At 39.6% G+C, this 72089-nt stretch overlaps 3 protein-coding genes across 4 annotated transcripts; 2 read left to right on the top strand and 1 right to left on the bottom strand.

Moving 5' to 3' along the window:
* Positions 1-12049: 12049 nt before the first annotated feature.
* Positions 12050-21494, top strand: RBP2 (retinol binding protein 2; the record flags this gene model as incomplete). Its single annotated transcript, XM_079540096.1, has 4 exons — positions 12050-12122; positions 16209-16387; positions 19738-19839; positions 21441-21494. 4 exons carry the CDS (start codon positions 12050-12052, stop codon positions 21492-21494), a joined length of 408 nt encoding a protein of 135 aa, XP_079396222.1.
* Positions 21495-36209: 14715 nt separating this feature from the next.
* On the top strand, positions 36210-53591 carry COPB2 (COPI coat complex subunit beta 2; the record flags this gene model as incomplete). 2 transcript variants are annotated; one of them, XM_079539538.1, is made up of 21 exons in its annotated part: positions 36210-36341; positions 36914-37000; positions 38801-38927; positions 39999-40147; positions 40982-41128; positions 46236-46335; positions 46465-46607; positions 46822-47021; positions 47549-47659; positions 47926-48014; positions 48110-48216; positions 48505-48648; positions 49148-49278; positions 49553-49760; positions 49984-50094; positions 50783-50997; positions 51257-51349; positions 51428-51608; positions 51743-51811; positions 52985-53077; positions 53496-53591. In XM_079539538.1, exons 1-21 carry the CDS (start codon positions 36288-36290, stop codon positions 53589-53591), a joined length of 2655 nt encoding a protein of 884 aa, XP_079395664.1. In that variant the 5' UTR covers positions 36210-36287. The 2 variants fall into 2 exon arrangements, with proteins under 2 accessions (XP_079395664.1, XP_079395665.1); XM_079539539.1 differs by having other exon boundaries at positions 51743-51815; positions 52995-53077.
* A 511-nt stretch (positions 53592-54102) lies between these two features.
* MRPS22 (mitochondrial ribosomal protein S22) lies at positions 54103-57943 on the bottom strand (the record flags this gene model as incomplete). The annotated part of the gene is made up of 8 exons (XM_079539465.1): positions 54103-54195; positions 54427-54535; positions 55072-55217; positions 56153-56236; positions 56591-56734; positions 57197-57361; positions 57475-57629; positions 57823-57943. The coding sequence occupies 8 exons, from the start codon at positions 57941-57943 to the stop codon at positions 54103-54105; spliced, it is 1017 nt and encodes a 338-aa protein (XP_079395591.1).
* Positions 57944-72089: the final 14146 nt, after the last annotated feature.

The following is a 72089-nucleotide window of genomic DNA, read 5'->3' as shown; positions in this document are numbered from 1 at the left end:
GTCTGCATTCATACAACTGTGAAAGATGGAAAATAATTGCTTTGAATGATCTGTGAAACATTTTTATTTTAAAATGAGCTGCCAGAATGGCAAATTCCATATAACAAGGTGTGTTAGATTTCTAAAGAGTCTCTTATATGAGATGGAGCAGTAGAGAGTACCAATCCACTAGCACAGCATGAAAGGTGCATTCCAGGAGATACATCCACTTTCATCAATGCCTATCATTTAATTGACTCCACTGTATTAAATTTTCTATGTGGATAGTGAAGCAAAAGAGTTCTGCAGCACAACATTGATAAAACTTTCCTAGCATGTATCGTCTTGTGTTGTTTCTTGGACAATATCACCTGTAATCACGTAAAGGATTCATGGCCATTCATCTTCTATTAGTAAAACACTTCCTCTTAGAATAGTACCTATGTGCTGCTGCTATTGGTACTTCAAGACAATTTTCAACCTCAAAGCAAATGTTTATTTAAGTGATTGACTCCTGTCTAGCAAAAAAGCACAAAAAAGGAGAATTCCTTCAGTATCCTGTGATTTATCAACAAAGCGTGCACTCTTCTCTGTACTGATGCCAACAGCATCCACACTGGATGCTTGAGCAGCATAGCTTTTTAGTTCCTTCAACCAGTCTGCCTGAAGATCAAGTTTCTACTCCAAAGAATGAAATTCTCTTTCAAGAGTCATATTCTTATTATAGCAGGTAAAGAAAGAAAAAAGCATGTGGTTATTGAGTAACAGTAATTTACATAGCCAGAGACCATCTAGTTGTGCCAATTGGTACAACACTGTTCTAATGTTTAGCCAATTAAAAAGCCAATATTGTGATAAGAATGTTTCAAATTTAAAATAGTTTATTTGAATGTTCAGTTAATTGAGAGTTCAAGATTGTAGCAGAAGCATGAGCAATTAGCTGTGGGTGCACAATCACAGAGTAGATAACATTTAGAACTTGATTGTGCATGTGTAGAAATACATACAGCATGATATCGATACCAGTAGTAATCTTTAAAGATGTGTAGTTCTTAAAAATGCTTTTGTCAGCATTGTGGAATCATATTAAAAGCTTTTATGCAACAGTTTCACTTCCTTTCTTTCCCCTCCCCTTTAGGCTACACAAAGCAGCATTACAGAAGTGCAGAGATAAAATATAAGAAAAGCAGAGGAGGTAATGCAAAATTGTACTGGAATTTAAAATGAAAGGTCCCTCTCTCTCTTGATGTTCCCAGCCATTTTTTAGTCAGTGTCCTTGCTATATAAAAACAGATACTTACAATGCTATGGAGTCACCATTTTCAGTTTTTAGGTTTAAAGCATTGCATATGGGACGAGATGAAATTTCACATTCAGTCAAGTGCAACAAGACTTAGCAGTTCATCACTTTCCTTCTCTAATTCTAAATCAGCATGATTCAATTTATCTTTTCTTACAGAGACACTGATGCTTACTATCCATAACCATTACAGCTTCTAACACTTCTCTCCAGCTGGGCTTGTTAAAGAAGTTAACACATTTCAGTAGTACTTCTGTGAAATAACTGTGGTCTTTCACTCATCTTGTCAAGAAATATGCTGCCATTCTTGATGCTGACATTTCCAAGTTTATTTTTGGAAAGGGGGAGAACAGCACCTTTCATGTATTTTAGAGTAATGTAGCAAAGCCCTTACTCAAACACAGCAGCTCCTCCAGACACCAGTTTTCAGGTACGACAGTGCAGCTCACTGCAATGTAGTTAGTCCTCTCCACTGTCTCACTGATAGCAGTGCTCATTAGAAACAGCCGATCACTGGGGACAATCCTTAAAGGCCACTGCGTTAATCCTTGAAATCCCACTAGCTAGCAAGCCAGTCATCACTGGTCTTCTTTTCTGACACGTACGTTCGGGTAGTTCAGACCTAAACACAGAGACATACTCAGTTTCCGAGAGCTGCTTACAGATTACTCTCTGAAAGAATTCTGAAAGATTTACTCATGAGTTTTAGACTTCTTGTACCTAAGAAACAGCACAAAACACATAACAGATTTTCACAACACTGCAGCAGTGACACATTGTGCTAATTTTGTTAGGTTTCTTGAAACCAATCTCAGACATGGGGGCTGACTTAGGAGCTAGACAAATAAGGTCTGCAAGCTACATTTCACGCTGCTGTAAATGATGCAGGAGCAGATGACTCATTCCCTGACGAGCAAAACAGAAAATAAGTGGAATACCAGAGTTCTTCAGCAAAAAAAAAATCTCCAAGTAGTACGGCTCCAGCTCTTTAATTGTCATCATACAAAAGAAAAAAATCTTTGTCAATTTTTGGGCAATGAAAAGCAAGGTGTCTCCATCCCAAAAACCTACAAGCAGGGTTATTTCACAGAATGTTTTTTTGCAACGTATGTACAACGCTCTATAACATATTTTTCTCATACAGTGTCTGCCTCATAAACATTTGAAGCATCTCGTGAAACAAAGTTCCATTTTTGTTTCCAGTTCCCAACATGATGTCCGATATTTTTGACAGTATTTCCAAAAGTATTTTGGTGACTAAAGCCACAGGTAGGCATTTAATCTGCTAAATGTTGCTCAAAAACCCTGCCAGGTGCTAACTGTAAGTTGAAGTTAATGGGCAATAAATATCTAATTTGTTTGAACGTCACGTGGATAATTTAGGGCAGCCTTTTTCCCTCCTCAGCCATACTAATGCTCTGAAAAATGCTCTCCCTCTGTAGCATGCTGCCATGCAGCACTTCCCACTGCAGTTTGTGTAACTTCAGGAACAGCTAAATGCCTTCTCAGTTACATATTCCCCCTATGTAAGTTAATGTGATTTAGCATAAAAACAAACAATTCATTTGGGGCTAACCACATTCCCTCATCAGACGTTACAGATCTGAAGGAATGACCAAATTGTGGAGAAGTGGAAGCAAATGAAAAGTTTGAAGTCAGTGAAACAAATGACGTAGTTCTTCATCACAACAAAATAATCGTCTACAATTTCATTGTGCTTTAGAACAGTTTTCAGTAACAGAGCTGACCAAAGGTTCTCTACAGTTCTTCTCTTCGGAGAAGCATAATGGCTGAAGACCCTGGGCTGCTTGTATAACAAGGAGAGACTATAACTAAAAAAACAAGCTGCTACTAACAAGTGGCCTTTAGCAAGATTCCTTCAAACAGGCTGTCTCATAAGATGTTGCTCACCTGCTGCACAGCAACCCTCAGCCTTTTCCCTGCACTGGGGAAGACGCATGTAAGGCAACGAAAGGCCCACAGATGGAGCACATCCACTGCATTTGGAGATAATGGACAAGAGGTTTTGCAGAAGTATAATTTAGGATTGCTGCAGCAACTGGGAGTGAGCTGAAGAAATCACTAGCGTGGTGCCGAGACTAGACAATGCAGAATCAAGTAAGATGCTCTAAATTGATATATTTATTCTTTCTTCTGAGAAATGAATTCCAAGAAGAATTCCTGGTATAATTCAGAAGACAAGCCTGCTTGATATATGTATTCCATAGATGGAACACCAAAAGCTTATTTACTTTGATCAGTAATGAGAGGAATGGCAAGGACCATGTTGTCTTGGGGTCACAGGAGAACACCAGCATGTTGTCTGTAATGGAAAAAGGATGCAGGTCAAAGATTCAGTCTGAAAATCGCTGCCTTCTGCAGAGTTTCTTGCAGGATGGCAGACTTCTTACCTCACCTGATTATTCTTCCCTTTAAAAATGTCTGTATAATTCAATGTTAAAAATGAAGGTAATAGATATCCACAGAAAAGGGCTCTTATTGTTGGAGGTGTTTCTCTATAACTCTTCCTGGACTCGCTTCAACATTTTGGGGGTCTATTATGAGTTGTTGTGCAATACCTACCTATATTACATAGGACAAATAATAAAAAATAAAAAACTCCATGAAACAGCCTGGGCAAAGCAAAAAGATTACCCTTTCTTCATATTCTTTTCCTTTCTGGTTCAAGCATGCCCTTTTTCCAGAAAGTATATCCATGTAATGCTGTAGCCATGTGCCAGTTCAGTGCTTATTTGCTAATGATTTTATCTCTTTGCAAAGAAAGTACCTTCTGAAATAACATTTTTTCCCTTATTTTTTTCCTTGAAAAGACAGCAAAACTACCTCTAATCGCACTTAGGATTTGAAAAGTAGTATCTGCACGCTCAGGTTTAATGCAAACTCTTTTACTTTAATCAGACACCTAAGATCATTGCACTGTCCACATCACAAATAAACCTGAATGGAGTTCTGCAAGATACTGAGCTTTCTACCTTGATATCAAACACAATGCTAATTGCAGAAAAAAAGGAGAAAAAGTTACGCACATTTGCTGGCTAGACAAAAGGCAGATTGCTCAGCTGCCTGCATGGTCAGACTAATGAAAGATGTATCAATGCGGGAAGGAAGAATTATTTGGGGCTGCTTTCGTTAAATCTGAACTTTCAAAGCATCCCATTACAGCCTCAGTCTAACGAGTATTTGTGTAACAGACACTATATAAAAGGCTGTTACAGTGCTATGGTGTTTCCTTTGAAACTGCAGATATATCTGAATGCCACGCAGTAATGTAACCTTTACTCACATGATGGAAGGATAAGCTGTTGAACAGAGATAGCAAATCAGCCTTCAGAGGCAATGAGCGTGTTCCAGTAGGACAGGCATAAAGCAATATACGATTGCCCATTAATAGGCCTCTGCTGCCTTCCAATCGCTTTGTACTTTGCTACTGTATGTGTTACATCACAGCACTATTTGAATCTTTAACACTGCTTGCTGAAGATGTAGTTTTATAATTAGTAACAAGTAGGAAAAGAGATTTTTCCCCTTCAAACTGAATATTGCTATAAAAGGCAATACTGGTATGCTTTTCTACCTTAAGTGCCTCTCTATCTGCAATCTCTCGATAGCAGAGTTAATTCAGGCAGCACTCCCCAAAATGATCATCTTTCAACTGGGAACCAACAGAACACAATACTCTGACAACCAACACACTCTTTTCCCTGATGCAACTGTCTTTTACTAGCAACAAAAAATGATGATCAACATCATTCTAATAGACATATAACTTACAACAAAGTCTTTTATTTATGCTTTGTAAGTTAAAAAATACAACTCAGATATGCATTTTTACAATATATACAAAATACATCTAATTTTAACAAAGGAGTTCATCCACGGTTGTAAATCACAGAGACATGGGAACATTTAGTTTGGAAAGACCCTCAAGATCACTGCATCCAAACATAATAGTGTGGGACATTGGTCCCAGTTTGGCAGCAGGACCTAGAAATCCACAGGTTCAGACTTCATATGCTATCAGTGATCTCTGGCTAAGGTTTTTTAACTAAATTCAGGTTGCACTGGGATCTTTAGCTGCCACAGCATGCAAGTTTTGTGATAAAATGTAATTACGCATTTCTCGAGCAACACCACAACACACATCTATGCAGTGCATCGTAACAACATCCATCCCTTTCTGTATTTGTAAGAGAGATCATTAAGTTCACTGGAATGCTAAGCGTAGTCTGAATGATGCAAGGACTTCTATCTCATGAGACTGAATGCTACTCACTTCAGGTTTTCTATGAATAGAAACAATAGCTCACAATTGCAGAGATTTTGTGTATTGAAATCTCAACTTACAGGACATGAACAGTAGTATTTTGTCATGGTCTCACCTTTGGCATGGCTCAGGAAATTACAATAAAATATCAGGAAAAAAAATGTTTGCAGTTATTGCATATATAATATGTAGACTCATTGATTCATACTTGATGCCACAGATTACTTATACCACAGGTGTATTAATCACACTGATTCCTGAGAAACTCTGCAGTGTAAGGGTCTTGTGGGAATATTTCCAACTCAAGCTGTTTTTTTCAGTGTCGTCACCATGGGGACAAAACTGGCACTGTACTTACACCACTTTCATTTATGCTCATGGAAAAAATATACTCGTTTCCATACTGTCCTTTCTTTGCTACAATCTCAGATCACCTGTGGAAATTCCCATCATGTATGCAGTCAGAGTGAAGATGAACAACTAATAATGAAAATTTCAAATACAGTCCAAAAGAGTCAAGCGGGTAAAATCTTTGAAAACCAGTGCGTGTACCTTCCTTTTGCTGTCAATCACAAAGTATTGGACAGTTTCAGGAAGGCATGGTTATTCTGCCTTCTGCATTCAGCTTCCTTAAGCTATCTTTTTTGCAGCATTCTAGGCAAGCTGTTGTACCAATTATATAATGGATGACAGATAAAAATAAATTGTGATGTCCATCAATAAGGATTCTTTCTTTTTTCTTTCTTTCCTTTCCAGGCTAAACCCAGTTGGTATACTAAAAACCTCACTGATAGGCTTTTTACCATTCCTAAGAAACTTTTAATGGAACTTGAAAAATTTACTTTCAAATACTCTCTTAAAATAACTTTCCCAATCAATTTATTAACTTGCTGTTCATGTATAAAATAGAGAAGTGCTATCATTGAGATTACGGCTGAATGACTGGGGAATCCACTCCTCCTCTGAGATTATACTCAGGTTTCAATTTTGCATTTTAATATCATCTATTCAATTCCTTTCCCCTTTTCTTTTACTCTTCCAGTGAAAGACAGGCTCACATTCAGTAGTATATTTAAATGTATATGTATATGAATCTCAGTATCTATAACTTTATCTACAATTTTTCTTCTAAAATTCACATTTTAAGAAATCTTATTTTCATTTGTATCATCTTCAACATTAAACTCAACTCACTTGGTACTTTTTGCTAAAAATATGAAAATTCCTTATTTATCAATTCCCTGTTTCAGTGTAGACAACAAGCGGCAATGTAACTGAACTATGCAGACATAAAGGAACCTTCCCCTGCTTCTACGTGCATGCAAGCATATGCATCCAATTCCTGAACCACGTGGCATGTCTACCACTAAAGCCCTGTCCTGCAACTGTCTGGGAGGAATCTTAATTTTGGCAATGCATCCCAAGGCATATTCTGTGGCATACCACCAGTTGCCTTAAGGTGACTATATATATGCTTAGAGATCCATCTTGCAGTCTCAAGTATGTTGCACTTACATCTTATTAGCACAGAGTACACTGATTCATTTAACTACATCAGACAATACTTTGATTTCGTAAATTACATGTTTTGCGTTTTGTTTTTTTTAATTATGACTGTAAATTTCCATCTTAAATGCTTTTTCTGTCAAACATCTGCAACCTAAAGCCAGAAAATCATCGCAGGGACAGACAGCCATGTAAACACCTCTATTACTAAGCTGGATTGTGTTAAAATTAATTCCAGAACTCATGAGGGAATTCATTCATCAGGGAATTACATGCTGGCTTCATTTCTCAAACAGGATATGCTAGAATGAAGCCAGAATCTTTGTCTCAGCAGGAGTGTTGTTGTGGAGCCAGAGACGCAAGTAGAAAAGAGTCACCACACAGCACTCTGAACAAAATGTATGAGATTTACAACACAGAAAATCCCTTAACCAACAGGAAATAAAGACTTACGCCAAAATTCTAAGAGATATGTGACAACACAGGGTAATAACGTTCAGTTCCCTGGAAGAGAGTTTTCCTTCTGGGTTACTGGCACAGATAGATTTTTTTTTTTACTGAAGCCATAAAACTGATTTATGGCAAAGATCTCTCAGAAAGCATTCAGGAAGCAGGCACATTCTGCTTTCTAGTAATTTTTTTAGGACTCAGATAACAGTTCTGTAAATACTATATGCTGGTAGGAAAAAAAAAAAAAGTAAAACGAAGCAAACTGGCAAAATGTTTTATGTTATATGTTTTCATTAATATAGCTTGGTATAATTTATCTTAACTGTCTTATGTCCAGGTGATCATAAAAGAATGGCTTTAATCTTGTTTTAAATGGCTACTGTGAATGCAAAACTGTATACTAATTGCAACATGTGACATGGCTTTATCTCTTTATGTGGACTCTAGAACTTTAAGCAAAATGGGATTATATACTACAAATCTTCCCAGCATGAGATTATACCAGTTATGAGGTATGTCAAAAGTTGATGTTTAAGGTATATGAAAGTATCTCTCTAAAGTGTTCTCCAGATGAGGTAATAGAAATATTTCTGCTGGGCAAAATGTTATGCTAATAGAGGAGACCCTGCATTAAAATGAACAAGCTAAAGGGGATACACAGTTTCTTAGCTGAATTATGCTTGTCAAAGAAGCATCAAAGAAAACAAAACACACTGGTATCTGTAGATTCTTCTAATTCAGAAGCCATAAACCAGTATTCCAGTTCAATGTCTGAGTAATGCAACCTTTATCTGACGAAGATAAGAAGTGGCAGTTGCAATTACAAAACTTCACCATAGAATAAATACAATTAAGTAATAGATTACAGTTAGATATATGAATGCATGGCTCATGCAAGGAATTCAGATCTTGAAAAAATCTTTCAAGAGAAGATTTAGGCTTTGTCAGTGACAAAGCACTTAGGCTGGGTTCATGCTTTCAATCTACATTAAACTTAGCTCAGGAAGAAGCATGCTTTAATGGATAAAACAAATGATTGTGCCTTATAACTCGCTGTATCTAGTGGCTTATTTCACGACCTTGACCAAACCACACTGCTCCTTCAGTTTCTCTGATTTTATAACGCAAATGATTTTTACCTGCTCCCTTGAGACCTATGGGAAGACAACACTGAATAACTGATAAGAAGAATTAAATAGAAAATAAATTCAGTATTTCTCATTTATTTTGAAAATCAAGGTAAGCTTTAAGGTTGGCTATTTTTTCTCAGTGACATATTTTTTCATAATGAATTTCTTACTGAGGTGTGTTTTCAAGCAGGCAGCATTCACTGGGTGATTTCTTCTTACTACCAAACTTGGTATCATGATCACTAGTGACATTATGAAATGCCATGCCCAGAAGTTTACAGAGAAAAATTGTTTGGCTAGTAGCCTCTGTTCCTGATATAGTTCTCCTAATAGTGGTTTACTGCCCAAGGACAAGATAACAAGAAGGCTGAACTTTGTTCAAATACATAGGATTTCTCTTCCAGGCAGGCCTCAAGTATCATGAGAGGAATCTGGAGGCCAGTGTTAGCCATGGCTTTCATGACTGCTCACTCATTCCGTAGACACAAGATTTGGGCCTTTTCAATCTTGCCAGCTCAGGCTCATTTTACGAGCAGTTTTGTTTCAAACTGCCACTTACCAATATTAAGCTGTAGGACAGAGGCGAGAAAAGCCATCTTCATTTCTTCATTCACAAACTGGAAAAGTTACTCAAGCTTTTACAATACAATATCTTGACTTTTCTTGACATTGCTTCATTTCTGAGATCTTATTACTTGGCTCTAAAACTTATTCCTGGTTTGAAACCTGACACAAGCTATGAGCCCAGAGCTTTTGCTTTTAACAGAGATATTAGAAAACTTGAAAAAAGACACTTAATTCCTCCCATTCTCAGGTCTCATTACATGCTGTACACTGTGTGCCAATAGATTTTAATCTTGATCTTGCAAGGAAGAGATATGAGAACATGATTATCATGAAGATTAGGAGAAGACACTTTTTCACTTCCCCAGGCATATACTCATGGCACAGGAATGGAATGTTTTGCCATTTTGTGAGTTTTTCTCTCTATATATCTTTTCTTTAAGTATGTAGAGTTTTCATCAAAGTTTAGCAACAAACAGAAAGCAAAAAGAATTGTTTCTAGTTTTACGTGAACAGTATGTCAATATTTTAAAGCTAATATGTGACAAGAGACAGGTCAGTATAACTGGCAAGGCAAAATCCCAAAAGAACACTATGGATACAGTGGATGAGTGATCTACAGGCTTAAATTATCCACATGGGAATTAAAAAAACTGTCTATTAGTCTTATGTGATTTTAGCAGGCATTTAAATGTAATAAGAGTTTTACTGCCTATCAAGGTATTGATTCCTAGACTAAACATTCTCTCAGTGGATCTTAGCACAATGCTCATGAAGCATCACAGAGCTCCGTCAATTTAATACATTATATTTCATTAATTTCCTACTTCAATATTTCCTTGATTGGTTAAATTGGCTGCCCATAGGCTGGCTGCTTCTTTATGTGAAAAAAGCTCAAAAGAGCTATTTCAAGGCTGTTGAATAACCGTGTGCTGAAAGAGATCCAAGCAGAGAGTTTACAAAATGCACACACAGGAAAAAATATGTACACTTAAATAAATAATAAGGGATGGACATAAACAAAGCACTACTGTGAAAACTTACACAATTATGTGTTTATGCTGTTAATTAATTAGGACCTTATATGTACAGGATGTTCTCATCTCATAATTTGTTTCCTCTAAATGTGCCTAGCTTTGCACATCTACAGCTGCAGACCTAGTAGTTCTACTACTAGATTCTCTAGTAGTTTTAAAAGATGGTAACTGCTGATGACCACATGACACAGTTCCACTCACTTCTGCATCTTAACAAAATGACTTGAGGAAGCAAACTACTTCAGAGCTAAAATCAATAAGTACATAAAATCTATTACCACGAGCTTCTACATACTCTACTTTTGTAAGGCAAATGTACACATTCTGTCTGATTAATTCCTTATACATCCACCACTAGGCAGCTGGTGATAGAAGGTAAAACACAGAGTGTCTCCTTATAAATTGAACGCTCTTTAGTGTACTGAAGGAGGGAATAACTTCCAGCTGGAGAAATAGTGTTGTAATGCACTTAGAGATGATCATGCATGTGCACAAAGCAACTGATGTTGATTTTGAAAAGTTGATTTTGAGTGATTGAGTAAGGAACAATAGCCTACCTATTCCTTGTTTTTAAGAGACATTTTATTTTACAGGTAAAATGCATAAATAACGAAAATGTATTTAAACAGGTTGATGCAATGTGTGGACTAAGAAAGAAAGTAGATGGAGATAGGTAAAGACAAGCCTATTGCATAAATATTACATAATATCCTGGTGGAACAATGTTTTAAGAACTCAGAATTTGAAATTACTTTCTGCATAACATAGAGTATCATCTAGGAATGCACATTAGCATTAGGCACTGGAATAGGCTGCCCAGAGAAATGGTAGAATCACTGTCCCTGGAGCTGTGTAAGGAGCGTGCAGATGTAGTACTTAGGGACATGGTTTAGTGGGCGATATGGATTGGTTGGACCAGAGGACCCTAGAGGTCTTTTCCAACCTGAACGATCCCATGACTCTCTGGTAAAGTTCTACTGCACATTCATATTTTCTAGGCAGACACATTCTGAATATTTGCACAACTATCATCTGTGCTTTTCCCCACAATAACTCAGTGCTGCTGGATGAAAAATACCTTCCTAACACAAAGCGCTATGTTTCAAAACAAAGATTTTTAGTATATGACCAGCACCAATTATGATTTACTTGGATTTATTTATACATATGGATATATTTTTATATATGGATATATTTATAAACTAGATCCTCAAGAATTGTGTTAAATTGAAGTTGGTGTAAGTGAAGCTCTTGGTATAAAAATATTTCAAAAATCAAAGGAAAGCAGATATATTTTCAACAGAAATATCCCCTTTTTTGTTCTTTCTTGCACGTGTTACACATTCAAAAGTTCCATCAGTTTTAAATGGTAGTTCTGGGTCTGTCAGATCTGTAAGGCCTATTCTTCACATGGAAATATGACACCTAGAAAGGAACTGAAAAATAGAACTCACCTTTGGGAACTTTAGCTGTGTTGTACAATTTGCCACTATGTTTAATATATTTCAAAGGTACCCCATAATAGCTAGTAGTTCTTTACAAAGGTCACTGTAAAACCATATCCTGTATTGCGATGTATTTCAGAAAGTGATCCTTGTCTGCCAGCAAAGCAGACAAACTGAACTTTGTTAATAAAAGCGAAGTTTTCTAGGGTTATCACTCTGACCCTTAAACTGTATTATCTAGAAACCCATAAGCCTTAAAAAAAAAAGATATGAAAAGGTTTATAAAGCATTCTAACAGGTTCTGTTTCCAGCCTCACTTTTCAATCTGAAGTTGGTTTTAAGCTCTTGCCACCATGCCTGCTGATTACAATGGGACTTGGGAAATGGAATCCAATGAGAACTTTGAAGGCTACATGGTTGCATTAGGTAAAATGAAAAATATTAACTACATTTTCTTTATAAGTAAAATCTTTCTAAAAATTAATAAGAAAACTTTTATTTTTGTATTGTGCCTTCTGGCCTAAGGATTTATGTCAATCACATTAGAAATCAAGCAATTGTAACGTATGTGCAACTACAGTGACCTTGGCATATAAGAAAGAGAAGATTGTAGCCAAGTATATTGCTCAGTATTGAAATTAAAATAAGCAAACAGATAGATCCCATATCATTAAAGCAGCAGTTGTGTTTAGTATTTAATTAGCATTTTGAACTAGTGGGAAGTGCATATGGCAGTTGCATAGCAAAAGAGCTGGAATGGGCAGATTCTTCCGGGAGTTTTTATGGGAATCATGCTTATGCAGCAAGGAGACTGAGGTCATGCGATCAGCTGAAGATGATTACAAAAGTTAAATTTCACTTGGCCACCACCACTGATGGCAACAATAAATTACACATGTGCAAAGAACTGTCCTGCTCCTTACACAACTTTCAGGCACTATTCTTTAGCTCCTTTATTGTTAGAGATCTGATGGCTACAGTTTGTGTATCCACTGTACAGGATACTAAGCACACTTTGTAGATGCTGGAATACCAAAGCACTATTAACTGACAGCAAGTAATATTCTTGTCACTCTCTATAAAGTCTATGTTGCTTGTAGTCTATGTTATTTTTCCCACACATATTCAGTTTTTGCCATGACAGTGAGAAAGATTTTTGAGAGAAATGTCTTCTTTTGCTTCACCTATTATTTTCAGTATAAGTCGTCTTTCAGATAATTTTATTCTCATCAAGATAAAACCTTGATTTTGCTCCAGGTCATTATGATTATGCAAGTAGTGTGCAGAAAATTCTTCCTCTACTAAGGTCAGCAGAGATGTAGATCTTTAATTACCTAAAAAGAAGAAATTATAGATAAAATAATACAGTTCTGATTAATTTCTTCAGTAGATACTGGATTGGCACTGAAAGATCAGTTACCTTCCTTCTACTATTGCAGTAATACGGCTGCATTTCAAAAAGCTGCAAAAAATATGGAAGTTGAATTTACACATGCACAAGTGTAATTTTTAGAATCAGAAATCTTCTGGCTTTAATACACCACAGATGAATGCCACAAAAGATCATTGCTTCTTTATCACTCATCATGTCAATATTACTTAGAAGAAGAATCATTGGAGCTGACTCATCTAACCTAGATTGTAGAACACTGACTGGCTAAATTAGTACATGACAAAATTAAACATAGTTTATTTTTATGTTCACAGTTAATAGCCCTCACTGTCCCAATTGTCCTTTTGTTGTTCCCATTCTCAGATGTTATCTCACTGTTTTCTATCTAATGGTCACTAATTTGTATCTTCTGTTCAGAATTTGATCTTCCTCTTACTCTCATTTTTACTGTAGCTGACACCACAAAGAGTTATGCTGATAAATAAAAGTTTTTTCAGTTCAAGTACTTTTCATCAGAAGTTAAGATCAGACTTACAGCTTCCTTCTACTTTTTCCAAAAAGCTGTTGAGTTCATTTACTGGATATTTAGAGAATTTGCTTGCTCGGACACAATAATAGCTACTACTAAAGGCATTGATTATCCAAAGAAGCAGTGGTTCAAAATCTGTACAGCTACCTTCCACAAGTCAAGATAATATCAAGATAATATGTTTGTTAGGAAAGCAGTGTAACACATTAGGAAATCAGTTACTGATATCTTTAAAAAAAACCTCACATCCAACAATTCTCAATGCCTACACCAGTGATTGACCTTAGGATAACTACCAGATATCCGGTCCTGGAAAGCTGACTTCACACAATGTGGTAACAAGATTAAAAGCACTTGACACTCTCAATAGCCTAAGACAAAGGAGAAAGAATGGGTTAGAATGAAGAATGCAAAACAGATTCATCTTTCCTGGAAAGTCCCTTGATTTGTTGCCTGCTCTATACAAATTCCAACGGAGAGAGAATGAACTTTCTGACAAAATTTTCAAAATACTTTCACAGCAAGAACATCGGCAATTGGTGGGATGGAGAAGGAATTTGCACTGATTGTCTGAACCTTGCTCCTCATGCATACATCATAACTTTTGGTGTGTATACATACACACATGTATTATACATTTACTAGTGACAAACTGCCGCTAAATTAGTGGGATAGGAAAAAAAAAGGAAAAAAAAACAGTACAAAGATGCATATGGCTGTAGGTGATTCTCAGAATGTGTTCTACATTAACTTGTGGTCAGGGAAAGGAAATGACATGGAAGGACGGAGAAGTCGTCTTCTGCTCTGTTGCTCCCAATTTTGCATGTGGTTGATACTTGAGTATAAAAGTGCTAAGGTTCAAAGCACACCAAGGGTTTTTTTAAAAAAAACCTCATCCATCCTTATAATTAATACATAGGTATTTCTGTACTTTAATTAAAGAATAGGTTTGCCCTTTAAGCCAGAAATTTTGCTTTTATCATAAACACATTACAAAGTGTTTTAATCTACTATAATAGAACAATATATCATCTTTATTGCTTGTATTGTTCAACATGCAGTTATGAAAACCATGCTTTAATAAAATCTCCCAGTTTTTCTCCAGGAGCTACAAGACTAATATATTAGTCAGAAATAGCATTTCCTTAGAAGTCTAGACATTTTTTTCCCCACAGAGAGACCTAAATTTTATGTTACCTGGTTATAAATCAGACCCAGAGACACTTTTAATCCGCCATAGCAGATAAAATATACCCGAGAAGTCTGGTTATAAATACTAAACATTATTCCCCATGTTAGAAAAGTCACATTGTTTCTTAAGCCAAACCTCCCAGTCAACTCAATTAGTACATCACAAGTAGTATAGGGAATCAACGCAAAGAGAAAGGACTCCATTAGTTGCATTGCTGAGCTGACAATGATTAACTCACATGCAAATCTACTATGGGATGGATAGCAAGCCAAAACCATTTTTCAGTAACTTTCAGAAGCATGTGAGATTATTTCATTTGCATATAGCACTATATTAAGATTCATTGCCAGCTGGTCAGAAATATTTATTGCAGATGGTAATGCAGCTGGCAAGAGGTGGATCGTCTGGGACAAACTGTCATGCTCATAATATATATTGTTCTTTCAGTTACTTCAAGTGTATTCCATTGCTTATATTAAGAAGTTAGTCCACATCATGAACAAAATAAGGATGTCAAGATCAGGACTGCATTAACTGTTTACAGAATATTAAAAATGAACTGTCAAATGCTGTAGTTTGATACTATTTGACTTTCGACTTTCAATTGCTATTCCTCTAACACCTAACTGCCATTTATTTGCCTCTTTGCTGCTTAACCACAATGGACAAGCCAATCATTTGTCTGTTTCGTTTTTATTCATTAGAAATATTTTTGCACTTTTTAAAATTAATTTCTTGTATGCTCCCACAGATTGTAGGTTCCGTGTAAAAATATCATGCTAATATCCAAAATGAGTGTGACTACATGCTTATTTTCTACTAACATGCTTATTTTCTGAAAAGGCATGTTGTCCTGAGAACAATCTTTCAGGAGTGGGCAAAATTTGTGACACTGCAGAATTCATATCAATAGCCTCACACGCCCAAGAGCTACATAATTTATACAGCAGACATAGAAGAGGGAAGGGCTCTCAAGCATGAGATGCTAAGGGCGCTCCAAGTATCCCATAGCTTCATGTGTGAGTGAAGCCAAAAAAAGAATATGTCTTGTTATTTCGTCTCCAAAAGATCTGGAGATTCAGAAGATTTAAGAAACCAGAATATATTAACTGGTGGTTGTTGTAGTCCTGCTTACAATATCCCCACAGACACTCTCTTAATATGTAAAATCAGTAGAAGATCCTCAAGCTGAAAGTCCTGAAAATGAAAGCTGTCGGTTTTTTTGAGTGACCTTTTTCTTTGCAAATACTGCAGGTAAAGAGGTCATTTGTGGAATTAATTGACCATTAAACACAGTATTATTTTTACAGTGCATAAATATAAAAGTTGTTTTCTTTTATTTTTGGTAACAAAAGTTGGAATTTTCTGTGCAATGCTTTCTTTTCTGTTTCTTATCAGACATTGATTTTGCAACTCGTAAAGTTGCAAAACACTTGAAACAAACAAAGGAGATTATTCAAGATGGAGATAATTTTAAAACAAAAACACTCAGTACTTTGAGAAACTATGAGCTGAACTACACTGTGGGAGTGGAGTTTGAAGAACACACCAAAGGACTCGATAACCGGGTGGTTAAGGTACACACTATCTGATTTCTCTTTACACTACAGTCAGTATCAGCCGTAGCAGTTCCAAAAACCAGCTGAATATGGTTAAAAAAAAAGGGGGGGTGGCGGTGGGGGAGATCACCAAAACTTTACAGATACTTGAGGATTTTTACGAAGCAGAAACAGTTTGTGTCTTGAGATAGTTTCCTTTCCTGCTCCAATCACTTACACAAAATAATCAGGATGGATGCTCACGTAAATGAGGGTAGTCTTTAATTACATGTTTTTCCTAATAGGGGATTTTTTCAGGTTTTCTCTGATGTGCCTTTATTTATTTAGAAAGTAACAAAATAAGTTTATTTTTACCTGTGTAATCTCCTTAAATAGATTGTAAATCTATCATTCTGATTTTAGGATCTTCTCTGCATAAACATTTTAAGCTCTGAATCAGTAGGTTTATACTGGATTTGTGCTGCTCAGCCTCAAGCGGACAGTTTAAAATAAAACACATTAAATTAAAAAATTAAATTAAAACACATAAGTGAGCTTTTAGAAGAGATAAGAAGAAAATGTGAGCCCATGTTACTATTGATACAGACACAAACGCAGGCCTACAGACAGCCACAGGCAAGAAGGCCTTGTAATGCAAGCTTTAATTTCTTAAAGATTCGTGCTCGAGGTTCCCAGAGGAAACTCTGGACATACCTTCAGACACCTTCAGTGAGCGGACAAGTGATGTTTGGATCAAGGACCATATTGTGTATTGGCACATCTCCTACCTCTTACAAGAGATTCAGCTAGAAAGTCTTGTGTGGCCTTCAAACCAGACCATGTCAGGAAAGTTAGTGAGGAAAACAAGTATAATCACTGATTAAATTCATTTACTGAATTCAGCTTCATGTTTCTGTATTGATACTACTTCTGTTTTATTCTCTTCTCACCCCTAAAATACAGAAGCAATATTTTCAGAGGTAGAAAGGGTGACAGCTTCTCACCTATTCAGTGTCTTGAAAATCTTGCATCAATTGCCTATCTTGGTTATCACTCCCTGAATCTAGCTCTATCAACTCATCTGACAATTATCATAGTTTTATTTTTCTCTCAGCTCACATCTCTCCTGCTATTCTCAAAATGATGCTGTCCCTTGCCTCATTATCTTCTCAATAAATAAAGTTTCAGGCTTTGTTGCCAAACTGAGTAGCTGAGATCAAAGCAATTGCCATGGGAAAGCACCATGTTTGCATCCGAATTCAGGTAATCCTTCACCAGAGTGGCACAGATTATATTATGGAGTACATTGTTTATTCATTATAAAACACTGTTCATTTTTCACTCAACTTTATGCAGTGTAATTCCTATGACTTCTTCCAAATTATTTCTCATTCAGAACTCTGCAAACCATCATATAATAAAGCCCGTTTTTCAGTATCTTGAACATCCCTATGACTAAACATTTCCCTATTGCTTTCTCCAGTGAGCACTGGTGGACACTTTCTTGTGACAGAGCTTATGCTTTACAACCTCGAACCCATGTCTCTTAGACCTGCTGCAGACACTAAGATCTAATGAATCAACCATTACATCATTTCTTAAATCCTTGCATCTTCACCACATAAAAGCCATTTTCTTTCTCTCTGTGCAGAATCATTTCACTTGCAGACTTACTGATTTCCTCTTTATTACCAATTACTTGGACAGAAGGAAGCACAATTTGTACGATTATTCCCCTACCTGGCTTATTCATTTTTGTATAATATTCTATTCTGAACAAATTACACTCTGTTTCTAACAAGAGGAGGAGGAAGGATGAAGCACATCAAGCCATTCATCTCCAGGCGACTCTAAAATAATTTTTTGGTCATTTATTAACAAAAAGTGCCTCAAACACATGAAGGTAATAAAACTGCTAGACAATATTTAAACATAGAGTGGGCATGGATAATTTAAAAACCATGTAGCTTAAAAATACTGTAAATATGAAAGAACTTAACTGAAATGGAATGACTTTTGTCTTGCTATTACTAGAAAGCTCCCTCATAAGAGAAATAAATCATCCAACCCTGAAATAAAACACAAAGTAGGGTAACGATACTCTTGGAGACTTTTAATAACTCAACTTCCACTGACTGTAACCAGTCTCTGATGAGGATTTAGCTATGATAAATGGATGTCTTTCTAATTTACAATGCTTCAAATCTAGAGTAATTCAAAGAAGTTGCTCTGAATTTACTGTAGCATACACAAGGGTTATACTGAAAGTAATGCCTCCTATTTTATGAAATCAGTCCACAGAGTCAGAGGCAGATGACAGTGGGATGGCAGTAGAGGTTATACCTTCCCACCAGTATTCCATTTTGTTGCCGTGTGACAGCAGAGGGCAAGTCTGACAAAACAGTGTCTGAAGCAAATTGTGCCTGAAGCAAAGGCATGTAACCAAATTTCTCTGCGTGGAAAAAATTGCACCCATTGACACTCACTGACACTTGCTGGACATTTCTGGTGACCAAACAGTAGATTCAGCACAGTGAGACAGAAGCTGGTGCACTTCAGCAGTGGCAACAGCAACAGTGGGCCACTTCTGCAGGTACAGATTTTTACGAGCCTGTCTTATCACTACCAAAAGTGAACATTTAATGGTGGTGACTATGTTGAAAAATAGTGTTTTGTAGCTGAGAATGTGCCCTATCAAATTGTGTTATTGTGCTCTATCTGTTGTAATTTCCAAGGAAATAAATAAGAGACAATACTTTTGGAGCAACCTCTTATGTGTTGAAAATTGATCCTGTAAATGGAACTCACTACAGATATGAACCTTCTGCTCCTGGACGAGATCCACTGAATCCAGTATCCTGTTTGTTAGACAGACTGAATCTCACAGAACCAAAAATGATTCAGAATGGAAGGGACCTCCAGAGATTTCTGACTCAACCCTTTTGCTAAAGCAGGGTCAGCTCGAGCACACAGTCCATCACTGAGTTCAATCAGGGTTTCACTGTCTCTACAGATGGATATTCCAGAAACTCCTTGTGCAACCCGTGCCAGTGCCTGATCATCTTCACAGTTTAAAAGTGTCATCTTGTGTTTAGAAAAAAAACCCACAATTTTCATGCAATTATTTTGGACTCAGCAGTACACTGGTTCATACGAATGCTAACTTAGTGTACACAATGGAAACTGACAACAAAGCTCTGGAAAAGGTTCACAACCATCATCTTGAAAGCATTCAGGGTTTTGAATGACTGATTGGCTTGGGTTTTTTCTAGGAAGAACGAGAAGAGCAATGGTTAGAAAATGTAATTTTTTTTTTCTCATTGTTTTAATTAGCTTATTTTCACATACTCATAAATTTCTTGCTAACATGTCTGAACTAATTGATGCAGACACTAGTGACCTGGGATGGTGACAAACTGGTATGTGTTCAGAAAGGTGAAAAGAAAAATCGTGGCTGGAAGCACTGGATTGAAGGAGACCTACTGCATCTGGTAAGAACTGCTATACAGAATCATAGCACGTAACAGACTGCAACAAAGTACAGTTCATCCATTTCAAAGCTTTTCTTACTTATTCTAGTTAGAAAGGTCTTTATTTAGACAGCTCTGATCTCTGAACTCGAAGGAAATCCCTCTCTCTGCTTCATCTCAGGAATGCTGTTTCTTTTCACCTGCTCCCAATTAAGACATAACCCTGCAGTGCTTTTTTTTGCTCCAGTTGACTGTCCTCCAGCTATTAACCCTTCTTGTTACACTGCACCTCTAATGTCTTCCCATTTTCCTTTAATCACTGGTAGGAAAAAGAAGGAAAAAAAAAAAAGTAAGGGAAAAAGATTGCAAGAAAAATGTTGGGTTTTGTCCCTAAAGAAGCACTATGTAATTTTAGAAGGAACTTTGTAGGAATCCAGATCAGAAATCACTCTCTGGGTACTCAAGAAGAGTATTTCCAATTATTTTGTGCTAGTACAATAGAAACAGAAAAAACCTGGAGCCTGAAAAGGAATTCAGTGAGCCTGATAGAGGCCAGAAGGGCTGTGCAGGAAAGGAGCACTCACAGGAGTATGGAAAGATTACAAAATAATAGCTCACATAATTGACACTATTCCAGAAGTTTCTTGGGAGAACAATCAAGAAATGGGTACGATAATGTTGGATGGTACAGTAGGTGGGTGCAGAAAGATTATGGAGAAGACCTCAGTAATTTCTGTCTCACGATATGCACTTAGATATCTACTCCTTGCTAAGTTTACCCTACAGATAGTAGGTGTGGTGAGCCACACTGCCTGAAGTCTGTATGCTTGAACAAGTCAAGGCAATTAATTGAAAATACAGTATATGTCACTGAAAGCCAGTTGTCCAGCACACATTTTCATCTCCATTTTAATACATAGTCAAAAGCTGACCTAACAAAGATGCTGCTGGCTGCAGGATTGAGCCTAAGACTTGGGGAAGCAGACAGACCAGGCATACTCTCAGAAGAGTTTCCAGGAACAATTTTGCAGGCTAGGGCAACTGTGGGCTGAAAACCCAGCTTCAGTTCATCTTCAAGCCTTATCTGGCACAGCAATGCCAGCTGATTGGAAGACTAATAAAACGGTGTACATTGTGATGTGCGCGTGTGCCAGACTTTAAAAGATCAGCTGTGCTGCTAAGCAAAAACGCCATCCCGATCTGACTCCTAAAAGATGGCTGGGCACTTCTCTGAAGTAAACATTCTTATGGTTTTAAAGCATCTTCCCTTTTTTGTTTGTTTTGAATTTCGTTGATTCTCATGAATTTTGAGATAACATGAAATATAAACTATTATTGTATGTTGTTTTAACAATGGAGCATGAAAAAGCCTTCCATTTAAGACTACTTTTAATGTATTTTTCATATACATTCATCTTAGAGCTCAATTCATGTGTCAAAATCTAATTACTGCAACACGTGGTGCATGCCTGCTGATTGTTTTTATAGAATTTGCTCTTCTTTCCTTATGTTCTCTTTTTCATAAGTGTATCTTTGTAATGTAATAGCACAGTTGTAGCAATTTCAGGGCAGGGGAGCTTCTGGCTATGCAACTTGTTCCACTAACTGTGTTAATTCTGCAGGAACTGACGTGTGAAGACCAGGTGTGCCATCAGATATTTAAGAAGAAAAAGTAACCGGAAAACCACTTAAGCCTTCATCACACTATTGTGCTGATATGTTTTGTCTAAAAACAGAAACAAAGCAGATTTTGTAATAACTCTTTGAAACAGCTACGTGAATGCAATTTTGTGCATGTTTATGAAGAGAAACGTTTTGTAGAAATAACATCAGTTACACACAGCATCATTTTCTCTTTTTTCTTTTGTTGGAGTTAAATAAAAATAATTGTCTTTCAAATTGTGCTTTCCTATATCTTTACAATCTATTTAGTCTTTTCCAAAGAAACGTTCTTTAGCAACAAAGCTGAAAATTAACAGTCACAGTTATCTCAACCACAGAACGTTATGTATGTATTCTCTCATTACGAGAGAATGTGAAATGCTGTAGCTCCTTGAAGCAGTCAGTTAGAACTGGCACTCTGCTAATAATCCCAGAGCAGAAGTTAGCTGTTAGAAGCACACCACTCCCTTCAGGAGTTGCTCCATGAAGTTAAAGCTAAGGCATACTTACAGCTATCAGAGGAAAACTGATGAGTGTACATAGAGTGCATGCATGCTGTGCACGTGGAGTTTACACAGACTGTGTGTATCCGTGCACAGACTATCTAGCATACAGCAGTCTTCACCTCGCACCTCGCTTTTAGAGTTTCAAAAGAATTTTAAAAGACTTTGAAAAGTAATTTCCATACAATTGCCTTCCATTTTATTTAGGGTTTTTCAAAAGACTTCATGCTTTTTGCTACAGGCAAGTTTAAATTTACCATGGATGGTGAGAGATGCTTCTCTAGGTGGAAACAAATTATTCAAGGGGGCGTACATGCATGTTCCACTGAAGAATGGTTTGCACACACAAAAGCTTGTCTGCTTTTTCCAACTAGGAATCATTTCTGTGAATCTGATTAATATATCACTAATACTGAGATGGGCAGGTGCACAGACGCGTAAATAGCTATGCAGGGCCATTTTTATGAATTAGACTTTGCTCCTCCTGATAAAATTTTGATACTGACCTGATATCAAACTTCTTGTATGCTTTAACTGAGCAGTGCTCTAATGAGAGTTCACAGTGCAGAAACTGCACTTGGAATTGGTAAATTCCTTCTTATTTTTTCTGTTCAGCCCTGATCTGAACTTCCCTATAGAAACGTACTTAATTCCTACATCTAAGCCCCTTCCAGTTATAAAGCTTAGAAGGACCACCGTTCATTAAGCTTTCAAAATATTATCAGAACTAAGTAATCACCACAATAAAGAATGTGTACATCGTAATCAGTGGCATTACTCATATTTGGCTCTTGCCAACAGAAAGCCTGCGCAGCACAGAGTTTAACAACTCCATACAAATCATTAAACAAAAGTTCTTACATATCCTGAAGAACAGTAATTAATTTACAAATGATGAGGAAATTATGAGGAGATTGAAGAGGGAAATAAGCATTCTTTCTTAATAAGTTTACAAGTCATATCTAGTGGATATGGATGGGAAGTAGATGAAGTAGACTTTGATTAGAGAGAAAACTGCACCTGACCTTACGTTTCTGCAAATTCAGAAAATGAAAACTCTTGACTTTTTAATAAGGGGAGGGAAAATGTTCAAGGTTATTTATGCCCCAAAACAGCAGTCTCTTCCCGCACACACTGATACGCAAAACCTTGCAGCCTTCTTTATAACTACATACGCAGAACTGGAGACAGAGGAGGTACTTCTTACACTGCATTATAATTACTTCCAAAGGTATACTCAGTTGCACGATATTTGTGATGTTAGCTTAGTCTCTAAGCTCCACAACACCCCTTACCTTTGTCAGCAGATTAAATACTTGCACTGAAGGCACAAATCTCGTTGGTCAACCACAGAATGCTTACCCACATTTTTCAGCCTTCTGGCATGCACTACTGTTTCAGCTGTTTTGAAGGATTACCATTTGCATTGACTCTTTTCCTCATAGATACTATGAGGAATACTCAAATACAGCTAGTGGGAATGGAATTTACCAGATTTCTGATCCAGAGAGCAAAAAAGCCTGTACTGTAACAAAAGCAACTCCTAATGAGTACAGTAAGAGTCAGAACCATTGCCTGTCACTGGACTTTTCAAACCACAATGACACAAATAGGCATAGGAAATATTTATGATAGGATTTCTAAAAATTTTCTGCACTGAGCCAGTTTTGCTCCTGGAAAGTCAAATGCTGAAAGGAAGGCAACATTGCTGTAGGATAATGTTGTAAATGCTCCCACTGGTAATGCTCTATGGTTACTCTGTAAGATGCTGTCTTTCTGTTAAGCTCTGAAGGTCCACATAGGTTGTATGTGCACAGAACAGCTTTCAATTTGCCCATAAATATCCTACTCACTCTGCCGACTTGCTGCATGTGAAGTATGCCCATTCCACTGCCATCTGGCAAAAAGTCTGAGGTTTTTTACAATCTAACAAAGGCAAATAGAATTTCACTTCCAAAACAGTCGTTTAATTGCATTTGTTTATGTTCTTCTTGACCAAGAGCACATAATTCGCCCTAATGTGGGGAGAGACTAATAGAAAGGATGGAAGCATTCAGATTTACTCTGAAGTTTTTTCTTCCCCGAGAACGCATTATTTTCAGGTTTAATTCATGCTTGAATGGAAATGCAGAGGTTGCATATGTTTTAATTTCAGCTTGCTGATTGCACATGTTATGAAGCCTAGAAGAAATCATTTTGTGTATGATCACTTGTTTTTTCAAAACATACTCTTTCTATATATGTGTAGGGAAAAAGAATGATAGCAATTGAAGAATATGTATTTTTCTGGAGGTGTGCTAAAGCTAAAGATTACTGACATTTGAGTGATCAGATGTAGCAGAAATGCAAAGTCACGGCCTGAAGCAGTGATTGAGCACCTGGTGGAAGGCAGGGCCAACCCAGGAGAGCTCAGGTGCATGCAGTGTACCTGAGTGACCAGAAGGGATGGAGTCAGGATCCAGCCCTTCTCAGACCTCATTTAAGGGTTGGCAGTGGAGGTGAGGGTATCTCATTGGAGAGCCCTGCCTGAGTCCTTCCAAAGGTAAGCACTTTTTCTTCCTTTGTTTTTGTGTTCCTAGTTGCTGCATTTGGGTTTGTTCCCATTTGGTTCAACTGAGGATTGTGCCACCCTGCTATTATTGCTGTACTTTCCGTCGCGTTACAATAGACTGATGCAGTGTTCTTCCAAGACCTACTGCAGAGCAGCAGTCCTAAAACCCAACTGAATTTGTGTATCTTTTCAACACATGGATTGAAAAAAAAAAAACAAAAAACCCACTTTACTCCACTTCCAGTGTTCTAGAAAATATATTCTAGCTTGATCAATGAAAGGCGAATGCAATGTAGTCACAAAAGCAGGTAAAGTCTTTGCAAAATCCAGTTGCTATCAAAAGCAAACCAAGTATATACTCCCAAAAATGTATAAATTTATCTTTTCAGTATACTTTTTAATTAAATTTCAACTTCTGAAATTATTGTAAGGCATCAAAGTGTAGACTGGAGCATCATTTTGCAAGCAGTTATGTATAAGTCAGAGCTCTTCAGTGGAGTCAATTACTCCATTCAGCCAGATCGGATCTTGAAATCAGGTCGTGCACATCTGATAGACTCTGAAGCTGCAGAATGTAATGCATTCAGAATTCAAAACATCATTATCAGGAAACTGCATATTACTATTCACTGTTATTGATATCTGCCTCAAAGATTCAATAAATAAAGACTGCAAAACTTCCTGAAGATACTAGGGAAAAGATGTTTTAAGTTAAAAATTTATCTTTTTGTTAAGATGTTCAAAGTGCGCAACAAAGAATATCCCCATGTGACAAATGGGATCTTTTGTTATGTCCAAAAAGTAGTTAAGTGTCAGTTCTCAAATTAGATATGTACCATACTGATTTAAAAAAAATAAAATACCAACAAATTAATCTAAATTAGACTTGATGCATTTTTTGAGAAGCCAGTATCAGTAAACTAGTCACAGATATCACCTGGACAATGAGCTCTACTAGTTAGGGGATTGAGGCAGAATTGAATCACTCTCCTTGTGGGGAAAAAAAACAGCCTCTAAAAACACAGATTGCTGTTTGCTACTAATGGGTGCCTTGAGTAGCATTACGGCAAATTGCTTTCCTTGATGGCATAAACTGAATACACAGAAAATATGAATGCTTAGTTAAAATGCTAGTACATCAAAAGTCACTAAAGGAAAATAAGTGTTTTCCAGAGAAGGGCATTGTGTGATGGTAATTGAACTATTTCAGTTTTAGTGAACTTGTGCCATTTAAAATGGGAAGCACGACCAGATTTTTTTTACTGTCATGATGATTGTGAAGCCATTCTGCAGCAGTGCAAAATGAATGCTAACTATGAATGCTACTAACTCACAATGGCAGGAATACATTAACTGCTGGCTGCTGGGCTGTAGAATCCAGTGTGGACCTCAGAGGAAGTCTAGACAGCTCCAGTCTGTGCCACAACTTGGGCTCCCAGATACAGTATCTGCTTATAGCAACGGGTTACGCCTCTTCCTATTGGCATCACCTTGCTTAGCCTGTCTTATACTAAAACATCTCTGCACCATGAAATTCTATAGGGGCAATGCAGAACTACAAGATGGTAATATTTATCAGTCAATTATAAGTGGCTGAACTTTTTCAATGGAACAGGTTAACTCAAAGGAGTTGCAGAACATATTTTAGTAGAGTAGATCTATAATGCAGGTCTCTATTTTATAACTGCTGAAGTTGAATATTATCTCTTCCAGACACGAACTCATCTAATAAGGCTGAACTTCCTCAGCAACACCACTGAATATGCATAGGAAGACAGCAGTGTCAGATTGTGTAAAATCTGGTAGAGGAAGATTTTTGTGAAGAATACAGCCCCTTCACACACCCCAAAAAAAAAAAAAAAAAAAAGGCACAGAATGGCTTAGATTGGAAGGGACCTTATAGATAACAAGTTCCAACCCTCTGTCATGGTCTGGTTGCCACCCACGAGATCAGACCACCCAGAACCTCAGTTCAGTCAGAGTGGCCTTGAGTTCCCCTGGAGATGAGCATCCATGTAGCTCCTGCTGCTCAACTTCATGCCAGAAATAGCTCACCTGCAAATGTCTGTATTAAGTTGGTGCTTAACCAAAGATGAGGAAATCCTATCTTTCATTGAAGGGGAACCTGTTGTGATTTTCTTTAGATTAATGGTTCCAATAATAAGTTCCAAGTAGAAACACTCACACAGTTTACTGTGAAGTGAGCAATCTATGGTAATTTGTTCTCCTATAGTAACTTGTTTGTGTATCGCAGACCTGAGTTCAACTAGAGCAGTGACTGACAAATGAGGAATCAGAAGTACAGCACTTGTCTTGCTGCACTGACTGATCTGTAATGAAACAGATTTCAGTCTCACACTAGCCTGACCCACACAGGAATTATTTATGGATATAAATATGTTAATATCGGCATCAGTGACATGTACCCACACATTTGTAAAAACACGAAATAGATACAGTCACACTAGCATTAAAATGTGTTACAGAAGTATAGTTTAATTTCCTTCTGCCTTCCCAGTAAAACTGCACCAGATAGGGCACAATCATTAAATCATCTTTTTAAAAAGAAGTTTACAGGGGTTTACGTTTGGATTTGTGTTGCAGGACATGGTTTAGCGAGCACTATTGGTGATAGGTGGACGGTTGGACTGGATGATCTGGAATGGCTTTTCCAACCTCTGTGATTGTGTGAGTGAAGTTAAAGGCAGCAATCAATATTATAGTCAAATAATATTCAGTAAAATTCCTTCAAGATTGTCCTTTAAATAAATATATAGCCATATTCTACAGCGCTCTTCTCCAGGCGGGTTTCCTTAGACCCGCTCCCAGGAGCTCAGCCGCAGACACGAGGCGGGAAGCTCGAGGAGGCGCACAGGATGGAGGCGCCACCTGGCGGCCAAGCTCCGAACGCGCAGCCCGGGGATGGGCGCCCGTCAGCCGAGCGCACGGGGTGAGCTGAGAGCGACACCGTCAGAGCTGGGATTTTATGTCCTCCAATACTTAGAATAGAAGCATAAAAAAGTTCTTTTTTCTTTTTTTAAAAAACATAAGTACTAAGGCAACGTGTGTATGCAAAAACACCACAAGAGCTTTTACTTTAACGGAATTCAATTCTAACTACGGATAAGCATTACTAAAAAATTCTAACTACACATAAGTTACGCATTACTAAAAAGTACCCATTTTAATTTGGGTGGCCATATGAAAACAGCCCTTTTTGTATAAGTGAATATAACTTACATCTTCACAAAGTAAAGGATATAAAACTAAGTATAGGTGACAGCTGTTCTTATAATTATGGTGGGAATGTGGGCACAAAGAAGGGACCTGACTGCAGCATTCCCAGGCAGATTGCATGCAGTTGTAGTGTTTCCAAACCAAGTTTCTGGGTTTGGGTACTTTATCAATTCACAATAGAATCAGACAAGCTGCACTGCCGCTCTGTAAGAGGAAAAACTAAGATGAAGCTGCAAAGTGAATCATTTGTTATTGCAAGAAGAATCTGTTTGCAAACAAAATATTCTAGAATTGTGAAGTATTTAATCATTAGCTTTCCCAACTAGACAACACTTACGGGACTAATAGAACAAAAAACTATTCAGAAAATTAAGATAGACATCAGATGGTTATCACTTGTCTGCTCACATCTAGTCAGATAAAAGCAGTTTACGTTCTTAACACTAAAATGATCCATGCTGCTTTTAATGCGCACCTTTAGCAAAATGCTTGCACTAATACACTTACACAGCACCTAACCACTGCTTTCAATAAGCACCAAGCCTCACCTGCCAGTGTATGCACTAGAATGTTGGATACAACATTCGTGCTTTAAAAAAATACCAACCTATTGAAACCTGCTTGTTTCTCATCATTACCATTACTGGAGCATGTATCAAAGCATTTCTCTAGCTAGCAAGAGAAAAGTTGAACTAGAGACACTCAGAATTAAAAAGCCTAAACCATGGTTTTACACTGATGCTCATTCCTCAACAGTTTGAGCACCTCATCTTTGCAAGAGGATTTGTCCAGAAGACCTGAAGTCTGCAAATCCCATATCGGCTTCCATTTATGTAATATCTTGTCAGAGACTCAACAAGAGACAGCAAAAGCTAAAAGCATGACTTGGTGCAGTCTGACTTAAAAAGTAAAGCCAACAGATGGAGATGGTTGTGATAACTTGCACTCCTCAGACTGGATGAAAAGGAAACGTAGCGCGCACTGCTAATACTGAATTACATATATGACCATACCTCTGCCCATGGAAACATTTAACAATTTGGGTTCTATCAGAAACAGGAAAACAAAAGAAACACAGCTTGTACTGGACTTGTGTAAGTACATTGTTAAAAGTGCCTCTGGCAGTACATTATTTATTTGAGATTATTATAGAGCAAGGATAAAATCTAATACAGCTTTCATCGCTGCCTGCTGTCATACATAGATAACTGGTTACTGTGCTGCTGTGACAAAAAAGCTTCAGATGCAAAGACTGTGCTACACTTCAGTGCTACAGAAATGCCAGACAGTGCTGTGACTGCTAACTGAACTGCAACACAAACTGAGAAAACATCTAACTATGCAGCTCAAACTGCAAAGATTGAGAGCTCGTACCCTTTCCTGAACAAAACCTACGTGTTACAACTAATGGGGAAAAGAAAACCCAGCACCTGCTGACAGAGCTGCTTTTTATTTGAGAGGTACCCCTTAAAAGTACGACTATTGGATTATGGTCACATTTTGGGTTTCTAGAAACCTGCTCTGATACCCTGTGTAAATGAGTGCGACTTGAAAACAAAACCTAGCAGTAGGGTTTGGGTCTGACATGCCTACCACAGCACAAGCCTTATCTGCATTGCAGCCTGTAATGCTGTGATGAAACAACTGCTATGAAATCATAAAACAAAAGATGGTTTGTAGCAGAGCATTGGGTCACATGGGATGAGTGTGGAAGCAGCAGGACTGTAGCAGTCAGAGTGAAAGCTATTGCTTAACCTCAATTTCCTTCCCTTTGTTAAGAAAATGAACAACTGAAAAATTATCTTCTGCCTTACATCACTGCAGTCCTGTTAGGTTGGTTTTGACAGCATTCCTCTCCCTTTGGAATAGACAGCAATGTAGGATATTTAAGATATTAGTATGGTGGCTCGTTTTAGCTCAGGGAAAGCACAATCTGAGAGTTTGGTTCAGTATTATTTATACCTTGCATACACAGCTGTTACACCAGGGACTGAGACCTTATCTTTGCATCCAGAAAACACAAATCTGCCTGATCCACAGAAACACAAACAACTTTGCTCTTTCCAAGGCAATAGTCAATTACCAAAGACTGGCCACTAACCTTTCACATTGTCTGAGTGTCCATAGTGCTTTTCTTCAGCTTTTACTACTGTTTAACTGTGTGTCAATCCTGACTAGCATTAACAGAAAGCAAATGTGGCGTTTTCCACTTGCCAGTGCTGGAGCAACAGATGGTTCTGATGACTGGTAAAGCTATTCAATAACAGTCTGTGCAACCTTACGAATACCCTATGCTGAAACATTTCCTAGACGTGTTCCAACCCCGCGGTTATCAATGATAAGGTAATACTGTGTAATAGCAATTAAAAGTGAAAACAAAATGGTATTTCTGTTCACTAATATCATGGAAATTTCAAAACGTAGCCTGAAGTAGCCTGAAATTTTAAATTGGCTATGAGGCTGATATCCCCTAGAGGAGAAGAAAAATTGTGCTATTTCAAGACTGTATTCAGGGCAAATTCAACTGCTTGCTGAATCCGATCTTTGAAATGCTTTGACAGATAGGTTTAATGAAAAGCAGAGAAAATTGAATAAGTTTATCTGAGGCCTCAGAATTCAAAACAGGGGAAAAAAAGAACATTAATACCAATATTCAGCTATAGTGGAAAGTGTGGTAAACATTTAAAAAGAAGAAATGATATGCTCTAAACTTGGAACACCTGAGAGGATATAAATTGCTGCATTTTACTTCTGTGTCTCCAAGGCCTGCCCTTTTGCCACTGATCTTAATGGAAGTGGAATCATGCCCAAATTGTGACTATGGCCTCCTGAACATAAAATGTGAAGAACTAAGTGTTAATAAATCAGAAGTACTAGAGGGTCAGTCAAGATCCTTCTCAGTAAGTGATTACATAAATGACACAGAGATAGCACTTACCTAATGAATCAATTTACCCAAAGCAGCAGTAGAACAAGAGGGTAAGAACTTGTGTCTCTATATTATGCACAACAGTTCCATTTAGTCTCATTAATAACCTGATTTTTGTCAGTGTTCCTTGTTTATAGAAACCTCTCTTCACATTATTACCACAAGTACACTACCACCATTAATCCCTTGCATTTTCTGTTTTAAATCAGTCTGCTTAAATTAGAAGCTGCTAAAAATATTGACGGTTATCCTGCTACTGATGTAAGGAAGGAGTGTTTTTTGCTCCTTTAGTACCTTTTAAACAAGGGCTGATCCCTTCTATTGAAACTTGACAATACAAGCTGACATAGGTGCCTTGTTCAGATGAGTTCATACAAAAACATCTAAGCCCACATACTGAAGTTTGGCAGAATTTTAGGCTGAAAGGCAGGTAAAAAAGACGTCGTGTGGTATTATTTCAGGTGACTTCAAATATAGAACTCCCAGTCCCCTCTTTAATGTACTGCAGCATCTGTTTGCTTTGTGGGCACTACACAATGATCCTATTTGAAGTAATAGCTATTTTTTGGACTCTGTTTATGCACTATCAGATGGAATTAATGTGGAGAGGATGGGATTTTTTTTTCTAATATGAACGCTGCACTCTTAACAGTTCTGTTGAAAGCTCTGATTTCTTTACTAGTATCTTAGTTCCTTATTATCTTCTATTATCTTATTAGTCTGATCTCCATACACGAGTCAGGTTTGTATCCCAGGGAGCATGTTTCCAAGATGTCATATCCCCTGACTTGTAACAAATGAAGCAGTACAATATAGGATGCTTCTAAGTCAGATCTACAGTGGGCTTTGTCTCACAGCTCTGTCACCTCCACGTTAATAACACATTTTCTTTATACCTGCTGTGTTCCATCAATCTTTACCATCTTCCAAGTTAAGGCTGCAATGAGTTTTACTTCAATTCACTGCACTGCAACTATTAACTCCTGGCAATGAACAAGACTTCACATTAATTTTGTATGTGAAATAGGTACTTTGCAGTCCTATAGAGTTGACCTAAATATATAAAAGCTGTTCTGCATTCAGAAAGAAAGGACCTAGTAAGAATAATATAGTGATTTCAGTTACAAAATAACTCACAGAATACTTGGAGAATAAATAAGCAATTCATAATGCTACCTTAAGATCATAAAATTAGTCCAGCTCAGACACGCTTGCAAACTGGGAGAAAGAAATGCAGTGAGCCTGGGAGGTGCTAAATATCCCCGTGGAGAAAACAAGCGATGGTTGATGGAGAAACAAAGCAGAATTTACATAGCAATGGCAGCGTCCCGGGTAGAACCATGGAGGCGCAGAAATACTGAACCCTCTGGACAACGCGGCTGACTGTAACAAGCAACTTCACATTGTGTCTATTACACCAGGTTTGGGCCTAGCTAAGGACCTGTTAGATATTCACCTGAATACAAATTTCCAAGCATACCAAGCATATCCAAGATAAGCTGCATGGATGTGGCTCTACTCCAGACCTCTAAGCCTTACCTGAGACAAGAAGAAATTGAATTGGTGTTTCTTTGTTAGCCTTCCCCCTTTCTTTTTTTTTTTTTTTTTTTAAAAAAAAAAACACATTTGGTGCACTGAGGCTAAATAATAGGTCCTCACAACCAGTACTCCAAAATGCTTTGATCCTTTCCTTTGGAATATCAATAATGTGCAATTTTCTATCTTGAAATGGTCTATCCTGCTCCCAGAAAACATTTTACTCACACGCAAATTCAGCAATAATTTCACAGTCAAAAGGATCTAAGCTGAGATATCTGTAAAGCGAACAGACTGGTTATCCTGAGAAGCAAGAGCCCACTAGGGACTAGCTGCTTCCTTTGGACAACAGTTGTATCTTCATAAGCATCTCCATTATAGATTCAGCGTTTCTCCCTAATTCTCCTATAGCAAAAATGTGGAAAAATCCACTAGTAGATTTTTATTTTGGGTTTTGTTGTTTTGTTTTGTTTTAGTTTTACAGCATAAATTGTGTCCAAATGCAATTGTTTCAACTACCAGCACTCAGCAGGTTGTACAGAACACTTTTTTTTTTTTAATATGAAAAAAAATCTTTTTAATGCTTTGTGCTGAGGCTTTCCTGAGATTTCAGAGTAGCTTTGCAAATACAAGGAACGTGTCCTGTAATGCCATGTTACCAGTTCCTTCATTCTACACCTCATTACACATACATACCCACACTTCACAGAACCACCCCTTGTGCTTCTAACAAGAAGGCAGCTGTAGGATGGTACAAGACGAGACGCTGCATTGTAATCCTTCTTGTACAGCTTTATTCTAGCTTCTTAAGGAAGCAAGGCCTACATTGCACTCCACTGATATGTAGCCATTTCCTCACATGCCTCACATCATTCCTCCTCCTCTTCCCTAATCATGGACTTAAAGACACCAAATAATGGCAGGTGAATAAATCCAAGACTGTGCACTTCCTCCAACCTAAAGAAAAATGCTAGAACTTTTTTTCTGGCCCAGGAGAAAACAGCTGTAGTGGCCAGCACATAAGAGAAAACTGCAGTATTACTGCATAGCTAAGCAGGCGGGATATGAGCAGGGCAAGGAGGAATGGTGGAACAGGGCAATAATCACAAGAAGCACTTTCCTCTGCTCTGTTACTCTCTAAGAAAATGTGTAGCTTACTTCTTTTTTTTTTTTTCCCCAGAAGGACCTCTCTCAGAAAGCTGGCAATAAAAATAGCTGTAGAGTAGCATAAAGAACTCAAACTGGAGATTACTGTTTTATTTAGTGTCTTTGTATTGACTGTCTTCTTAGAGACAGCCTGTGGTTTCACCTGCTTTATATATAACTGAAACAGTGTCTGGTACAAGATATATAGCAAAAAAATGTGAAAGGAAAACACATACATGATAATATTTTCTCTGTATATACACTGAATTCCCAACAATTTGTGGAGGATTTTTTCTTGATTCAAAACTGGTACCATTATGTCTAGCAATTGTGAGAAATATTCTCATCCTTAATACACGGAACTGTTTGTTTGGGTCTTATTTCATTGTTCCTGTTCTTCTGCAAGATCAGCCTTGGCTTATAGCCCGTGTCTCTTTACTTGCACTTTAGTTTTTCTATTATTACAACTTCCTAAGAGAAACTAACATCAAACTAATTTTGTCCTTTCCCCACTATTTTCTTGATTAATTCTTTCACATACTTTCCTTGCTATCTTTGATACCCCTGTGGCACTCATCTCTCAGCAGGACCTTGTTGAGGTTTTTCAAGGAAAAATATATGTGTATTGTTCATCCCCCACTACATACATGCTCTAACGGGGTATCTTTCCCCAGCACTTCTTACAGGGTTCCATCCTGTTCCAAACACCTCACCTCCCTAAAAATCACATATAACACTCTAAAATCTTAAATTCTTAATTGTCTTCTACATTCTGAAGGATTTTAAGCATTATTCCACAATCATTAGTATAACAAAAATAAAGCGAAAAGAAAGCCTGAAGTGGAAGCAAAAAGTCTAAACTCACCCATAACAGCTGACACTGCGCCCCTCTCCTCGCTTCAGGCATCTGCTATATGTATTTCCATTGAGCTCATCTTTTTCTAATTTCCAGTGTCTTTCTGTCTTTGCTCCCTCGCAGTAAAAGCAACAATAGTTGAAATAATCTCTTTGTCATCCTTTTGTTTGTTTATGTCCTTCAAACTGTAAACACTGCAGGGCAACGTAATCCTTCCCACTGTTCTGTCCAATGAAGCACACAGGGCTCCTAATCCCCAAGTGCACATTTGTATCAAGAGAAGTATTTTCTTTAACTGAATCCATATTTTGTGTTATTCCCCTCCTTTCTAGACCTAAATCGAGGTTGCAATTTTTAATTAACGATGGAACATTAACCCGGCAGCAACACTGGGAGAACCTTCCTCAATAACGGCACTTCCTGAAGTTCAGCACCGTCTTTCTGTCAGGTTCTAGAAGATGGCCGTCCTGGTGCTCGAAGGGCCGCCTGCAGCCCGGGCCGCATGGAGCACAGCTGCTTCAGCGTGGTGCTGCGTGGAGGGGGGGCTGCCCGCAGTGATCCTTGAGGGTTGCCTCCACCTCGGGACGCTCTATGATTGCACGGCTGTACTGGGGCTTAGCATGAGCTGTAGCACCAGGCAACAAAACACAAGCGGAGGAGAAACGTGTCCCGCTGCATTTCACACCCATAAGCGCACACCGAGCCCTTGCCCGCTCTGAGCAGCGCTGCCGTTACAGCAGCAGATCAGGTAAAGCGGGCAGAGCTCCGACACTTTCCACCGCCACCATCGGATTGTGAGGTACAAAGACACACGGAACGGTGTTGCCGGGAACGCCGCGGGCCCCGTTTCCGTTCCCGCCAAGCGTGACACCCGTGACACCCGTTACAACCGTTACCGCCGCCGTGAGGTGGCAGCGCGCGCTCACGCGCCCGGTTACTACAACTCCCAGAACACCCCGCGAGTCGTAGTTGAGGCGGAATGGACTACAAGTCCCGGCATGCCACGGGGCTCCTGCTCTCGCGAAGCCCGGGAGCGCGATGTTCGGCTCTCGCGAGAACGACGCGTCCGGAAGCTCCACGTCGGAGGGTGCGGGCTGCCGGGCCTGGGACACCTCCGCCGCGGGGCTCCTACGGAGTGACGCCGCGCCATGGTGAGTGAGGGAGTGCGGGAGCGCGGGGCCGTGGAGAGATCAGCGGGCCGGGCCGTGCGGTGTTAGAGGGAGGCAGCAGCGGAGGTGACCTGGCAGGCAGCGCCCGAGTTGTTGTGGGGGAGCGTTCGTGGAGAGGTCCTGAGCTGCCGCCGGCCCTGTGACAGCGTAGCGCCGAGGGCCTGTGGGCACGGCGGCACCGGGCTGCGGGTGGCCGAGAGCGTTGTGGTGCTTGGCACTGTCTCAGAAAATCGCTTTGCTGGTGATTGAAGTGGAAGGTTGGAACCTCCTTTGTGATGGAAACGCTTAAACTTTTACCTCCCCTCAGTTCTTGTGGCAGTGTGTTCTGCTCTAAGCGGTGTTTCTTTTCATGATTTTAACGCTATCTCTGTGTTGCATAAAACTTCTCTGAGGCGACAGCTGACTTCTCCACAAATTTGGTCTTTCTCGAGTGAAAAAGAAAGGAGATTTATTTGTAGTCACTTGCACTGGAAGGGAGGTCCCTTTGCTTTCCTTCAATAGGTCAGAGACACCGTGGAAGTGTTGTATGGAGCTGTGCAGAGCCTCTTTGTGCTGGAGATGCCATTTGCAGTATGGAAGTACTGCGAGCTCACGAAGTAGATGGAGCAGACCTGCTCCCCAGATCTCTGCCCCCTAGAGAAAAGCAAAGGCAGGTGGATGGAAAAGAGCAGTATTCTATTTGTGATAACCCTGTTTATTTAAGGGGCTAGTTTTGCCTTTTCTTCCTCCAGCACATTTTTATGGCTGTTTAACTTGGCTGGAATAACACAGAGTTTCCATTTTTTTTCACCTCTAGCCTCTCCGACTCGATATCAAGCGAAAGCTAACAGCCCGGTCTGACCGGGTGAAAAGTGTGGACCTGCACCCCACAGAGCCATGGATGCTGGCAAGTCTCTACAATGGCAGTGTCTGCGTTTGGAACCATGAAACACAGGTGATAACTTTGACTTTCCTTTACTATGATTTTTTCAAAACCGACCAGTATATCAATTCTAACTTTAAACACCAGATTTACAAGAAAAATCTGAAAATGCTGCTACTAGTTGATTATGCTCTCCGTGACTTGTATACAAGAGTCACAGTAAAAATAGGCAAGTATTATCTTGAGCACAGCTCTAATGATGATTCATTTCTTACACATCTAGTTTCAAGAATACAAAAATAATCTCCGTTGAACTTGCAATCTGTAATTACGAAGGTTGTAGGAAATGCTAGACCTCTGCTTCTCTGTCAATGGTGGCTGAAATTGGGCAGCAGATTTAGAATTGATTTGGAGGTGTGAGTGGTGTCTGAAGGGATTGAGTGGAAAACAAGAAGGTGAGCACACAGACAAATATCTTCTTGGATACAGATGCAGCTTTAACATGTACATGCTGTGTTGTGGTATCCCTTGGGGAGTTGTCAGTGACTGCGTACAGAGCACTGATTTCAAAGCTGTCTCCAGTGCTATAAATTTATAAATTCTAATTTTCTCCAGTGCTATAAACGTATTACTTTTATTTTTAGACTTTGGTGAAGACTTTTGAAGTATGTGACCTGCCAGTGAGAGCTGCCAAATTTGTGGCAAGGAAGAACTGGGTTGTTACAGGAGCTGTAAGTTGTCGTCTTGTGATTTCTATGTGCAGTAATAGTTTCTCTTAATTTGTTTTCATGCCGTTCTTTTATACGTCACATAAAAATGATTCAGTGTTAATGTGCAAGAGAGAAAGGAATGCTTCATTACACTTCTCCAGTAATTTTTTTTCCTTTTAACTTGGAGACTTAATTTTTTCATTTCAGAGGACAACAATCTAATTTGTGGCTAAATCTAATATCTAATGCAGTGTAGGTCTATATTCAACTTCTGCTGTCAACTGAATTGCATCTAGCATACAGTTTTGACTAAATAGTTGTAGTGCTGCTTCAACAAAGCTGAAACTATTAATTTTTCAAGGTAAGATGACTTAAAAGCTGCTTTCTACTTTTCTTCCTGATTATACTCAAACTTTTTAAGAATTTTGTTCCCCTCTAGAAAAATACTCTCATTTTACTCTTTGCAAAGCAAACTCGTTGAATAGTTTTATTCTAAACTTGACAGCACGTTTTTCTTGAGGAAATGAACATTGATCAGTTCTTAATCTGGTGTCCAAACCATATAATTGTTATGGCAAATTGAATTAGGAGATGTGTGTCAAGACATGAACAGTGCTTTGGGGTGGTGTGTCCTGAAGGGTTCAGCAGACTGTTCCTGCTTTGGCCTTTAGATTGGTCATTGAAAGTTGTACGTGGAAGGCATGGGTCATCTGTTGGAAAGTCAGAGAGTTCTCTGTGATAAAGTTCATCTAAGTTGAAGTGATGCCTAAAATAGTGTCTGCGTTTTTTCTTTCTAGTCTTCTGCACTATACAGACAGTAAATGCAATTTCTTGTCCTTTGGCTGCCTTATGCTGCCATGACACAGTTAGTTAAAGCAACAGTAACTCAGTGCTATTTCCCTAGAGGTACAGCACTGCCTCTCCTCTGTCAGCACAAGAGTTCAAAAAGCTGCATGGGAAGCTGGATTAGGAGCTGGTGGAAGTTAATATGTGTTCTTATCAATTTATTTCCACCTGGGTCAGTTCCTCAGTCTGATTCATTGTGCAGCTGTATCTTAGCTTTCCCAGGGGAGGCTGCAAGCACTGGCAAAGAAATAGTGAGGAAAAGGCAAAGCTGCTTTTAGAAACAGGGCCAAGTCTTTTCCAAAGTAACTATGAAATTGTGATGTTATTTATTGCTTATTCTTCACGTTGGATGTTCATTGCACTGTTAGCCTGATTTCAAAGGGGTGCATGTTCTTCTCTGCCATTCTGGCAATTGTTTTCTGTAGATGTTTTTTCTTAAACAGGTGTATATGAGAGGAAAAGGGTGGAAAAGAAAATAGATTGGATAGAACAAGTAATGTGCTAAATTCTACACCTAAGTAAAGATTTGGGAATACTTCTGAGGAGAATACTGTATCTGAAATAAAGACACCTTTTCTTTTGTTCACATCCTTCTTGAAAAGTAATCAAGTCGACATCAATTTTCCATTTGTTTTAGTGCAAGAACCTTGCTTTTCATTTTCATATTAGGCATTAATAACTTTCAAAGCACTTCATTTTAAATCAAAAGATCATTTAAAATGCATCTTTTTGAAATGAATTTTTAGCTGAAGTTTATTTTATGAATGCCTTGGTATAATGCTGGGTAATTTATAGACTTCTGAGCCAAGTAATAATTTGTTTCATTTAGGTAGATTCAGAAAATAATTTTTCTTGAACATATCATTGTAAGAGATTCTTCAATAGTGGAATGTTCTGTCTAGCTACTCTACAGCATGTTGTGGTGTAGTATATGGAAAGTACTGTTACAGTTTTTTATTCCAATCTCTTTCACAGGATGACATGCAAATTAGAGTTTTTAATTACAACACCCTGGAAAGAGTGCACATGTTTGAAGCACACTCAGATTACATTCGTTGTATTGCTGTACATCCCACACAGCCTTTCATACTGACCAGCAGTGGTAAGAGCTCGTTGATATATTTTGATATGTTTTTCATCAGCCACTTACAGGGTTCTGACTAGATAGCAATTGCATGTTTTTTCAGGTGTCTGCTAAACAGAAATCCTTGAGCAAGTAGCTAGCCTATCAATTGTTATTTCTCTGCCAGGTACGTTCATATTTTTAATGGAGTATCAATTCTACTTAGAATTGAAAATATTATAGCTTATATCCTTGCCAGAGCAGACCTCAGAATCTTGTTGCTTAATAACTGCTCAATAAAAAGTTCACATAGATGATAATTAGTTACCCTTCTAGAGTTTGCTTCACTGAAGCTCCTTTGTTTTGTTTTTTTTTTAAGTACTTCTGTATTTCAGCTAACAATCTGAGTTGAAGCAGAATGTAACTCTCACCTGTTCTTCCCAGCATATGACAGTATTCTGTTATTTGAGCTAGGAATGGAAAATCATAGTATCCTAGCAAATCTTTCCCAAGAGTACATGCATCATTTTCTCAGTCCTTTCCATTCCTGGAGATGGTGCTGATACAGCCTGAGCACTGCTAGAATATAGTGAACGTTTTGTGTTGGAAGCATCGTGGTTATTTCTGCTGAAGATAATACGCTTGAAATAAAGATATCAGGAAGCCAACCTGGTTGTTTCTGCTTTCTGTTCCTTAATGATCGTTACAGTAGGTGCCAAAGAAGAGAGCACAGGTTTAATTCTTTAAAATCTGCCCATTATTTTAAGATTAATAATTTAATACCTTAATATCTATTCCTAGTCTCTGTAAGACAGATTCATTTTCTGAACAGAAATTGTGTATTTATGTGATCTGGGCAGGCTCATTGCTTAGTTTTATAACCATTCTACTGGAGAATCTTTTAGAGAAACTTGTATTCCCTGTGGTCTTCCTGAAAGTATGGAACAGCGATTTTAAACATTGAGAAAATATTTATCTTGAGAATTAGCATTGCCTCCTTTCAAGGAGAAGGCACGAAGGAACCTTTAACTTGAAGTCATTACGATTACATTATTCAGAAGATGTTGAACTAACTGAAGCTTGATTTTTACTGTTTTTTTTTTTCCTCAGATGACATGCTTATTAAACTCTGGGACTGGGATAAGAAATGGTCGTGTTCTCAAGTGTTTGAAGGACATACCCATTATGTCATGCAGATCGTCATAAACCCAAAAGATAATAATCAGTTTGCCAGTGCCTCTTTGGATAGGACAATCAAGGTAGAGGATTCTGTTGGTTTTTTGGGGGGCTTTTTTTTTTTTTTTTTTTTTTTTTTTTTTTTTTTTTTTTTTTTTTAGTTAAAAAGTAATAATCAGAAGGAACATGCAAACCATTAATGAGAACAGTGGGTTAAAATTCTTAGAAGTAGGTCAGTAATAGAATTTTTATTGTATGAAGATGTGTATTTTGGTTGAGTTCCTATATGCATGCTAACTATGCACATAATAGTAATTCAGTAAATGTACAAGATTACCTGACACCTTTAATCACTGAAATTAAACTTCAGTGATTGCTGCAGTCCTCTTGGAACTCGAGAGACACAGGATGGGGTAGTGGTTGTACTGTTTAAGTGTAGTCAGGAGAATTGAACCTACAACATACAGTGGGTAAAGCCTTTAACTGGGTGCCTTTAAAAAATAAAAATAAAATTATTTTCACCCGTTATTTGTAGTCATTTGCTACAAGTCTTTTAAACTGAATCCAAAGGTGTCTTCAGTCTTCTGACAGCAGACTCTGAGCTTCATTTGCTGTGAAACTGAGTATCTGGGACTGTTGGTTTACAACCAGCGGGAGAGTGAGAGTTCCTCAAGTTCCCTATAAATTAGCAGTATACTGGCTGTAAAAAGGCAGTTTTGATTTCATCTGTCTTCAGCTATTGAGATGAGATGTGTTTAAATATTGCTGTGATGCAATGATTGTGGGAAAATGTCGGTGTATCTACAGCCTGACTGCATTAGAATACAAACTGTTTGGCAAGGTTGGCCTAGATGAGAGAGGATCAAAACTTACATGAGGATTTTTGATGTCTTTTTTTTTTTTTTTCCCCTGGAAAGGTGTGGCAGCTTGGTTCCTCTTCACCCAACTTTACTCTGGAAGGCCATGAGAAAGGGGTGAACTGCATTGACTACTACAGCGGAGGAGACAAGCCGTACCTCATTTCGGGGGCAGATGACCGGTTGGTTAAGATCTGGGACTACCAGGTGTGTGTCCAGCTTTCTGCAAGCTATTGCATAGATTTTGCCACAGCAAAATCATGAAATTGTAAAAAGGAAAAGGACTTGAAAACACCTCTTCCTTCCTTAGAAAGATGAAAGTGGGAACTGTTTCATGATATATTTTTCAGATTTCAGTTGTTAACTCTTTAGAGAGCATGCTGTGAATTCTACAAATGAACTTAGGGGTTACTTAAATTTGATGCTAAGGTGTTGTTAATAGTGTTAACTTTGATTTTTCCTTGTCTGTTTACTTTCTGGACTCATTACACAAGCACACATGTTCATGCATGTATGCATGCTCACATGTACTTGACAGGTCATCAAATGAGTTGCATTATTGCCTCATTTGAATGCTGTACAGGAAAGAAAAAAATTGAGACAATTGCTGGAAAGTGGAGCTCATAAATTCTTCCTGTGTACAAATGCATTAATGGTCAGAAGGGCAAGATGAAGTTTGTTAGATAGGAGTTTCAGGTTGTTGAAGTGTAGTGTCCACAATTAAATCCAAGATCAGAAATCAAAGCTAGTAGTATTAATTAAAATATGCACTACAGCAATGACCGTTACATAACTGAGCTTAAAGCTTTACTAACACACAAAGCTGTATGTATTAGTTAGATAGTCCACTCACAGAATCACAGAATCACAGAATCACAGAATCACCCGGGTTGGAAGGGACCTCAAGGATCATGTAGTTCCAACCCCCCTGCCTAGCAGGGCCACCAAACATACACATTTAGATCAGGTTGCCCAGGACCCCGTCCAACCTGGCCTTGAACACGTCCAGGGACGGGGCATCCACAACCTCACTGGGCAGCCCGTTCCAGGGCCTAACCACTCTCCTCGTAAAGAACTTCCCCCTAACATCCAACCTAAATCTTCCCTCCTTCAACTTGGATCCATTTCCCCTAGTCCTGCTATTGTCAGCCCTTATGAAGAGTTTACTCCCCTCCTGGGTGTAGGTTCCCTTCAGGTATTGATAGGCTGCAATGAGGTCGCCCCGCAGCCTTCTCTTCTCCAGGCTGAACAAGCCCAACTCCCTCAGCCTGTCCTCATAGGGGAGGTGCTCTAGCCCCCTGATCATCTTAGTCGCCCTCCTCTGGACCCTTTCCAAAATCTCCATGTCTTTCTTGTACTGAGGGCTCCACACCTGGACACAGTACTCCAGATGGGGCCTCACAAGAGCCGAGTAGAGAGGGACAATCACTTCCCTGTCCCTGCTGACCACCCCTCTCCTGATGGAGCCCAGGATCCCATTTGCCTTTCGAGCTGCCAGAGCGCACTGCTGGCTCATGTTGAGTCTCTCGTCCATCAGGACCCCCAGGTCCTTCTCTGCCGAGCTGCTCTCAAGGACCACTCCTCCCAGCTTGTACGGGTGCCTGGGGTTCTTCCGGCCCAAATGCAAAACCTTGCACTTTGCCGTGTTGAACCTCATTAGGTTCACCCGAGCCCAGCTTTCCAGCCTGTCGAGGTCCCTCTGAATGGCATCCCTTCCTTCCACCGTATCAACCGCACCACTCAGCTTGGTGTCGTCAGCAAACTTGCTGAGGGTGCACTCAATTCCCTCATCGATGTCATTGATAAAGATGTTAAAGAGCACCGGTCCCAAGACAGACCCTTGGGGGACACCACTTGTTACCGGCCTCCACCTGGACATAGAGCCATTGACCATCACCCTCTGTCTGCGGCCTTTCAACCAATTGCTTATCCATCGGGTCGTCCACCCATCAAATCCACTTCCCTCCAATTTGGAGATGAGGATGTGGTGGGGGACCATGTCAAAGGCCTTGCTCAGGTCCAGGAAAATGACATCGGTCGCCTTCCCTTCGTCCACCAATGCCGTCACTCCATCATAGAAGGCCACAAGATTAGTTAGGCATGACCTTCCTTTGGTGAAGCCGTGCTGGCTGTCTCGGATCACATGCTCATTCTTTATGTGATCGAGCATGTTGTCCAGGAGGATCTGTTCCATGATTTTCCCAGGCACGGAGGTGAGACTCACCGGCCTGTAGTTCCCCGGGTCCTCCCTGCTCCCCTTCTTGTATATGGGAGTGACGTGACCCTTCCTCCAGTCGTCCGGGACCTCACCTGACAGCCACGACTTCTCAAATATGATGGAGAGCGGCTCGGCAACCACCTCAGCCAGCTCCTTCAGGACCCTGGGATGCACGCCATCCGGCCCCATAGACTTATATTCATTCAGTCTAAGGAGGCACTGTCGGACTTGCTCTGCCCTTACAGTGGGGAGGGATTTACCTCCTTGGTCCCCACATAGAGGTTTGGGGATGCAGGGCTCAGGGACGTGAAAAAGACTAGAATCCTGGCCACCAGTGAAGACCGAGGTGAAGAATTCATTCAGCACCTCAGCTTTTTCTTCATCTGTTGAAGCCAGTTCTCCTTTTAAATTTACCAAAGTAGGTACACCCGTTTTGGCCTGTCTCTTCTGGCCAATGTACCTGTAGAAGGTTTTCTTATTGTTTTTCACATCCCTTGCCAAGTTCAGTTCTGCCTGCGCCTTGGCTTCCCTGATCCCACGTCTGCAAGTCCGGACAGCATCCCTGTACTCTTCCCAGGTGACACAGCCTTGTTTCCAGAGCTTGTACACCCCTTTCTTCGCCCTCAGTTCTCTCAGCAGGTCCTTGCTGAGCCATGCCGGTTTCCTACCTCGCCTGCCCACTTTCTTATTCAGAGGAATGGAGACCTCTTGTGCTTCCAGGAGGGCATCCTTGAAGAGCAGCCAGCTCTCCTCAACATCTTTGTCTTTGAGGGCGGCGCGCCAGGGGATCTTGGCCAGCAATCCATTGAGTAGCTTGAAGTCTGCTCTTCTAAAGTTCAGCGTCCTGATCCTGCTCTTTGCCAGGCCCACATCGCTTGAGATCACAAACTCAACCAAGGCGTGGTCGCTGGAGCCCAGGCAGCCTCCAACTTTGACACCTTTGATGATCTCCTCAGCGTTTGTGAGCAGCAGGTCCAGCAACGCTTCACCTCTGGTCGGTCTGTCCAATACCTGAACCAGAAAGCTATCGTCAATGGATTCCAAGAGCTTTCTGGAGCTCTTGCAGCTCGCCGTGTGGTTTTCCCAGCAGATGTCCGGATGGTTGAAGTCCCCCACCAGGACAAGAGCCCGTGAGCCAGACATCTCACGCATCTGGAGCAAGAAAGCCTCGTCAACAGCCTCCCCCTGATCAGGTGGCCTGTAGTATACCCCTAACACCAGCTGACCTGTATTAGTCCCATCTCTAATCCTAACCCACAGGCTCTCAACCTGTTCCTGACTGTTTCTCGTAGGGAGCTCCTCACAGTTTATCCAATCTCTGACATAGAGAGCAACTCCCCCACCCCTCCTACCTCGCCTATCTCTCCTAAAGAGTCTATAGCCATCGATCGCAGTATCCCAATTGTGGGAGTCATCCCACCATGTTTCTGTGATAGCAACAAGGTCATAACTTTCCGAGTGCATCACAGTTTCCAGTTCCTCCTGCTTGTTACTCAGGCTGCGTGCATTGGTATAAAGGCACTTCAGCCGGGCTATCCGTCTCACCACCTTTATAAGGGATCTAGGATCCCCTAGAACAGCAGCATCCCCAGCATCCCCCTGCCCTACTCCTTCCCTGTGCACTCTGCCGTCATTGCTCATGGAGTTTGGTACAAGCCCTCGAATGACCCGTTCACCCCCAGTAGCCCCTATTTTGTCCCCTTCCCCCTTCGTTCCTAGTTTAAAGACCTGTCAATGAGTCCCGCTAATTCTTCAGCTAATATCCTCTTACCCCTCAGGGACAGGCTGCATGCATCAGCAGCCATCATGCCAGGTGCAGTGTAAATTGCCCCATGGTCAAAAAAGCCGAAATTCTTGTGTCTGCACCAGCTTTTTAGCCATCTATTTAAGAGTTGGGTGTTTTGGATCCTCCCTGTACCTTTCCCTGACACCACGGGCATAGAAGAAAAGACCACCTGCACCCCAGCACCTTCAAGCATTCGCCCCATTCCCCTGAAGTCTTTCTTGATAGACCTCAGGCTTTCCTTATCAACTTCCTCGCCGCCAGCCTGAATTATTAAAAGTGGGTAATAATCTGAAGGCCGAATCAACTCGGGAATTTTCTTTGAAATGTCTCTGACCCGAGCCCCAGGAAGGCAGCACACCTCTCTGCGGGTAGGGTCAGGCCGGCATATAGGGCCTTCTGTTCCTTGCAGAAGGGAGTCACCTATGACAATCACCCTTCTGTCCTTACGGGTAGAAGCAGTCTTGAGGCTTGTGGGCGACCGCTTCGCCTGAGGCAACCTCACGGGTGAACCTGTCTCCGCCCTCTCACTCGTCCCCCCCTCAAATTCCAGGGCCTCAAACCTGTTACGCAGAGGCACCTGGGGAGTCGGGGATGGACGGGTTGGGGGATGCCCCCTCCGCCGAGCAGGTACCCGTTTCCACTCCTCCTCCCTTCTCAAATTGCTGTTAGGGGGAAGAGAGGACAGGGGGCTCGCTGAAACGCTGTCAGCTGGCTGGTTCCCCTTTACCAGGTGTTTGTAAGGTGGCAGGGGCTGACGTGCTCCGTGAGGAGCCTCGTCTGTGTGCCGAGAACCTGAGGTTGAGAGGGACTGACACCACCAGTCAATCTCCCTCTCACACTCTTTTATAGAAAGAGTCCACTCCTAGTTGCTTCAAGCACAGTAGACTTTTCTTTAACAGCTGTGAATAAACATCCTTGATGAAGATATTAGGTGTTTCTTCACTTATAATTGAATTCAGATATGTTTTGCTCTGATTTTTTTTTTTTTAAGCAATCCTAGCTGTCTGCCTGTCTTTATTCTGTTGCACTACCAAGCTCTGAGAAAGCCTATTTTGTGAGCAGAAAACTGTGTCAAGGAAAATAGATAGTTTTCCATCAGGGAGAAGAAATCAAGTCAGTGCGATCATTGTTTCGTAATACATGTTTAATGCTGCTGCTTCAGCGTCTTAGAAATAAATGTTACTGGAAGAAATCTAGAAAAAAAATACCTGTTTTGAGATAGACTTTTGGATTTTATTTATTAAGAAATGAACGTTAAAGTGTTGCAGCTTGTTTATTACCTGCACCTGTCCTTTCAACTCTTTTTGCAGAACAAAACATGTGTACAAACACTGGAGGGACATGCTCAGAACGTCTCTTGTGTCAGCTTCCATCCTGAACTGCCTATCATAATCACGGGCTCAGAAGATGGTAATTGCCTTTTTCTGCTACATAAGGGATAGGGGAGGAACTTACGGGGAACGTTTTGCTGTGGTGTGGCCGCACATCAGGAGGTGTTACGTGGAGGAAAGCAATAAGGCACGCATTCCTTTCTTCTAGGAACTGTGCGCATTTGGCATTCAAGCACCTACCGGCTGGAAAGTACGCTCAACTATGGGATGGAGAGAGTGTGGTGTGTGGCCAGCTTGAGAGGATCCAATAATGTGGCTTTGGGCTATGATGAAGGCAGCATCATTGTTAAGGTACGATTAGCTACTTGAAATGGGAGAGGGTGATTCATCGCTGTCCTGTGTAAAGAGCAACTAGCTTTGTAGTAACATACAAAATACTGATCGTTTAGCATTTTAATGGTCATTTTTAGACAAAGCCAGGATATTTCACTAGATGTGTTGAACTGAACAGAAAATCCAAATAGTATTTTCTCCGTCTGCTAAGTTCTTATGCTATGCTTCCTAGCTTGGTCGTGAAGAACCAGCCATGTCCATGGATGCAAATGGAAAAATCATTTGGGCTAAACATTCAGAAGTCCAGCAGGCCAACTTGAAAGCTATGGGAGATGCTGAAATTAAAGATGGAGAAAGATTGCCACTGGCTGTGAAGGACATGGGGAGCTGTGAAATATATCCTCAAACAATTCAACACAACCCTAATGGACGGTAATTGATTTCAGAAAAAAAAAAAAAAAAAGGTTTTGTTTTGTTGCTTTTTTTTTATACTGGAAATCTTATTGCATGTGTCCTGATAATGACCAAGAGCCTGTGGCATAGAGGGGTTTCATCTGCATGATAGCTCACATTTTAAACAAACAAGTTGCACTTTGTAAATAGGGCAAGAATTATACAAACAAAATATATAATGTAGTAGTAGCAAGCCAAATTCTTCTATCACGTCTCACATTTTTTAATTAGATAAGCTAATATGGAAGAAAAGGTAAAGGGATACACAGTAGAAATGCAGCAGAGTGGAGAGCAGAAGCAAGAAGGGATAGCAAGTAGCTAGCAAAATAAAGCAGAAAAAATCCATTATGTGATGGGCTTGGAAATGCACAAAGTTGTCCTATTTAATTTTGTCTGCATTTGCATTAATTGTGATACAGGCTTTTAATATCTTCAGGTGATTTGTGTGTTTGATCTAGTGCACTGAATGTGCATGTCTGACAGGCTGCATCTTTGTCTTGCTGTAGGTTTGTTGTAGTGTGTGGTGATGGTGAATACATCATTTACACAGCTATGGCTTTGAGGAACAAGAGTTTTGGTTCTGCACAGGAGTTCGTATGGGCACATGATTCATCAGAGTAAGTGTTGCAGGTTTATCCTTTGTATTAACTTAAATTTGCTGCTGCTACATTTCAGTCTGTACAAACACTAAGTTGGGCTGAAGACAAAAAAAAAAAAAAGGTTTGAATGATCAACTTAGAAAACATTTAAATAGTACCTTTTTTATTTGTTGTGCTCTGCTTGTTTTTGAAGAGAAATGCAGGGGGTTTTCTTGTAGCAGTTTACTATTTTAGTAGTTTGCTACTTTAACAGGCAAGTAATATTTTTATAATGCAATCTCTAGATATGCAATCAGAGAGAGCAACAGTGTTGTAAAGATATTTAAAAACTTCAAGGAGAAGAAATCATTCAAACCTGATTTTGGAGCAGAAGGTGAGTATTTACTTCTGGAATACGCATACTGATGCGTGTGCACAGCGTGCACAGTCTGCACAATGCAAAATTCTTCAACCTTTGTTTTCTTGCAGGCATCTATGGTGGCTTCCTGCTGGGAGTCAGATCTGTTAATGGTTTGGCATTCTATGATTGGGAGAACACAGAACTGATCCGCAGAATTGAAATTCAGCCCAAACATGTGAGTTTTGAAAGGAAGATATGAATCTATATGTCAATGTCTGTGTTTACTCAGTTTTGACTAACTTGATTTTTGTTTTCTGTAATGAAGCCAAGCTGTCAACTGTAAAGTAACAACATCCTAGGTTTATCTCTGCCTTGTAATGAAAGGGAAGAAGATCTTATATGTGTGTTGGCTTCTTGGTTCCTAAGGCTGCTATGAGAGTTTGTACAAATTAAAGCTAAAATATATTTTCTCCCTTAACTTGGGCTCTCTAAACCAGTGCCATTATTGATTCTGATGACACAGATTTTCTGGTCTGACTCGGGTGAGCTTGTCTGCATTGCTACAGAAGAGTCATTCTTCATTCTGAAATATCTATCAGAAAAAGTTGCATCTGCCCAAGAAACACACGAAGGAGTCACTGAAGATGGAATTGAAGATGCATTTGAGGTATCTGTATTTAAAAATGGAATATGACCAGGATCAGAGATCACTGAAGCAAGTCTTGCCAGAGTATAGCAAAGTTGGTCTTTAACTAACACTACTAAATTTTCCAGACATCATGCATTTGGGTAGCATGTTCACAGAACTTAAAAAAAAAGTTTTCTGTCCTTTTGGTATTTTGAAATTTGACAGAAGTTTGAGAACAAATGAAAAACAGCAAAAATATAGCGAGGAAGCTTATATTTTGATTATCTTGTTTAACAGTTAATTTGGTATTTCCTTTCTGGATTTGTCATTTAGTTAATTATTGAGATAGAGATTTTTTTATTACAATGTTTTTTTGTGAAACTGAAGGCATAGATTACAGAACTTCACATTTATACCTGAAGCTTCTTTTGCAACTTACCCTTGTGTCTGTGGAAGTACAGAATGTTACATTTAATTGGAAAACACAGTAGTCTTACTGCTGTCTCGGAGTAGCTTTTTGATTAACTTTAATTTGCAGGTTCTTGGTGAGATTCAGGAGATTGTGAAAACAGGCTTGTGGGTTGGCGACTGCTTTATTTACACCAGCTCTGTGAACAGACTCAACTACTACGTTGGAGGAGAAATTGTCACGATTGCCCATTTAGACAGGTAAGTTGCTGCATTAGATTGTAAGAAAGCCCTACATGTTTTTTTCAGTACAAGTTATGGCAAGGTAAATCCTCCACTTGCCCTGCTGTATTACTTTTGGATACTTTATAATGCTAATGTTCTGAGGCAATTAATGTAATCTTGCATAGGATAACCACGCTTTCATGTAATGCTATTTATAGAGTAAAAGTTGATGCAAATATTCTTGCTACCATTTTTACGTAGTACCTCATAGTAAACTTATCCAAGGTGAAAAATCTTTGTTTTGTTTCAGGACGATGTATCTTTTGGGGTATATTCCTAAGGACAACCGACTGTATTTGGGTGATAAAGAGCTAAACATTGTTAGCTACTCTTTGCTGGTCTCAGTGCTTGAATATCAAACTGCTGTGATGAGAAGAGACTTCGGTATGGCTGACAAAGTTCTTCCCACAATTCCAAAAGAGCAGAGAACCAGAGTTGCGCATTTCCTTGAAAAACAGGCAAGAGAACTATTTCTTAGACATCAAAAAAGTAATCAGCTGATTATTTGTAATTGAATTTGCTACGTAAGAACTAAAAAAGCCACTAACTTCCTGTAAGTGAATCTTCTTAATCATCTGTATTTATTTGGAACACTGTAATCTTTTCTTTAGATGGCTTTTGTTAAAACTTCTAGGATGCTGTTTGACCTGATGGATTATTTTGATTATCTATTTACTTCAGGGCTTCAAACAACAAGCTCTTGCAGTATCTACAGATCCAGAGCATCGTTTTGAACTTGCTCTTCAGCTGGGAGAATTAAAAATTGCTTATCAGCTTGCAGTAGAAGCAGAGGTAAACATACAATTTCTGGTGATTCGTAATAATTCTGATTATAAATCCTAGAGGCCCCGTAAGAAAAGGCAGTGTGAAGATGCAGCACAGCTCTGTGAACACTGTAAATATGCCTCCAACTTCCTTACTGAAGTTTCTCTGCCTGAGCTGTGGGATGGGAACAGAAGCGTGTTGTCTGCTTACCCCTGGGGAGTAAGACATTCCAACCAAGAACAAAGCCTTAATCTTCAGTGAGAAGTCCACAGAGAGAAGTGGCAGAACTGAAGCCTCTGGGCCTTTGTTCAGCCTTGAAAAACTTGCATCATTTCTGATGTTCTAGGAAGACTGACAGGCAGTGATTTGCCCTACAGCTTTTTTTTATTATTATTTTGTTATTAAGATAATTGGTCTCACTGTTCCTTCTGTAAAATAAGGAAGTGGTAGGACTAAGTTAATGTTCCTCATTCAAGGAGGACAAGGGAGAGGACAAAGCAATGTCCATGCTGTGTAGTGACAGCATGGCAGTGGTACGTGCAGAACAAACTGCAATAGTCATTGTATCTTAACGGTAAGACAAGTGCACTGATGGGATACAGTACCTTAATAGGTGAACTTAGAGCTTATGTTGAATGCTTTAAAAATCTTTAATGGTATTCAAAAATATGAGCTTTGGTTTTATCTTTCTCCTCCCTCCTGTTGTGCTTTTTAGTCAGAACAGAAATGGAAGCAACTTGCTGAACTTGCCATTAGTAAATGCCAGTTTGGCCTGGCCCAGGAATGTCTCCACCATGCACAAGACTATGGAGGACTACTTCTACTGGCTACAGCCTCAGGAAATGCAAACATGGTGAATAAATTAGCTGAAGGAGCAGAAAAAGATGGCAAGAACAACGTCGCATTTATGAGCTACTTCCTGCAGGGAAAGTAAGTAGTGAGGAATTCAGATGGTCCTCATTGGGCTTTCTGAAACACAAAGAACATCTGATCTCCAAATGGTAAACTATAGCTAACTTAATTTCGAGAGGAAAGACAGTAGCACGTACCCTTCAGAAAAACTGTTTGATGATGCCTACTTTTTAAAATCGGGCACTTCTAATTTACTGACATCACAGACTGAACAGCTATAATGCAAAAGTCTAACTTGAAAACTTATTGATAAAAATTCTATTTTAAAATCTGTTAGGCTTGACTCGTGTTTGGAACTCCTGATCAAAACCGGACGTCTCCCAGAAGCTGCTTTTCTTGCAAGGACCTATTTGCCAAGCCAAGTTTCAAGGTAACATTAAAGTATATGCAAGTCCTAGTAGTAGAGTCAAAACTGCCTTTATACAATGAATCTGATCTCTGTCTCCAGGGTTGTTAAACTGTGGCGGGAGAGTCTCTCTAAAGTTAACCAGAAAGCTGCTGAATCTCTTGCTGACCCTACAGAATATGAAAATCTTTTCCCTGGATTAAAGGAAGCTTTTGTTGCTGAAGAATATGTTAAACAAAGTCTTGCTGACCTGCGGCCCGCCAAGGAATACCCCCTTGTCACTGTAAGTAAGAAGTGAGAGTTCCTATTTTCTCTGAAAGAGAAAAATTCGAAGTTGTGCAAATTCTGCTGTAAGCAAGTCGATGAAATTACTTACTTAAATATTCCATTAACATGTCTGCACTTCCTATATTTTAGCCAAATGAAGAAAGAAACTTACTTGAAGAAGCAAAAGGCTTTGAACCATCGGGAGTAATGGCATCTCAGGTCAGTGTTACCACCAAATGACGAAGCCTAAGAAGTGCTTGTGTTGGAAGTTCTCCAGGGTGGATGTTACTGTACAGCTGTGATGATTGAAATGTTGCTCTTATTGGCTTGACTACTGCAGCTGAGTTCCACATTCTTCTGCTTCAGACTTCTAGACTAAAAAAGTAGACTAAAGAAGTCATTAGTAGTTACAGAATTATTTACTCTGTGTGGCTGTAGTAGGACCCGAGGAAATGGCAAGAAGTTATACCAGAGCAGGTTTAGGTTGGATATTAGGAGAAACTTTTTCTCTCAAAGGGTGGTCAGGCACTGGAATGGCTGCCCAGGGAGGTGGTGGAGTCGCTGTCCCTGGTAGTATTCAAGAGGCACCTGGATGAGGAGCTACGAGAGATGGTTTAGTGCTTGTGGCACTGATAGGAATGGGAGGGGGGTTGGACTGGATGATCTTGCAGGTCGTTTCCAACCTTGTGATTCTGTCATTCTGTGATTCTGCTGCTTATGTTTTTGTTCTGCTACCATTTCACTCAAGTACGTGTGTGTAATTGCAGTGCTGCCACTGAATTCATCCTGAAAAAAAATTGCATATCGAAACCCTTACTGCCTCAACTGCTTCTAGCACTCTGAAAGCTCAGTAGTTGGACCTTGGAATCTCTTACATGCCTTACATACCAGCAATTACAAATGCTTTGTATTTGTTGCTATTGTGCATGGCTGAAGTAAGACTGCTTCGAAAGTTAGAGTAGGAGTCCCGATTGATTATTTGGAAATAGAATATTTTAAGTAGTGAAGTAGCTCAGACTGATGGTTTTATCACTCAAGTGGAAGTTTTCACCTTGTGAAAGTTATCTACATGTTAATTTACAATTATCTTGCATAGAAGCTATAAACAAGGCCTGCCATGTTCTTCAGTTGCACTTCAGTTTTAAGTTCTTTAAATTAATTGACACAGACTGAAGGCTGTTTTTTTTTTCTAAGAACTGCTTTGAATTAAATGGCGGCAACGGGGGGAAACGAACATGGTAGGCTCCTCTGGAGACCAGAAAACTTAATGGCTGTGAAGATGTGATTCTGGAATTACTGAGAGAAATTTTAGAAGACAGCCATCAAGGCTTGAGGGATGTGCAGAGGGGCTGTTGTTTGCTTAATTTTAACAAAAGTTATCTTTTTCATTAGAAAAAGACAGAAGAAGCAGTTCCATCTCCTAAACCAGAAGTGATGAATACAGTACTGCAGAATTCTGATCTGCTTCCACCTCGAGATCAAAAGGTACTGGAATGTATCTTAGGAATGGAAGGAGTGTCATGGCTGAATGAAGAACTTAAGTATACCACATAATGTCACTTTTATCTTTACATGAACCACACTCCTGAGACTTATTACACTGTGTGGATCTCTTCCTGTAGAGTGCAGAAACTGTACACAGTAATGTAGAACAATTCCTACAGCCTTGTGGGCTTACAAGGAAATAAGTGGAGTCACAACCCAGAACAAAATAACAAGTTCCAGTACTGCAAACTGGTTTCTTATTCAAGAAGGCATTTCTTTCTGGAGGTTATTGTAGGTCTTATGCACTACTTGACTGCCTTAATGTTGCTGAATGTTTCAGTACCTCGTATAGCATTATACAAACTACATCTGCTGTCACAACAGCTGCCTAACGTGTCTCTCTGGACTTAATTCCCAGACACTTCTGGATTTGGAAGATGACCTCGATAACTTAGACCTGGAGGATATTGATACCACAGATATCAATCTGGATGAAGAGATCTTAGATGACTGAACAGAGTTCTAGATGACCAACTCAACTACTGCTTACTCCAAACAAAGGAATGAAGTTCTGTGGACTACATGCTCCACATTAACTCGATTTTTATACAGAAGATGGACCACGTAGATGCAGGGAGAGGGGCAAACCCTGCAACTGTGAAAGATTTGAGTATGTTGAAATTTAAGATATAGACCTGCTCTAAAGCATCGTGGAAGCGTTTTCATTTAACATGCAGTTCAATAAATCCTTTTAAACATTCCATTCCTGTTCTCTCCTCTATTTCAAGAAGTAAATTGAATTACAGGCAGGTGTTTATTCAGCATCCATCACCTTGAAGTAGAAGAGAACGTGACAAGAGGGAGTTCACGTATAGTTCTTCTGCAACTAAGCTGTCTCTCTAGTGAGTCCTATTATGTACCAAAACATGTTTTTAGCATGCACAGTTATCCAAGCTATTTATTGTGGAATCCTCTACAAAGAAAGTTCACAAACAGCTCAAACTAATGATAAACAATTGTTTATTTCATGAAGCTGTAGATGTAGCCATTGCTTCTTGGTATGCCTGGAGGGCCAATTGTATATAGCCTTCTTTCTGTGATTCAGTTTTCACAAAGACCTAGAAGCAAGGGGGGATGAAGATTAATGTACACTTAGGAGCAGAGTACACAGTGAGATTTCATCACTCCAATGGTTTGTCAGCCATTTCTTCTCCATCATTATGCTGTTTTATATATTTTTTAAAAATATGCAGCAGTTCCAGTTAATTACAGGAAGCTATTGACTAGGCTTCTGGTGTTCAAATGCGTTATCTTCTGTAGGTAACTGTGCTTAGAACAGAAAAGTGTACCTTGATCAGATCAATTCCATGAAGTTTCCCTTCTTTGGCTTCTTTTGCTGACTGACATTCGGGATGAAGCATGTGATACAGTGTGATTAAACTTGTGGCATCATCCAGCCTAAACAAATAAAAGTTCAGTTGTAGCTATGACTGTTTCTAAATAATTTGAGTGTGCTTGCACACCACGGGCCTTCATACACTTTCACCTCATCTACACAGTCATTAGAAGAGAGAGCTAACGAGGCAGCCCATAATTTACTGTAATAGCACCTTGTTCCTGAGAAGGAAGACCAGAAGCACGTGCAGCAATTAACAGACAGAAACTGACTCATACTGCAGTTTAAGCCTGATCTACTACTGTTCAGGAGCCACAAAGCTGAAAGCCTTACAAGGAACTGTACATAAAACATAAAATTAAGTAACTATAAGAGGTTAATTTCTGCAGACACCTACTTTGGTACCCTAACACTTTGACTGCAATGTAGCTGGTACTTCCATTCAGAATCTAGGTAGCAAGAAATTACAGCTAGTCTAAAATATCATGCAAATGGAAGCTTTCAGACATCTTACAGAAACACCATTTTTCTTTTCAAACAACAGGCCTTTACATTTTCTATTTGTCTATAAACAGAATAAATGACAAACACCACTTACAAGTCTCTGTTGATCATATCTATCAGCAAGCCATCTGTTTTCTTTCTGTTTACCAGGTACCACACCATGCCTCCAAAGTGCCTTGTTGAGCGGAGCAGATCGTATTTTGCATGTTTCTCAATGTCATCATATGTTCGATGATGAACCTGGACACAGAAAAGAATTCAGTTTCAATAGCATAGGCAGAGCTTCATGACAGTTCCTCCTCTTTACCTTTCACGTAGATTCTTTGGATCCATTTTTAGGCCTCTCTAAACTGTGGCAGTAAGCCACGAGTTCAACTGTGCTACTTTAAAGCTTTACACGTTTTAATTTGGGGTAACACTGGGACAATCCAGTTCTTAGAACTCATACATAGATGTGTGTTAAGAAAAAACTAAATGCAACCCACACACTGGCAATTTTGGGAGGGAGGGACATGAACTCTGAACCTTCATTGCACTGCCCTCAAGTTACAATCTATTTTACAATGAAGTCAAAGCAAAGAGTTGCTAATGGAGAAAGTTGAAGAAGTTACTTGAAACACTGATTAATGGAAGCTCTGCTCACAGCGATTCAGGAAATTAGTTAACATTAAATAGGTACAATAGAAAAACTTTCTAACAACATAACAATTGATATCTTTATTAGTACTTACAGTTACTAAATTGACACCCTTCAGCTGGAAGTGTATTTTTGTACCCAGTTTTTCTCACAAGCATTAGTTTATTTTGTGCACAGTGCTCTCAGATGCATCAGTTATCTACCTCCTTTTTTCAAATCCTAGCTTAGTAGTCAAGACAACTCAAGCAGCACAATTGGGGCCAGTTACAGTTACTATCAGTTCTGGTTGGATACCAGAAGACTATTTTCTGCATCTATACTTCTTTCTATATGGTTGGAAAATATTTAAATGGTCACTTTTCTGAAAAAAATAAAATAAAAAATAGAAAGCTCATGGCAAAGATAGCAAGTAATCCATGGGAACAGGGGGGAAGAACACACCTGAACAACTCTGATCCCCAGACAATATTTATGCTTACAAAATAAACCTTGAAACTTCTTCCCTAATGCTTTTTTACTTTAAAAAAAGTGAACTTACTCTGATATAGTCAGCTGAATCTGGCTCAAACTGAGCAATGCACATGTTAAGGATATCTTCATGACGGTCTTGCTGAAACACAGTCTGAAACAGTTTAAATTCAGGCATAGGTCACATATCACACAATTGCAACTATCCAAAATTTAAATGGCAGTGAAAACATTCCTCTTCTGGGCAACACAGCATAGGTAACCATTACACGTGTACTTACAGTACGACAGAATATTTACATTACCCAGTATTTATCTGGTTGCAACTCGGAATTTTATTTTAAGCAATTTAAGCAAGTTACACTGGTAAGCAATTGTTCAAGAAGATTAAAACCTACCAACCAACTGGCTTATTCAGAGCCACTACTCTGTCCAAACAGCACAGCTTCACTGTCACAGCATGGTCGAGAAAATAAAAACCATCTGTTTTTTCAATCCCAGTTCTTACCCCAAGATGTTCATCCTTAAATAACACTGGGGGAGTAACTCTGCGCCCTTCTTTGGGGAAGAAGATCCGTATCATGCGGTCTCGCTCTTCCCAGGTTGCCTTACGTAATACACCGTTTGGTTCTCTAACGACAATGAACCGTTCCTGAAAAGAAGGTCAGAAAGAGCATTATCTCCCACAGCATTCTCTACCTAAGCAGGATCACTGTAAACAAGATTCCTGTTTGACTAAGTGCTCCAATGCCAAAACCATGCTAATATTACAGTGTCTTTTAGACTGCTAGTATGCATAGAATTATTTTTCCCTTTATAAATTATACATTTACACCTTAATCTGACAGTAGAACGCAACACTATATGCACTTATACTGCAAAACGTAACGAACAACATAACTAAGCCCAGAGAAAGGAATTAGCACTGCTGCTGGCCCGACTTGACACATTCAACACACGCTAAATTAATAGTGCATGTATTTTCTATTATAAAGCTCTGGGATATAATTTATCATCAACAGACAGAAGTCAACAACTGAAACGCCTCTGTATTTCTGCACTAAAGCCCAAATTCACAGCTGCTCAGCTCTTAAATTAATGGATTGTCACTTACACGATGCGGAGTGGCATAAGTTAAATCTGTAAACACGTATTTCGCAGTTTCAGTTCCCTCGAGGACTTTGTCGTCTGCTAACACATCATCAATGGGCTCTCGTTCGTCCAGCACTGGCGGCATTCTCAGCTTTTCTTTGGCCTCTTCAATGGCTTTTCTCGTGGCCTTCGGGTAAGAGTTTAATTGATTTCACAATTAGAAGTTAGGGAGCGGCGGCACCGGCACCGGCAGCGTACAGCGGGCGGCACCGCACCGCAGCGCAACGCAACGCAACGCACCTCCTGCAGCTGAGCCTCCGTCAGCAGCCGGTACTTGGGCGGCTTCAGCTCCTGCCGAACCGGACGGAAAACCTTCTGCAGGTTCAGCCCCGTCATCCTGTACAGCAAATCCTGAACCGCTTCATCCGTAAAAGCAGGCTTCGCCTCCCTTTTTTCTGCCGGAGGATTTTACACGCAATGAAAGGGCCGCGCGGGGACGGCCGCATACCCGCCCTCTGTGACCGCCCCCGGCCCGCTGCCCTCTTCCTCAGCCACCCGGACAGCGCCGCACACGCGCTCCGCGATGGGCAGGAAAGGCGGAGAAGGCGCTCCCGCCACCTCCCGCTCGCGCACCGCCCGCTCACGCACCGCCCGCGGGCCCCGCGTCCTGCCCGAGCCCCCGCTGCACGCGCCATCCCCACAGCGCCCGCGCCACGCGCGAGAGCCGCACGGGCGGCACAGCAGCGCCCTTCGCTGCGAGCGCCGCCATCTTGCTCGCGCCCCGCCCCGCCCCGCCGCCGACGCAGGCGCCGCATCGCTCCTGAGGCACGTCGGGAAATGGAGTTCGCGGTGTTTCCGACCGCCGCTCCCCGTGCCGAGAATCTCCATCGGTCAGAAAGCCGCTCTCAGTGCGTTCGTGTGAGCGCTGCGGAGGCGGGAGCCCGAACTGAGGTGGAAGTGCGAGTCGGCGTTCCTGTCAGAGCGGGGGCGTTGGGCGGGAATGGCGCGAAGCAGGGCTGCGGGCCGGCAGGTGTCCGCTCGGCTGCGACACGGAGCAGCAGGACGCGGAGCTGAGCGCGCGTTGTCTGTTCCCGCCGCCAAACCGCGGCGTTCCCCCAGTCAGCCAGAAGGCGGCGGGCGGCACCTGGCAGAAGGAGTAATGCTGGGGTGGTTGACCCGAAATGAAGAACGTCCTGTGGCTCTCTGCTAATCCGGCGCTTACGGGATGACAGATTTTCCGTGCGACCCGTAAATTGGAATAAGTCCAAAGGACACCACGAGTGCTCTTGCCTGAGGAGCGGCACTGCGCCGTGCATCCTTCTCAGGTCGGTGAGAGGTCACTGCCGGCTGTAGCTGCCCTTGTGGGGAACTTCGGTGTCTTGGTACGGGGGGAAATAAATAGCTCACTGCAAGACAGACACTGAGTGCTGCTGTGTGCCCAGAGGGCAGCAGAGCCGTGAGGGGTCTGGGGCACAAAGTGTGATGGGGCACAAAGCAGCTGAGGGAACTGGGGTGGGTCGGTCTGGAGAAGAAGAGGCTCAGGGGAAACCTCCCTGCTCTGCAACACACTGAGAGGAGGCGGTGGTGAAGTGGGGGTTGGCTTCTGCTCCCAGGTTAACAGCAATGAGATGAGAGCTGATGGCCTTGAGTTGCACCATGGGAGGGTCAGGTTGGAATTTAGGAAGAATTTCTTCTCAGAAAGAGCAGGGAGGCACTGCACAGCTGCACAGGGCAGTGGGGCAGTCACCATGCCTGGAGGTGTGCAGAGCTGTGGAGATATGGCACTGAGGAACGTGGGCATGGTGGGCTGGGGTTGGACTTGGAGATTTTGGGTCTTTTCCAACCTTAATGATTCTGTGACTTTGTTAATATAGTAGCTCAGTTATAGCTGAGTATATTTCAGTAGGCATTACTTAGTTAACTTGCTAGTTAGTCTGTACCTTCTGCTGAGCGTCAGCCTGTGGTCAGGGGTGTGTGAATCAAAGAAAATGTATTTTTTTACTTACTTTACTTACTTGAGAAGGGCCCTGAATGATGTGGATTGTAAAATGCTCAAAGCCACAAGGTGATGCAATCTGCTTGAGAACTGTCGAACTGGGAAATACTTATCTCCTGGAGGCAAGATCTCAAAACAAAAGCAGTGTGCTTAAATATGCTTCCAATTGTTTTAAAGTTTAGTAGGCTGACAGCTGCTGTGCCAAATCAGTCTAAATTGTGTTACACTTGAAAATGGAGGTTAAAGTCTTAGGGAAAACAAAGACTGTATAGCATGTATTGGTTTTAGTCAGGCTAAGCATCTGTTTAAGTACGTATTTGTTTGTAATAATAGATCTTCGTTGTACTGGGCAGCATTCTTATTTTACCTAGCTTTATTCAATACTGAAACACAGGTATTGAGTTGAATTTTGTGTTCAAGCTTTGTCCTTCAATATTGTGACCTTTGCATTATCAGAAAGGTCATAGGAAGGCATATTCTTCTCATATTTATATTGGTACAATCAAGTTGAAATCGCTGAGAATTAGAGCACAAATTAATCCATAATATTATTTTAATGTGATTTTGTGCTTAATTTATTTAAATAATGCCAAGAAAATTAAAAACAATGTTGAGGAAATTGAGAAGATGTTGTTTTTCAGCTCTTGCTTGGAAGACCTCTGGAGTGAGAGCTATACCCTATAAGGGAATTGGGAAGTTATTTGGCGACTTGCCTAAAAGCCACTTCAGACCTGTTCATGAATTTGGATGGCAAGCCAACGTCCATTTTAATTCACAGAAGTGCTTAGAAAAACAACAGAATTTATTAGACTATATCCAGGAGAGGTTAAATTCACATTCGTTCTGTACTGGAGTAGTAACAGCTGCTGTGAGGATTAGCCTTTTGGCTGGCAGGATGAAAGGAAATATTAACCAACAGTGCTGGAGATAGAAGTAGAGCAGGTTAATGTGTTTTATAAAAGAATATGAATTTATGTTGGATAGGTTGGTTATATTTTATGTATGGTTTATTGCCATACAGAAGTAACAACTTTAAGTGGGATGTTTTTTATTGGTATACTTACAAATACAAAACCAGCTTGAAAAATTGGTGGTGTAATTATTGATAATGAAATAAAGAATCTCTTAGCTTCAGTTACTATTTTGAATGCATCCCAGGACAATTGATGTTGGAAAATTACAACCATCTGATGAGGGGTGGATGTCCCCTGTGAAACACATTGGTGGTCTGTCTGGATTCTATTGGAAAAGTTTCAATACAAAATCACCTCCACAGTTGGCATTAATTTCCTTTTTGTTGGTAGTTTCAAGGGAGCAAAAGGATCAGATGGCCTCTGACGCTGAACCACTTTGGTTAAGATCTCAGGGAGAAGGAAAGCAAATGGGGAGCCTAGGAGCTCGCATTGTTGCTTTTCCATTTAATAAATAAAATAAGGGACTGTGGCTGCCAGCTTTTCTGAATAGTAATTATGTTAAAATTGTGGTAGCAAGTTGTTAGGAAGGAAGAATTCTCTGTTGGAAAAACACAAAAAGACAAAATGTGAGGTTTGGGAACTGAGCATCCCATTGCTGTAAGAAGAAACAGACTGAGCCCAGTCAGAGTGTCTGCATGTCCACAGCTGATGACATGACCTTTTTAAAATTAATGGTTGGTTCTCTTGTTCCTGATAAGAAAGAATCTGGCAATCCTGTGAAACATTTTTCTGAGGGACACAATGGACCAGGTTGGAATCTGTATTCACTAAATCTGCATGGATTAAACTGAAGAGAAGTTATTTTTTCACAGAGAAGACAGAGATTGTGAAAGTAACAGGAATGACACAAACCTTATTCTATTGTCAGACAAGTAACTAAATGAGTAACATGTTATGTGTGGTTTGTTTTGGTTCCCCAACCCTAGATGGAGTGGTTTATTTCCTTGCAGTAATCATTGGGTGGTAGTAATACTATTGTCTGTTTTCAGGCATATTATCTGCAAGTTTCTTTTCTTCAGGAGATAAAATAGTATTTTCTCTGGAATTGTCCTTTAAGCTCTGTAGCCATGAGCTTGTCTTGCCATCCAAAGCCATTGGTAGCTGTCCCCCCCCAACTTCCACCAGAATCCCTTTATTTTGATGGCGGTGATGACAATGGTGATGATGCATGAGCCTTTGCTAATACATCAAAGGGGCCAGTTTCCATCCTACTGACCATACAGATATTTGAAGCTGTTTTATTTTGAGATTTCATTTTGATCCGTGGCAGCAGGGACAGAAGATGGCATACTGAGCCACCGGGCCAAAGTGAGCTGTGAGTGCGGAGCTGTGGGCAGTTGTGCTGGACAAAGCCATTTAGCAAAGCACAGCTGAGATCCGCCCAGAAAATGGCGTAACTGAGGTCAGCCACAGCCATGATCATCCTGCATCAACACCTGGCTTCTGTCACGTATGCAAAAACCCATGGTGAGAGGGAATGGGGGAAACTTTATGAATGCAAAAGTCTGACAAATGCTTTTCTTCAGCATTGTCAGTTTAACAAGTGCTAACAATATGCATAGCTTGAAGAGCAAATATCCTAGATTTTGGGTTTTTTTTTATTTTGTACCTTGACTATTTGTCATTTTAATTTCAAATTTGAAGGGAAAATTACAAAACCAAGGAGTACTTTTGGTTGCATGTACTCTTTACAGGTTGGTTACAGATGAATTTACAGAGCCTGCTTGCTATATTTTCCTGGGCCACGTGGGGGCAAGATTGAGATTTTAAACAGTAAGAATGAAAGTCCCAGAGCAATTACAGAGGATAATGTAAATGACCTAGATTTGCCTCTGTCTCACATAAAGCTGCTATAATCTCTCTTTAATAATGACAAATTGGATATATACAAATACGGCCTCCAGTAATTGAGATTACATACATTATTTATGGTAGGGATATAAATCCCACTTTGGTTTATATAGTTTTCTTTGCTACACTATAATGGCTTGAGCCAAAGCCTATTAAAGCCATTGGAAGTCCTTCTCTGACTTCAGTGAGCTCAGAACTAAGCCCATATTTTTCAATAAATTCCATTCTTCTGTTCTGCTTCTGTACTGCTTATCTTTTAAATACAAATTGTTAGAGGGGAACAATAGTAAATATTTGGTATTATTCAGAGTCTGGTAGTTGTTGTTTTCCCCCTTCTTAATCAATATTTAACCTCTTTCTCATTCCATTTCTGTTTAAAGTCCCATCCCTTTGAATCCGAGTGCCCCACAGGGCGCTGTGAACTAAACCTGGGCATAACAAGCTGTTATGTGCCCTGCTTATAAACTGGTCTAATACCTCTTGAGTGCTAACTGCATTTTTTCTTCAATCCTTTTCTAGTAATAACTGATTTTATTGACACAGCCACCTCGTTCCTCAGTTCTTTCGGTAGGAGGTGAATGCATTTCTCTGCCGATGAATTGTTACTGTTCAGGAATTGTTTTTTTCTCAAGACTGATTTGATCCCTTTCAACATTTTTTGTTCATTTTTAGTTAAAAGAACTCTTATCTCTTGTTGCTTTAAGCCTTTTTGTTGCTTAGTGATGCCAAGAAACCACTCCTGCTGTTGTGACAATCCTTTTTGCGTTCTTTTTGCCTCTGATATTCCGGCTCTGAGATTCCTTCACAAGTTTCCTTCTGTTGCATGTAATGATTCTTCTTCAAATCTCCATTTTGTTTTTTTTATATTGTCCCTAAATTTTCCTGTTTTCATCTTACATTGCTTTGAATTTCTTACCATTTGTTTTACTACCTTGTTTTCTCTTTCTTAATTCCCAAAATTAATTGTTCATAGAAATGCTCTCCTGTACTTTGCTACTTAATGATATGCAACTTATTTTTGTTGCTTTGGTGTTTGCAAGAGCAACGCATTCTTTTCCTCTCTATAATGTTTAAATTGTCTTCACGATAGGAAAAATTTTTAACCATTTTTTTACCCACACCAGATTAAAAGACAGTTATGTTATTAAAATAAAATACCACATTTTCTAAAGGTGTTGCTGGAGGGTTTATTGTTCCTTTTTTTCCCCCTTCTTTTGGATCCAGAATTTAACACAAATTAAATTTGCTTAGGCAAAAGCACGGTGCATTTAAAAAAGTCATTATAATGACAGGATCCTGGGGGTCTGACAGAAAAGCTAAAACAGCTGTGCTCTGCAGCACAAACAACACATAAATCTACAGTATCTTCTCTTTGTGATCAAATAAATGAAAGAGGCTCAGAAAGTAAACGATGTTTTGATCCCAGAGAAGCAGATCTAAAAGCATCAGTTTAAATCTCAGCCACTTCTGCGTGAGTCTGTTAAAATCAAACATTTTTTCGTTTTGTTTTAAGCAAAAGTATTTTGATTTATCAAACTAACAACTCTACCTGCTTGATTTGAAGGTTGTAGTTAGGCCCAAATGAAATGGTTTTTTAGTTGCTTAATGAAGAGTGTTTCTCACAAGAACAGTTTTCAGTTGCATTTACTCTTGTTACTTTCTGCCAAAGCAAATCAGTAAAATCCTAGAGACAAAAACAGCCATAAAATTAATATAGTCCAATAGTTCTTAGACTGTTTTCCCTGTTTATTTCCAAGTAAACCTGTTGACTTTTACTAGGTTACCCAATAAAGGAAGACTCACATCCATTTTTGGACAAACACTCTGGGTACAGTACCAGATGTCACTAGCTGACTTCCAGAGCAGTGTGGACAAAAATGATTGACTGGGTGCTACATCTGCTTAAGTGTGGGGGGAAATATGAGTGTTGTTTATGAAGTATTTTAGAGCTGCATGGTGAGTAAGTTACTGCATTTGTTCTTCACAAAATGTGCAAATGACAAACTGTGGAGACCAAAAGAAAGGATAGAAACCTGTACCGTTTTTCTGGCTGATCTGTTCATTATTGGTTTGCTTCCCTGTTTGTTTAGCCATGCCATTCTGTAACACATGATATGATCGTTAACATATGTCAGTGTTTGTACACGTAGACTAAAGTACTTAGATCTTTTTGAAGGCACACAGTACATATCTAAATAATCTGTCGAGATCTGGTAGTGGCTTTAGAAAATGTTTCACAGGGAGAAAAAAGAAAAGCAGCAGACGGTCTCTCATGCCAGGAGAAATATTAGTGACAGGAACGTGTGAGGCACAGGCCTAATTGTGTCCCATGTGCTGTATGCAGATTGCACCCATTTGTCAAGTGGGAGAGTGGACAGTACACAGAATCAAAGCACTGAATCATTTTCCTCATTGGAAGAGCAATCTTACAGCAAACAAGTAGACTGAAAATCAGGATAATAAAGTGAAACTGTTCGAAGTCCAAATATTTGTGCCTGGTCAGATCATTTTTTTTCTGTAACTCCACAGTAAAAGGCAAATATCATGGTCCTCCCTTCATTCACCGTATTTTGAGCTGCCTGATTCTGATTTCATTCCTTATATCCTCTAGCACAGATCATATTTTTTTCATAAACTCCTTCATCTTATTATTCAAGTAGAAACAATGAATAATTTTCTTTCAGGTTATTGAGCTGAATGAAGTCACAGAGGGGTCTAATGAATGCCAGAGCCTCTGAGAAGAAAAGAATGGAAGCTGAATCTTCTCATTTCATTAGCAGCAAGTCTCCAGATGGTGTCATGGTGTTTCAGGTAACTATAGCCTCAAGATGCAGTTTTACAACCAGCTAAAGTTGATCTAAGACCGTTCTGCTCCTTCTGTTCAAGCATCCACTTGGGTTGTTTTGCTTGCTTGAAACATTTTGTTCTTCGTGATAGCCACTAAACAGACTAATTTTCTCCTGAATTTTGAATAAAAGCACAATAGCTCAGACCACACACAAATTTAGGATCTGAGTTGGAAAGGTAGCTTTGACACTGCATGAAAAAGCAAACCAGATTCTGTTCCCTTTGTGTCTCTGCAACAGTAGGAAGATTTCCTAAACCTTACAAGGTATTACTGAGATGCACCCAGTCCACATGGTGTTTTATGATAGAATGCTGCAGCACTGAGATCACTTGGTTTTTCTGTGTGTTCCAGTACAGTAGAATTAATGTCCAAGTACCATTTCCTTTGTAAGCAGGCAGCAGAATTTTTGACTGATACTTACAAATTAATTAAGCTATTGCTTGGATGGTTTTGTTTAGACCCAAAACCAAAATTACAATCTGAGTGCTGAGGCTGCAGAAGATTAGGTCTGATCCTATGAAGAACAGAGCAATGTGGCATCATTACTGTTTAGTTTTGGAAATTGTGTCCAGAACTGTGCATTTCCTTTGCGTGTTTGAACACTGAGGATAAAATATTTGCCATTAGAGCAAGGCATCTTTTAATTAACTCTTTGTTTCTGCCTTTCCTCTCATGCTTCTTGTGGTATAGAGGATCAAACTTCCTCCAAGTGCTGGTACAATGTCTGATTCTGTGCAGTATGCTATATGCTGTAAATGTGATTATATCTCCCACTTACTGATGGCTAAATGGTGCTTACTTTGCAGTCACTCTTTTGATTTCTCTTTAAAAATTTCCAAATTGCTACTCAAAAAAAAAAAAAAAAAAAAAAGAAAGAGGTTAGTGTCTGCATTGTCAACAATTAGATACGATTTTCTTATATTGTAGTACTGTATTTGTGAAAATCAAAGCTAAACTGTGCTTGTTACTGTGAAGTAATTTGGGATATCCTTTCGAAGTTTTCAACATTGCTCCCTGTGTGGCCGCAGAGCAGCAGGTGGCAGTGTGGGGCTTTGGGTCAAGCATAAGAATGAGCAGCAAACGCATGAAAGAATCTGCATCTTTGAAAAATACTTGTAAAATGTTTGTCCCTTTAATATGAAAACAATTAAAAAGTGTAAATGTTCGATGTTTACACTCTGAAAGAATTTCATACTTTCTTTTTCCTGCATAGTGATTAAATGGGGAATATTTCTTAAAATTAGATTGGCGAGTAAAACTTTTGCTCATTTTTTCATCCACTGTAAAGCTCTCCAATCGATTGCTCAATCAAAAGGAAGAATGTTCAGTTCTGGATATCATGAGCCTGCTCCTTAATATAGAACGAGAAGGAAGGAAGGATAACTAGCTTGTTGCCCTCTTCTGTCTCCTCGAAAAACCTTTATCTCCAGTCCAGTGGCATTGATGAGATTGGACTTTTTTAACTATTCACTACAAGCAGAAGGTTGCTGAGTAGCAACAACCACCCTATACCCTTATTTTTAGCTAGAGAAACGTCTTGTAGACAGCCAGTGCAAGAGTTGTTCCATTTTCAATATTTAACTGGTTTTGTGTTACTTCAAAAAAATGCTTTCAAAACAACCTGTCTTACACGAATGAAGTGTATCTCAAAGGGCTGATCCTGCTAGAGTCTTCAAGAAAAAATATCAAATTTTTGTATTGTGGTACTGAAGTTAAATTTCCTGTACTATGTTATTTTTCTGTGCAGTATCCTATGCCTGTCTCACGGCTTTGGGTCTCTCTTCCCCAGTCTGTGTGCGTCATTTCTTAACGAGGCAAATGCAACCCGTAGCTAGGAAGTGAGTTCTGCCAATAACTGCCACTGACATCTTGATGACTCTGGATCATTCTACCATTTTGTGTTTCCTAATTCCTTTTGATTTAAAATGGAGATTGATTGTATGGATAGAAAAAAAAAAAAAAGTTATTGTATATCATCTCACTTTAATTTTAGTTAGGGCTAACGAATATTTACTTCATAAATGATTAAAGTGTTCTATGTACCATGTCAGGCATGCTTTTGATAAAATGCTATTTTAATTTCTAGTAGAATCTGTCATTAACTGTGCAATATCTTTTCATTTTTTTCCAGATACCCCTACTTCTAAAAAATATTTTTTAAAAATTACATGCTTCTTTATCCAGCACATAGAGTTCTGTCATATGCTTAGTAAGGCTTAATTGTCTCACCTTTCAGAGATGCAAGCAGAAATAATTTTTAGAAGAATGAGATGATGATAAGACTTTAACGTGTCTCTGTATGGCTTTGCATGCAGGTTATTATTGCTGTATAAACAAGGGAGATTTTTAATGGTGAAGGCTTGTCGAGAATGTTACAGATGGAAATTGTTTCTAAGAGCAGAGAACATTATTCCCTCTGACCACTGGTGTTTTCTTGGTAGGGCAGAAGGTAGATGTGCCTGGGCTTCTCAGGGCAGGGTGATTAAGGAGCTGTTTCATTATTTTTCAGTGAAACTAACCGAAGGGCTGTCCACAGCTTGTAGCTCCTGTTGGGTCATAGAACTCAGCAAGTAGGATAAATGTAGTGCTAATTCTCTCTCTTATTATAGGAAACGCTGTTTTCTGTACTGAAAAGGAGAGGCATAGCAAAAAACTGGGTTGGTTTTCTTTTCTAAGTTTCCACCAATTATATTTTCCATCCCACTTCAACATCCAGTACTGTCTTGTGACAAACACCAACAGTCCTCCAGTTTGGAAATATGTCCATTTAGGGAAGGATAAGGTATTCTTCATGGGAAGAGTAATGTGTTTAAGACCAATATTAATGACTTTTCTCATCCCTCGTTTCTTTTTTCCTATTGAGTCTTCAGCTCCTTGTTCCCAACAAAAAAAGCCCCTTGTGGGGGCTTTTTTAATGACATTTTTGATCCCTCATGCCCATCCCTTTCTCCATCCATTCTCTCTTTCTCTTTCCTTCTTCTTTTCCTTATAGAATGGCATACCTTTGTGGCAGTTAGTTTTGCTTGGTTGGGTCGACATCTGTCTCCACGGAAAATATTTTCTTTGGGTACTTACATCCGTGGTGTATACATATGAACTGTTACCTCTAGAGGCCATCATCCTTTGTTTTTTTTTAAATGTGGAACACAAACAACAAAAGTATTTTCTCAGTGGAGACGAAATCTGGGGCTTTTTATAGTTTGCAAACTGATTAGCTGTAAAATTAAAACTGAACGCTTTGGAGAGCAGCACTAAGTAAAACAAATATCACCAGTCAATCATGAATGAATTTTCCTCAGGTTTGAACTTATTGTTTGCCTTTCAATAATTCAAATAAAATTTGAATCCAAACAAGCCACAGAGCTGTCTCCATCTTCTTACAAAGCAACCAATCTCTTAAAACAACCAAATATAGATGATATGCTGATGCTAACCCCGAATTATGGCCCCCTTGTTCAGAAGACAAGGGTCTTTGTTTATCCCTCTGACAGGGGAGCAGCAGGCATATTCCTTGCTGGTTAGAAGGTGATGAGCTTCACCTGCTGTGACCAACCGAGCCATCACTTCTTTCTCCAGCAGACCAGGCCATGGGAGAAACTCCAGTCTGCTGACTTTGCTGGGATAGGAGCACCCAGAGCCTGGCCAGGCTCTTTTCATTGGTGCCAGCAATAGGAAAAGGGGCATTGTGCACAAACTGAAACATAGGAAGTTCCATCTGAACATGGGAAAGATCTTCTTCACTTGGGAGCGACAGAGCACTGGAACAAGCTGTCCAGAGAGGTTGTGCAGCCTCATGCTCTGGAGATGCTCGAAACCCACCTGGATGCTGTGTAACTACTACAGGGAATCTGCTTTAGCAGGAGGTTGGGCTAGGTGATCTCCAGAGGTCCCTTCCAACCCTTGTGAGTCTGTGACTGAAACACATCCTTTCCTACAGTGCTTTCCTCATCCTTAGCACTGATAGGAAAGAGGATGCTAAACTAAAGGTTTTGTGTCTGAGGAGGTGTCCGTGCTTCAAGAGTTCCAGCACATGGGGAAAAGCCCTTCAAAACGTCCTTTACAAATCAGAAATTTCATAGTAGCGAGACTGAATGCTCTCCAGTCTCCTACCTATGCTTTCAATGAGAAAATTGCTGAGAAATATCCATAGCCCCTCACAGAAACAGGACATCCTGAGCTGTGGCAGATGGACTTGAAAAAATTTTAATGAAAGTTTTCAACAACAGCCCTGTGTGTGTGTTTGGGGCATTGAGCATGTGTGCTCTGTGTGCTCACGCATACACAGACTGTGAACATAACATATACTATGAGATGTGCATCTTTTGCTAGAAGAAATGTATTTTGTAAACAAAACAATACTAATTTTGTTCACCCTGTTGTGGCACAAGGCAGGATTAGGTAGAGAGAAAATTTCAGGATGTGGGTGACCACAGTTGGAGGTTTTACAGTGAGTGTTCAGTAAGATGTCCTTGGAACATAAAATTAAAATAAATGAAGAATAATCATAAGCCATGTAGTAGTGAATGTAAACAAATCTTGAAACTAAATAGGTAAAAAAAAATGCTCTGAGGAAACCGAAGGGCAATAATTAGAAAAGAATACTTATGCTTTCTCTCTTCCTAGAAAAGACAGATTAGAAATTGTGTAATTACCTGAATACATAGCAAAAATAACTACTGTAAAATACTCATGAAAGATGGCAAGCTTTTTTGAAGTTGATGGTATAGAATAATTTACTGTGGCTGAAGGCCTGTTTGATTATAATAAATATAAAGAAAATGTTAAATATATTTTTAAATGTTTTATCAACTATCACATTTTAAAAAGAGCAGGAAACATATTTAATAAAGCAAGAGAGTTACTGTACTGCAGCTGGAATAGTGTAGACAGGAACACTGTAATAGTGTAGATAGCAATAGTAGACCATATTATCCAATTATTGATCAAGTTAATTAAATGACACTGTCTTTAGCTCACAAATTTTCACACAAAAATAATGTGAAAATGAATTTGAAGTGCAATGAGGGAAGACTGCACGTTAATGCAGCTTATCAAAAGTTGTGTTCTATACCTTGGTTCCAGCTCAAGCTTTTTTATTGCCTGTGCCTGGCCCGTTTTGCATTGAAGGCCAGAAAGCCATGTGTCTGAGGAGTAAACTCCTCTGGGCCATTTAGTCAGCTATTTCTGACTTACTCTACTTTTTATGATGTATTTTAGTAACTCTCCTCAGCTTTCATTGCTTTTATTCATCACAGAAATGGAACAAATCAGTGAACAGTTACAAGTAATAGCAGTATGTTTAGGGCAATGCATACCACCTTTTAAATGCAGGGTGAATGCTTATAAGAAAGAGAGTTTTTACTAATTATCACAGAAAAGCATTCAGAAATTGAGAAAGGAAAAATTATTCCTTTCTTCACCAAGTTCCAGATAATTTGACCTTGACATGTTTGGAAGGGAGTAGTACAATCCAAATAACGCGTATTCTGCAGCATCCTCTACGGCCAGCACTTTTGGCTGAGTGTGGCTGTTGGTAACTGACCCAGCTCTGAGGCAAAGCTTTCAATAGTGGCATCCTTGTGCATGATGTTTTGCTCCAGCTCAACTTCGATTGTAAGGAATTTCACCTTGTTTCATCTACAGAGAAAGTTTTGCAGAACTGGTGAAGGTGAATACTAAAGAAATGAAAAAGGTTTTCAGATCAGGTCGTACAGGAAAGATGTCTAATGTTGGGTCATCCAAGCATATAGGTGCTCATTGTAGGTCTTAATTAATTTAATTAAAATTAAACTGACACTATGCTATACAGACTCGGTTTGTTTTTAGTACTGAAGCTAATGAAGGCTCAGTGAACAAATTGTATTGATGAGATCAATATGTTTATTGTGTTCACTTTGCATTTCTGTTAACAAAAATTGACTCGTGATGGGAATCTCCTGATTATTTCATAAGTGTAATTATTTTATATTACCTAGGAGTTTTTTAAGACTATCTTACAAAAGATATATAAAGTTTCACCTGTTCAGTATTAGACTCCCAATAATTTTGCTTTTGCACATAACCTTGTTAGAGAATCCCGTGTTCAGTAGCAGTTACCAGAGAACAATTCAGAAAAGCAACGTGTAATTTCTGCAATTGGAATTTGGCCACAATATATCCCTCATAATCAGACTTCATTTCCTTATGTTGAGATAATTCTCTGACTGTGCTCAGCCCAAATCAATATGAAAGACAAGGGAGTTGGAACACACCAGATGAGACACAGCACCTTTAAAGAGCTGTCCTCAGGGTTCCAGGAACCAGATTTGCTCACAGACCAATAACATATGGATTTGAGGATTTTTTTTTTTGGTGGTTTTTGTTCTTTGTTGTTTTTTCTGTTGTAGTTTTTTTACACTTGCGATTGCTGATTTTAGTTTCATTTCTAAGGTGTCAGTTTTCTAGGAGGGACAGCAAGTATCAATTTTCTGGTCAAGAGAGTTTAGATTTTCAAGGGACATTGTAAAATAACAAGCTATTCTTATGATGTTTTAACACAACGACAATGTTGTCAGGATTCTTTAACAGCAAGGCAAAATACTTATTCAAAACTCCTTGCATTTTATACTTATATGGTAAACAATGTAGCTTTCTAATCCCTTGTGGATGCATTTCGGTTCATGCCCATGCTTTGAATACCCTACTATAGCCACGATGGCATCTTCATCCTCTCTTATTTGTCAGTTTTTGTGCTGTATTCCCAGAAATCTGTCAGAACTAGAAGCCCACTGCGCTTTACGCTTTGCAAAAACACAATTAAAAAGCAGTGACTAAACTTGACTACTATCATAATTAAGAAATTCTTATATTGTTCCTATATTACAGTGTATAGCAGTCTGTCTGAGATGCCCTAGACAGGATGACTAAGGCTTAGAAAGGACATTGTAGAGTCATAGAGTGGTTTGGGTTGGAAAGGACCTTAAAGCTCCATTTGCAGCCCTCTGTGTGGGAGGGTCGCCTCCCACCAGATCAGGTCAACCTGGCCTTGAACACCTCCAGGAATATTTGATTTAGAAGTCTCATGTGATTATTGAAACTGCAGGAAGGCAAACTCTTTTTATTTTTCTTCTCTTTAGTGAATATGTGAAAAGTTTTTCTCATTTTCTATTTGCAAACTGGAACCTGGTTTGGTATCCTAGGAAGATCATGAAGTCTGGTCAGGAACCATTTTCAGTCTCCACATTAGTTTGAATCCATAAGTCCAGAA

This window comes from Tetrao urogallus (genome assembly GCF_951394365.1).
Source record: "Tetrao urogallus genome assembly, chromosome: 9".
NCBI lineage: Eukaryota > Metazoa > Chordata > Aves > Galliformes > Phasianidae > Tetrao > Tetrao urogallus.
The sequence above is the reverse complement of the archived record's forward strand: the minus strand, read 5'-3'. Positions and strand labels throughout refer to the sequence as shown.